The sequence below is a fragment of the Triticum urartu genome, chromosome 1A (genome assembly GCF_056163025.1).
Source record: "Triticum urartu cultivar PI428250 chromosome 1A, HENAU_Tu73, whole genome shotgun sequence".
NCBI classification, from domain to species: domain Eukaryota; kingdom Viridiplantae; phylum Streptophyta; class Magnoliopsida; order Poales; family Poaceae; genus Triticum; species Triticum urartu.
The window spans coordinates 60644182-60716270 of record NC_141873.1 but is presented as its reverse complement, the minus strand read 5'-3'; the positions used below and the strand labels follow the sequence as shown (position 1 = coordinate 60716270).

Below are 72089 nucleotides of genomic sequence, written 5' to 3'. Positions count from 1 at the left end.
TCGATCGTACAACACCATCATGTACAAGGCAGTGCACATGACATACGAAGCGTCCCCGAGTCGGCATAGCCAAGGACTCTTTAAGACACAATGAGACCACTGTAAAACTGACCGTGAATAGGCGGACCACTAGACGTCGAACCCCAATTTCATATCATACATCTGTCGAAAAGATATCCTAAGAGCTACTTGACTTCCCACCTATGAAACTCCCGAAATTTTCTGGTTATGCAATCAGGTGTTGGGGATACAGGGGAAGCATAATATCTCACCCAAACTAGCAATTCCTACATCCAGCTGTATCCATCCTTCAACACATAACCAAGAAAAACTTTGGAAACCATCTACCTCAACCTTCGAAAAGCATCCGTTATACAAGTTATGGCGATACTCCCGAACTCCCGCCCCAGTACTGGGTGGCGTCGAGGTTATCTCACCAACGAACTGCATAAAAGAGATTTTCGATGTCGGCGAACATATCTCAAGTATTCCAGAATTGCAACGATAAAATTATGATGACAACACCTCAGAGCTCAACTCCCCGGGACACTTCCACTAAACCCCTGACAGGAGGCACCAAGACAATGTTCTCATCATAAGCCATCGGAACGATTCCAAGATACTCGCGTGATCCTAAATTATTTTTACTGAAATTTGAGAAGAGAAGAGTCAAAACTCTACGTCAGGATGCCTTACCAGAGCGATGAGGAGACTGGGAAGTAAAAAGAATTCCTAAACTCTCCGATATATAATTCCTAAATGACTCAAAACATTTTTCTAGACACAACTTGGCTGCTAAAAACGATCAAGCAGTGGGGCTCCTAAGGTCGGGGAAGGCTCTGATACCAACTTGTAACGCCCTCGATGCGACTATATCTCCCACGTGTCGAGGCACGACTTAGAGGCATAATCGCATTGAAGGCATATGTCGCAAGTGAGGTAATCTTCACACAACCCATGTAATACATAAGGGAAAGAGATACATAGTTGGCTTACAATCGCCACTTCACACAATTACAAGAATAAAGCATTACATCAATCAAACACATTCATGGTCCGACTACGGAACCAAAATAAAAGAAGAACCCCAAATGCGACAAAGGTCCCCGATCGACCCCAACTGGGCTCCACTACTGATCAACTAGAACGAAACAACACAAAGGACAAGATCTTCAACGAGCTCCTCCTGAGCTTGGTTGCGTCAACTGCACGGTCTCATCGGCACCTGCAAACTGGTTTTGGAAGTATCTGTGAGCCACGGGGACTCAGCAATCTCGCACCCTCGCGATTAAGACTATTTAAGCTTATGGGTGAAGTAAAGGTATGAGGTGGAGCTGCAGCAAGCGACTAGCATATATGGTGGCTAACATACGCAAATGAGAGCGAGAAGAGAAGGCAAAGCACGGTCGATAAAAGTATGATCAAGAAGTGATCCTGGACTACCTACGTCAAGCATAACTCCAACAACCGTGTTCACTTCCCGGACACCGCCGGAAAGAGACCATCACGGTTACACACGCGGTTGATTCATTTTAATTAAGGTCAAGTTCAGGTTTTCTACAACCGGACGTTAACAAATTCCCATCTGCCCATAACCGCGGGCACGGCTTTCGAAAGTTCAAATCCCTGCAGGGGTGTCCCAACTTAGCCCATCACAAGCTCTCACGGTCAACGAAGGAATAGACCTCCACCCGAGACGTTCCGATCAGACTCGGTATCCCGGTACAACAAGACATTTCGACAGGGTAAAACTAAACCAGCAACACCGCCCGAATGTGCCGACAAATCCCGATAGGAGCTGCACATATCTCTTTCTCAGGGCACACTCAGATGAGCGCTCCATACAACTAAAACCAAACCTCGAGTTTCCCCGAGGGGGCGCTGCACAGGACTCTAGTTTGGACCAACACTCAGAGGAGCACTGGCCCCGGGGGGGGGGGGGGTAAATAAAGATGACCCTTGGACTGGCCGACCCAAGGGAAAGAAAAAGGCTAGGTGGCAAATGGTAAAACCAATGTTGGGCATTGCTGGAAGAGCTTTACTTAAGGCGAACTGTCAAGGGGTTCGCATTATAGCCCAACCGCGTAAGGGACGCAAAATCCGGGAACATAACACCGATATGATGGAAACTAGGGCGGCAAGAGTGGAACAAATCACCAGGCATAAGGCCGAGCCTTCCACCCTTTACCAAGTATATAGATGCATTAATTAAATAAGATATAACGTGATATCCCAACAAGTAAAACAATGTGCCAACAAGGAACGACTCCAATCTTCACCTGCAACTAACAACGCTATAAGAGGGGCTGAGCAAAGCGATAACATAGCCAATCAACGGTTTGCTAGGACATGGTGGGTTAGAGGTATGACATGGCAATTTGGGAGGCTGACAAGCAAATGGTAGGCATCGTAGCATTGGCATAGCAAAGAGCGAGCAAACTAGCATAGCAAAGATAGTAGTGATTTCGAGGGTATGATCATATTGCCTGAAGTCCCGCAAGGAAGAAGAACGAGTCCATGAAGAAGACAAACGGACGTAGACGAACGGGTCCTCACAAACTCGACGTTAACGGAACCAACCCGAAGAAGCAACACCGGAAAAGAGCAAACAACATAGTAAACAACCACCACATAATCGTGGCACGATGCACAACCAAGTATGATGCATGTCCGGTTTAAGTATGCATGGCATGGCAAAGTGCACAAACAATCCTACAAATTAAGTGGAGCTCATTATGCAACTTCGTTGCATATTGACGGAACACCACATTCAAGTTATTTAGTTCGATCTCGTTTACATACCCAACAATATTGAATGTTGTTAAACATGGCAAGAGAGTGAAGCAAAGAAAAACTACCTATCTAGTCAAGTTTAAATGAGGCCGGAAGCAACGAACAACAATTCCGGAAATTCCTCATATGCATATTTTAGATTAGGTCCCGTTCTGCCCTAAACACAATTTTAGGGTTGTTAAACATGCAAAGTAAGGCCACCATGATAAACTAGGCAAAATTCTACCCCAATTACATATAAAGTTTATTAAATTCGGAGTTACGGTTATTTAGTTATGAATTAAGTCATTTTAGCATGGCATAGGAGCAAATTAATGCAAACAACATTTTAAATATTTTAAACATATATGAAAGTTGGATATTATTATCCTACACAAAATTCTGAGCAAGTTTCATATATAAAACATTTTAATCCGATGCACGGTTAGTGAGTTATTAAATGCATGAACTAGGGGGACTATTCTACAAAACTGGCAATCCCTGGATAAACGGGCAAAATCGCTCCGCAGAAAAAAAACATGAATCGGGCCGAATCTGGGCAAGCCCAACAGCAGAAGGAAAAAAAATGGGGCGCTGGGTGCTCTCTCACCACGGCTTCGGCCCGGCTGGAGGGGAAGCAGGCCGAGGCGGGGGCGGCGCGCTGGGCCGGATGGAGCTGGCGTGGGAGGCCAAGGCGGCGCTGGGCCTTGGCGCCTGCGACTGGAGAGGAGGCCTGGCGCTGGCTGCGGGAAGCTGGGCCAGTGATGCTGGGCCTTGGAGCTTCGGCCCATGCGGGGAGGAGGCGGAGGCGCTCGTCTCCCTCGATCCCGATGGGATCCCAGGAGGCAAGGGCGGCGGCGCCCGAGGTCAACGGCGAGGCGGCAGCGGCGGCTTGCCGTCGGGGAGGAGCAGAGGAGGCCCCTGAGGTGCGGATCTGGACGGGATCCGTCCGTTTCCGGCCGCGGTGGCGAAGATCCGGCGACGGAGGCAGCGAGGCGGCGAGAGTCAGCGCCGGCGACGAGGCTCGGAGGCGGCGGCGGAGGAAGACTCAGGCGGCGGCGGATCTGAGTGGCGGCGGGGAGACTCGGGCGGCGGCGACCGATTGGGCTCCGCGGGTCTGATCCGGGCCCGGCGGGCCTGGCGCGGTGGAGGAGGAGAGAGAGGACGGCGGCACTGACGTGGCACGCTGTGGTTGGTCGCGGCGGGCGGCTCGGACATGTCCGGCGCGGGAAGAAACGTCCGGCGGCGCGGATCTGAGAATTTTTAGGGTTAGGGGAAGAATGAACCGCGAATTTCGGAGGGGGGTGTATATATAGGCATAGAGGGAGCTAGGAGAGTCCAAATGAGGTGCGGTTTGCGGCCACGCGATCGTGATCGAACGCTCTAGATGATGGAGCAGAGTAAGGTGGGTTTTGGGCCAAAATGGAAGGGTGTTGGGCTGCAACACACACGAGGCCTTCTCGGTCCCTCGGTTAACCGTTGGAGTATCAAACGAAGTCCAAATGATACGAAACTTGACAGGCGGTCTACCGGTGGTAAACCAAGGCCGCTTGGCAAGTCTCGGTCCAATCCGGAAATGTTTAATCCCCCCACACAAAAGAAAGGTAGAAAAGACCACCGAAGGAGAACGAAGCGCCGGAATGCAAAACGGACAACGGGGAAAATGCTCGGATGCATGAGACGAACACGTATGCAAATGAAATGCACCTGATGACATGATATGCAATGCATGACACGCAAGCAATGACAAGGCAACAACGGCGAATAACTGAACGTCACCTGGCACATCGGTCTCAGGGCGTTACAACACTCCACCACTACGAGAGGATCTCATCCCGAGATCTAGAATGGCACCGGAGGGAAAAACGGAGGAGAAAGAGAAGAGGTAAAACTAAGTTGCTTCTTTGACAAACGAGTGAAACCACGAACCTTGAAAAGGTTAAGCCATTTCGAGAAAAGAATACAACAGAGATAAATGAAGTTGAAAACACTCCGTTAGAAAAGAGGGACAAAGAACATTGCGGAAAACCTTGAGGTTGAAGGGCAAGATATTTATTGAAAACACTCCGGTTAAAGAAGGGGATCAAGGAAGACCGAATTCGGGCAGCACTCCGGTTGAAATGAAAATAATTGAATAAGAACTTGATAAGGAGATAGAACTTGAAAAGAGGGCACGATACTCTGGTTAAATGGACAATCATGAAAAGAACAAGATCTTAGACAAAACAGAAGATGGTTTGAAGAGAGCAACATCCAATGCCTCCGGACGAAGGGAAAACAATATCTTGAGAGAGCACGGTTACAATAAATGCTAGAACGGAGTTGTTGAAAAACCAACAACGAAAATGATAAGTTTGATATGGTCTTATGGAATACATCTCGAATTATGAGGTGACAACCTGCCACTCACGGAAAAAGAATTGGATTGATATGAACAAGGAGACGAGAAACTTATCACCGGAAGGATATATGAAGAACTTGGGTCATTTATACGAACCATAAATAGCAACAATCCTTAGGGAAGGGTTTAGGTGAAAAATAACCCAAGATAACTCCAAAGAAGAGATTGATGGATTTAAAATATCTCATTCTTGATAACTTGTGACTCACGAAGCACGAAGGGGAATTATCAAGAAGGACATAATACCACCTCCAAAGATACGGTAGAAACAAATTGTACTCCGGATAGCAAGATGAAGAAAGCTTGAGCTGTTTGAAAAGAATCTCGATGAACACTTCGAGAAAGAATTAAATCCTTGATGAACCATCATGTAGAACCTTCATGAAGAACTCCGGTAAACAAAAGGAATGAAAAGAAAGAGAAATTGAAAACACAAGGTGAATCCTTGCAATGATTTAGATGGATCTCCGTGATAATTAGAGCTTGGAACTCCGGTAAAGAAAAGATAAAGCATCTCGAACTGAGAATATGATATAATGAACCACTCCGGAAAAAGGAATTAATCACTTGGATGGAACAAGAATAAGAATTATGTTATGCGTATCCTTTACCAATTAAATTGATGGCAATCAACGGATTTGACATATTACTTATTCTCGTAGAAAGGGTTAAGATAGGTATGGAGCAAACTTGAGAAAGTATTGCATGAACCACCGGAAGGATTGAAACAACGAATAAATGATAAGAAAAACGAATGACGAGAGCTCTTGAACGAACCCCCGTAAGAATTGAAAACGATTGAAGAAAAGATAAAGAAAACACCGGGAAGAATTAGCAAATGCACGAAGAAGCTTGAGGGGATTTAGATACATCAGAACGAAGAGATCAAGAACTGATTAGAGGATATTTGATTGATGCACCATCAAGATAGGAGAATGATAACTGACAATTGAGAATGAATAAATCTGAATTGATGGACTTCGGATAACAAACTGAGGAGACTCTTAAATTGCTCCGGAAGGGTGAAAAGAATTCTCAAAACCGAAAACAATTAAGAGAGAATGGCATAAAGCTAGCACCATGAATCTTGGAGAGAATGGAGCAAGATATGGAGGAAAAATTCTTCTTCGGTCTTCAAGTGTTATGAAAGACGATGAGAGACACCACCATGAATTATTTAGACACTCCGGAAGAATCAAACGAAGAGGTAGAGCCAACGATGAAAAGAATTGTGAAAGATCTAGGAGAAGGCATTTGACTGATGATAAATTCATTCTTACGTCAAACCTTAAAAGGAATTTGAGAGTAACTTCGGGAAAAATAAGAAGAGTCAGGTAAGATCCTGGAAAAAGACCTGTGGGTTAGGGCCCACTCAAAAGAAACACCGTTGAATGATTACTTGAAAAGGAGAATGCATCGGTTGAATTTAAAAGGCTTGAATGATATAATATTTCTCGAAATAGGTTGAACGGATCTTGAATGACAAGACGAGCTCATTGAGATATCTTGAGCACTCCGGAACAATTGAATAGCGAGAAATTAATTATTAAGAGGTGCACCGGTAAGAGAAGGTACTTGAAACGAGGAAAAAAAAGGATATGATCAACACCAAAAACTAGAATTGACAACACCGGAGAAGAAAAAGAATGAAGAATGATGAACTTGAAGCTCCATTAGAATCTTCATGAGAATCACCGGATAAGAACATTGATTGAAAAGAAAGAAGAGACTTCACAAGAATAAAATGGATACTTTATTAGAAATCTGAGTCCTTGAAGAAAACAAGGGTGGGAGGGAGGGAAAAACAAAGGCAGCTTGGGACGAATGAAACAAACACCGTTGAGAAGAAGTGATTGCGGGAGTTGAAATGATCGGATCCACTTGAAGAGAAACACGCCGGTTTAAAAGAAATTGGCATGACAATCTCGATTATCCAGAAGGATTAGTATTCACATCGGAGTATGAGAACACCATTTGGGGAAAGGTATGGAATCAACACTTGACATTGAAGCAACTCGAATACCACAACTCAAAACAAAACAAAGGGTTGGCTTGCGGAATAAGCCAGAACAAACATATGATAGAGATTTCGTCCGAAGTTTTCGTGGTGGGGCCTACACGGGCTCGATCGTACAACACCATCATGTACAAGGCAGTGCACATGACATACGAAGCGTCCCCGAGTCGGCATAGCCAAGGACTCTTTAAGACACAATGAGACCACTGTAAAACTGACCGTGAATAGGCGGACCACTAGACGTCGAACCCCAATTTCATATCATACCTCTGTCGAAAAGATATCCTAAGAGCTACTTGACTTCCCACCTATGAAACTCCCGAAATTTTCTGGTTATGCAATCAGGTGTTGGGGATACAGGGGAAGCATAATATCTCACCCAAACTAGCAATTCCTACATCCAGCTGTATCCATCCTTCAACACATAACCAAGAAAAACTTTGGAAACCATCTACCTCAACCTTCGAAAAGCATCCGTTATACAAGTTATGGCGATACTCCCGAACTCCCGCCCCAGTACTGGGTGGCGTCGAGGTTATCTCACCAACGAACTGCATAAAAGAGATTTTCGATGTCGGCGAACATATCTCAAGTATTCTAGAATTGCAACGATAAAATTATGATGACAACACCTCAGAGCTCAACTCCCCGGGACACTTCCACTAAACCCCTGACAGGAGGCACCAAGACAATGTTCTCATCATAAGCCATCGGAACGATTCCAAGATACTCGCGTGATCCTAAATTATTTTTACTGAAATTTGAGAAGAGAAGAGTCAAAACTCTACGTCAGGATGCCTTACCAGAGCGATGAGGAGACTGGGAAGTAAAAAGAATTCCTAAACTCTCCGATATATAATTCCTAAATGACTCAAAACATTTTTCTAGACACAACTTGGCTGCTAAAAACGATCAAGCAGTGGGGCTCCTAAGGTCGGGGAAGGCTCTGATACCAACTTGTAACGCCCTCGATGCGACTATATCTCCCACGTGTCGAGGCACGACTTAGAGGCATAATCGCATTGAAGGCATATGTCGCAAGTGAGGTAATCTTCACACAACCCATGTAATACATAAGGGAAAGATATACATAGTTGGCTTACAATCGCCACTTCACACAATTACAGGAATAAAGCATTACATCAATCAAATACACTCATGGTCCGACTACGGAACCAAAATAAAAGAAGAACCCCAAATGCGACAAAGGTCCCCGATCGACCCCAACTGGGCTCCACTACTGATCAACTAGAACGAAACAACACAAAGGACAAGATCTTCAACGAGCTCCTCCTGAGCTTGGTTGCGTCAACTGCACGGTCTCATCGGCACCTGCAAACTGGTTTTGGAAGTATCTGTGAGCCACGGGGACTCAGCAATCTCGCACCCTCGCGATTAAGACTATTTAAGCTTATGGGTGAAGTAAAGGTATGAGGTGGAGCTGCAGCAAGCGACTAGCATATATGGTGGCTAACATACGCAAATGAGAGCGAGAAGAGAAGGCAAAGCACGGTCGATAAAAGTATGATCAAGAAGTGATCCTGGACTACCTACGTCAAGCATAACTCCAACAACCGTGTTCACTTCCCGGACACCGCCGGAAAGAGACCATCACGGTTACACACGCGGTTGATTCATTTTAATTAAGGTCAAGTTCAGGTTTTCTACAACCGGACGTTAACAAATTCCCATCTGCCCATAACCGCGGGCACGGCTTTCGAAAGTTCAAATCCCTGCAGGGGTGTCCCAACTTAGCCCATCACAAGCTCTCACGGTCAACGAAGGAATAGACCTCCACCCGAGACGTTCCGATCAGACTCGGTATCCCGGTACAACAAGACATTTCGACAGGGTAAAACTAAACCAGCAACACCGCCCGAATGTGCCGACAAATCCCGATAGGAGCTGCACATATCTCTTTCTCAGGGCACACTCAGATGAGCGCTCCATACAACTAAAACCAAACCTCGAGTTTCCCCGAGGGGGCGCTGCACAGGACTCTAGTTTGGACCAACACTCAGAGGAGCACTGGCCCGGGGGGGGGGGGGGTAAATAAAGATGACCCTTGGACTGGCCGACCCAAGGGAAAGAAAAAGGCTAGGTGGCAAATGGTAAAACCAATGTTGGGCATTGCTGGAAGAGCTTTACTTAAGGCGAACTGTCAAGGGGTTCGCATTATAGCCCAACCGCGTAAGGGACGCAAAATCCGGGAACATAACACCGATATGACGGAAACTAGGGCGGCAAGAGTGGAACAAATCACCAGGCATAAGGCCGAGCCTTCCACCCTTTACCAAGTATATAGATGCATTAATTAAATAAGATATAACGTGATATCCCAACAAGTAAAACAATGTGCCAACAAGGAACGACTCCAATCTTCACCTGCAACTAACAACGCTATAAGAGGGGCTGAGCAAAGCGATAACATAGCCAATCAACGGTTTGCTAGGACATGGTGGGTTAGAGGTTTGACATGGCAATTTGGGAGGCTGACAAGCAAATGGTAGGCATCGTAGCATTGGCATAGCAAAGAGCGAGCAAACTAGCATAGCAAAGATAGTAGTGATTTCGAGGGTATGATCATCTTGCCTGAAATCCCGCAAGGAAGAAGAACGAGTCCATGAAGAAGACAAACGGACGTAGACGAACGGGTCCTCACAAACTCGACGTTAACGGAACCAACCCGAAGAAGCAACACCGGAAAAGAGCAAACAACATAGTAAACAACCACCACATAATCGTGGCACGATGCACAACCAAGTATGATGCATGTCCGGTTTAAGTATGCATGGCATGGCAAAGTGCACAAACAATCCTACAAATTAAGTGGAGCTCATTATGCAACTTCGTTGCATATTGACGGAACACCACATTCAAGTTATTTAGTTCGATCTCGTTTACGTACCCAACAATATTGAATGTTGTTAAACATGGCAAGAGAGTGAAGCAAAGCAAAACTACCTATCTAGTCAAGTTTAAATGAGGCCGGAAGCAACGAACAACAATTCCGGAAATTCCTCATATGCATATTTTAGATTAGGTCCCGTTCTGCCCTAAACACAATTTTAGGGTTGTTAAACATGCAAAGTAAGGCCACCATGATAAACTAGGCAAAATTCTACCCCAATTACATATAAAGTTTATTAAATTCGGAGTTACGGTTATTTAGTTATGAATTAAATCATTTTAGCATGGCATAGGAGCAAATTAATGCAAACAACATTTTAAATATTTTAAACATAGATGAAAGTTGGATATTATTATCCTACACAAAATTCTGAGCAAGTTTCATATATAAAACATTTTAATCCGATGCACGGTTAGTGAGTTATTAAATGCATGAACTAGGGGGACTATTCTACAAAACTGGCAATCCCTGGATAAACGGGCAAAATCGCTCCGCAGAAAAAAAACATGAATCGGGCCGAATCTGGGCAAGCCCAACAGCAGAAGGAAAAAAAATGGGGCGCTGGGTGCTCTCTCACCACGGCTTCGGCCCGGCTGGAGGGGAAGCAGGCCGAGGCGGGGGCGGCGCGCTGGGCCGGATGGAGCTGGCCTGGGAGGCCAAGGCGGCGCTGGGCCTTGGCGCCTGCGACTGGAGAGGAGGCCTGGCGCTGGCTGCGGGAAGCTGGGCCGGCGATGCTGGGCCTTGGAGCTTCGGCCCATGCGGGGAGGAGGCGGAGGCGCTCGTCTCCCTCGATCCCGATGGGATCCCAGGAGGCAAGGGCGGCGGCGCCCGAGGTCAACGGTGAGGCGGCAGCGGTGGCTTGCCGTCGGGGAGGAGCAGAGGAGGCCCCTGAGGTGCGGATCCGGACGGGATCCGTCCGTTTCCGGCCGCGGTGGTGAAGATCCGGCGACGGAGGCAGCGAGGCGGCGAGAGTCGGCGCCGGCGACGAGGCTCGGAGGCGGCGGCGGAGGAAGACTCGGGCGGCGGCGGATCTGAGTGGCGGCGGGGAGACTCGGGCGGCGGCGACCGATTGGGCTCCGCGGGTCTGATCCGGGCCCGGCGGGCCTGGCGCGGTGGAGGAGGAGAGAGAGGACGGCGGCACTGACGTGGCACGCTGTGGTTGGTCGCGGCGGGCGGCGCGGACATGTCCGGCGCGGGAAGAAACGTCCGGCGGCGCGGATCTGAGAATTTTTAGGGTTAGGGGAAGAATGAACCGCGAATTTCAGAGGGGGGGTGTATATATAGGCATAGAGGGAGCTAGGAGAGTCCAAATGAGGTGCGGTTTGCGGCCACGCGATCGTGATCGAACGCTCTAGATGATGGAGCAGAGTAAGGTGGGTTTTGGGCCAAAATGGAAGGGTGTTGGGCTGCAACACACACGAGGCCTTCTCGGTCCCTCGGTTAACCGTTGGAGTATCAAACGAAGTCCAAATGATACGAAACTTGACAGGCGGTCTACCGGTGGTAAACCAAGGCCGCTTGGCAAGTCTCGGTCCAATCCGGAAATGTTTAATCCCCCCACACAAAAGAAAGGTAGAAAAGACCACCGGAGGAGAACGAAGCGCCGGAATGCAAAACGGACAACGGGGAAAATGCTCGGATGCATGAGACCAACACGTATGCAAATGAAATGCACCTGATGACATGATATGCAATGCATGACACGCAAGCAATGACAAGGCAACAACGGCGAATAACTGAACGTCACCTGGCACATCGGTCTCAGGGCGTTACAACACTCCACCACTACGAGAGGATCTCGTCCCGAGATCTAGAATGGCACCGGAGGGAAAAACGGAGGAGAAAGAGAAGAGGTAAAACTAAGTTGCTTCTTTGACAAACGAGTGAAACCACGAACCTTGAAAAGGTTAAGCCATTTCGAGAAAAGAATACAACAGAGATAAATGAAGTTGAAAACACTCCGTTAGAAAAGAGGGACAAAGAACATTGCGGAAAACCTTGAGGTTGAAGGGCAAGATATTTATTGAAAGCACTCCGGTTAAAGAAGGGGATCAAGGAAGACCGAATTCAGGCAGCACTCCGGTTGAAATGAAAATAATTGAATAAGAACTTGATAAGGAGATAGAACTTGAAAAGAGGGCACGACACTCTGGTTAAATGGACAATCATGAAAAGAACAAGATCTTAGACAAAACAGAAGATGGTTTGAAGAGAGCAACATCCAATGCCTCCGGACGAAGGGAAAACAATATCTTGAGAGAGCACGGTTACAATAAATGCTAGAACGGAGTTGTTGAAAAACCAACAACGAAAATGATAAGTTTGATATGGTCTTATGGAATACATCTCGAATTATGAGGTGACAACCTGCCACTCACGGAAAAAGAATTGGATTGATATGAACAAGGAGACGAGAAACTTATCACCGGAAGGATATATGAAGAACTTGGGTCATTTATACGCACCATAAATAGCAACAATCCTTAGGGAAGGGTTTAGGTGAAAAATAACCCAAGATAACTCCAAAGAAGAGATTGATGGATTTAAAATATCTCATTCTTGATAACTTGTGACTCACGAAGCACGAAGGGGAATTATCAAGAAGGACATAATACCACCTCCAAAGATACGGTAGAAAGAAATTGTACTCCGGATAGCAAGATGAAGAAAGCTTGAGCTTCTTTGAAAAGAAACTCGATGAACACTTCGAGAAAGAATTAAATCCTTGATGAACCATCATGTAGAACCTTCATGAAGAAATCCGGTAAACAAAAGGAATGAAAAGAAAGAGAAATTGAAAACACAAGGTGAATCCTTGCAATGATTTAGATGGATCTCCGTGATAATTAGAGCTTGGAACTCCGGTAAAGAAAAGATAAAGCATCTCGAACTGAGAATATGATATAATGAACCACTCCGGAAAAAGGAATTAATCACTTGGATGGAACAAGAATAAGAATTATGTTATGCGTATCCTTTACCAATTAAATTGATGGCAATCAACGGATTTGACATATTACTTATTCTCGTAGAAAGGGTTAAGATAGGTATGGAGCAAACTTGAGAAAGTATTGCACGAACCACCGGAAGGATTGAAACAACGAATAAATGATAAGAAAAACGAATGACGAGAGCTCTTGAACGAACCCCCGTAAGAATTGAAAACGATTGAAGAAAAGATAAAGAAAACACCGGGAAGAATTAGCAAATGCACGAAGAAGCTTGAGGGGATTTAGATACATCAGAACGAAGAGATCAAGAACTGATTAGAGGATATTTGATTGATGCACCGTCAAGATAGGAGAATGATAACTGACAATTGAGAATGAATAAATCTGAATTGATGGACTTCGGATAACAAACTGAGGAGACTCTTAAATTGCTTCGGAAGGGTGAAAAGAATTCTCACAACCGAAAACAATTAAGAGAGAATGGCATAAAGCTAGCACCATGAATCTTGGAGAGAATGGAGCAAGATATGGAGGAAAAATTCTTCTTCGGTCTTCAAGTGTTATGAAAGACGATGAGAGACACCACCATGAATTATTTAGACACTCCGGAAGAATCAAACGAAGAGGTAGAGCCAACGATGAAAAGAATTGTGAAAGATCTAGGAGAAGGCATTTGACTGATGATAAATTCATTCTTACGTCAAACCTTAAAAGGAATTTGAGAGTAACTTTGGGAAAAATAAGAAGAGTCAGGTAAGATCCTGGGAAAAGACCTGTGGGTTAGGGCCCACTCAAAAGAAACACCGTTGAATGATTACTTGAAAAGGAGAATGCACGGGTTGAATTTAAAAGGCTTGAATGATATAATATTTCTTGAAATAGGTTGAACGGATCTTGAATGACAAGACGAGCTCATTGAGATATCTTGAGCACTCCGGAACAATTGAATAGCGAGAAATTAATTATTAAGAGGTGCACCGGTAAGAGAAGGTACTTGAAACGAGGAAAAAAAAGGATATGATCAACACCAAAAACTAGAATTGACAACACCGGAGAAGAAAAAGAATGAAGAATGATGAACTTGAAGCTCCATTAGAATCTTCATGAGAATCACCGGATAAGAACATTGATTGAAAAGAAAGAAGAGACTTCACAAGAATAAAATGGATACTTTATTAGAAATCTGAGTCCTTGAAGAAAACAAGGGTGGGAGGGAGGGAAAAACAAAGGCAGCTTGGGACGAATGAAACAAACACCGTTGAGAAGAAGTGATAATTGATCTTGCGGGAGTTGAAATGATCGGATCCACTTGAAGAGAAACACGCCGGTTTAAAAGAAATTGGCATGACAATCTCGATTATCCAGAAGGATTAGTATTCACATCGGAGTATGAGAACACCATTTGGGGAAAGGTATGGAATCAACACTTGACATTGAAGCAACTCGAATACCACAACTCAAAACAAAACAAAGGGTTGGCTTGCGGAATAAGCCAGAACAAACATATGATAGAGATTTCGTCCGAAGTTTTCGTGGTGGGGCCTACACGGGCTCGATCGTACAACACCATCATGTACAAGGCAGTGCACATGACATACGAAGCGTCCCCGAGTCGGCATATCCAAGGACTCTTTAAGACACAACGAGACCACTGTAAAACCGACCGTGAATAGGCGGACCACTAGACGTCGAACCCCAATTTCATATCATACATCTGTCGAAAAGATATCCTAAGAGCTACTTGACTTCCCACCTATGAAACTCCCGAAATTTTCTGGTTATGCAATCAGGTGTTGGGGATACAGGGGAAGCATAATATCTCACCCAAACTAGCAATTCCTACATCCAGCTGTATCCATCCTTCAACACATAACCAAGAAAAACTTTGGAAACCATCTACCTCAACCTTCGAAAAGCATCCGTTATACAAGTTATGGCGATACTCCCGAACTCCCGCCCCAGTACTGGGTGGCGTCGAGGTTATCTCACCAACGAACTGCATAAAAGAGATTTTCGATGTCGGCGAACATATCTCAAGTATTCCAGAATTGCAACGATAAAATTATGATGACAACACCTCAGAGCTCAACTCCCCGGGACACTTCCAATAAACCCCTGACAGGAGGCACCAAGACAATGTTCTCATCATAAGCCATCGGAACGATTCCAAGATACTCGCGTGATCCTAAATTATTTTTACTGAAATTTGAGAAGAGAAGAGTCAAAACTCTACGTCAGGATGCCTTACCAGAGCGATGAGGAGACTGGGAAGTAAAAAGAATTCCTAAACTCTCCGATATATAATTCCTAAATGACTCAAAACATTTTTCTAGACACAACTTGGCTGCTAAAAACGATCAAGCAGTGGGGCTCCTAAGGTCGGGGAAGGCTCTGATACCAACTTATAACGCCCTCGATGCGACTATATCTCCCACGTGTCGAGGCACGACTTAGAGGCATAATCGCATTGAAGGCATATGTCGCAAGTGAGGTAATCTTCACACAACCCATGTAATACATAAGGGAAAGAGATACATAGTTGGCTTACAATCGCCACTTCACACAATTACAAGAATAAAGCATTACATCAATCAAAGACACTCATGGTCCGACTACGGAACCAAAATAAAAGAAGAACCCCAAATGCGACAAAGGTCCCCGATCGACCCCAACTGGGCTCCAATACTGATCAACTAGAACGAAACAACACAAAGGACAAGATCTTCAACGAGCTCCTCCTGAGCTTGGTTGCGTCAACTGCACGGTCTCATCGGCACCTGCAAACTGGTTTTGGAAGTATCTGTGAGCCACGGGGACTCAGCAATCTCGCACCCTCGCGATCAAGACTATTTAAGCTTATGGGTGAAGTAAAGGTATGAGGTGGAGCTGCAGCAAGCGACTAGCATATATGGTGGCTAACATACGCAAATGAGAGCGAGAAGAGAAGGCAAAGCACGGTCGATAAAAGTATGATCAAGAAGTGATCCTGGACTACCTACGTCAAGCATAACTCCAACAACCGTGTTCACTTCCCGGACACCGCCGGAAAGAGACCATCACGGTTACACACGCGGTTGATTCATTTTAATTAAGGTCAAGTTCAGGTTTTCTACAACCGGACGTTAACAAATTCCCATCTGCCCATAACCGCGGGCACGGCTTTCGAAAGTTCAAATCCCTGCAGGGGTGTCCCAACTTAGCCCATCACAAGCTCTCACGGTCAACGAAGGAATAGACCTCCACCCGAGACGTTCCGATCAGACTCGGTATCCCGGTACAACAAGACATTTCGACAGGGTAAAACTAAACCAGCAACACCGCCCGAATGTGCCGACAAATCCCGATAGGAGCTGCACATATCTCTTTCTCAGGGCACACTCAGATGAGCGCTCCATACAACTAAAACCAAACCTCGAGTTTCCCCGAGGGGGCGCTGCACAGGACTCTAGTTTGGACCAACACTCAGAGGAGCACTGGCCCGGGGGGGGGGGGGTAAATAAAGATGACCCTTGGACTGGCCGACCCAAGGGAAAGAAAAAGGCTAGGTGGCAAATGGTAAAACCAATGTTGGGCATTGCTGGAAGAGCTTTACTTAAGGCGAACTGTCAAGGTGTTCGCATTATAGCCCAACCGCGTAAGGGACGCAAAATCCGGGAACATAACACCGATACGACGGAAACTAGGGCGGCAAGAGTGGAACAAATCACCAGGCATAAGGCCGAGCCTTCCACCCTTTACCAAGTATATAGATGCATTAATTAAATAAGATATAACGTGATATCCCAACAAGTAAAACAATGTTCCAACAAGGAACGACTCCAATCTTCACCTGCAACTAACAACGCTATAAGAGGGGCTGAGCAAAGCGATAACATAGCCAATCAACGGTTTGCTAGGACATGGTGGGTTAGAGGTTTGACATGGCAATTTGGGAGGCTGACAAGCAAATGGTAGGCATTGTAGCATTGGCATAGCAAAGAGCGAGCAAACTAGCATAGCAAAGATAGTAGTGATTTCGAGGGTATGATCATCTTGCCTGAAATCCCGCAAGGAAGAAGAACGAGTCCATGAAGAAGACAAACGGACGTAGACGAACGGGTCCTCACAAACTCGACGTTAACGGAACCAACCCGAAGAAGCAACACCGGAAAAGAGCAAACAACATAGTAAACAACCACCACATAATCGTGGCACGATGCACAACCAAGTATGATGCATGTCCGGTTTAAGTATGCATGGCATGGCAAAGTGCACAAACAATCCTACAAATTAAGTGGAGTTCATTATGCAACTTCGTTGCATATTGACGAAACACCACATTCAAGTTATTTAGTTCGATCTCGTCACGTACCCAACAATATTGAATGTTGTTAAACATGGCAAGAGAGTGAAGCAAAGCAAAACTACCTATCTAGTCAAGTTTAAATGAGGCCGGAAGCAACGAACAACAATTCTGGAAATTCCTCATATGCATATTTTAGATTAGGTCCCGTTCTGCCCTAAACACAATTTTAGGGTTGTTAAACATGCAAAGTAAGGCCACCATGATAAACTAGGCAAAATTCTACCCCAATTACATATAAAGTTTATTAAATTCGGAGTTACGGTTATTTAGTTATGAATTAAATCATTTTAGCATGGCATAGGAGCAAATTAATGCAAACAACATTTTAAATATTTTAAACATAGATGAAAGTTGGATATTATTATCCTACACAAAATTCTGAGCAAGTTTCATATATAAAACATTTTAATCCGATGCACGGTTAGTGAGTTATTAAATGCATGAACTAGGGGGACTATTCTACAAAACTGGCAATCCCTGGATAAACGGGCAAAATCGCTCCGCAGAAAAAAAACATGAATCGGGCCGAATCTGGGCAAGCCCAACAGCAGAAGGAAAAAAAATGGGGCGCTGGGTGCTCTCTCACCACGGCTTCGGCCCGGCTGGAGGGGAAGCAGGCCGAGGCGGGGGCGGCGCGCTGGGCCGGATGGAGCTGGCCTGGGAGGCCAAGGCGGCGCTGGGCCTTGGCGCCTGCGACTGGAGAGGAGGCCTGGCGCTGGCTGCGGGAAGCTGGGCCGGCGATGCTGGGCCTTGGAGCTTCGGCCCATGCGGGGAGGAGGCGGAGGCGCTCGTCTCCCTCGATCCCGATGGGATCCTAGGAGGCAAGGGCGGCGGCGCCCGAGGTCAACGGCGAGGCGGCAGCGGCGGCTTGCCGTCGGGGAGGAGCAGAGGAGGCCCCTGAGGTGCGGATCCGGACGGGATCCGTCCGTTTCCGGCCGCGGTGGTGAAGATCCGGCGACGGAGGCAGCGAGGCGGCGAGAGTCGGCGCCGGCGACGAGGCTCGGAGGCGGCGGCGGAGGAAGACTCGGGCGCGGCGGATCTGAGTGGCGGCGGGGAGACTCGGGCGGCGGCGACCGATTGGGCTCCGCGGGTCTGATCCGGGCCCGGCGGGCCTGGCGCGGTGGAGGAGGAGAGAGAGGACGGTGGCGCTGACGTGGCACGCTGTGGTTGGTCGCGGCGGGCGGCGCGGACATGTCCGGCGCGGGAAGAAACGTCCGGCGGCGCGGATCTGAGAATTTTTAGGGTTAGGGGAAGAATGAACCGCGAATTTCGGAGGGGGGTGTATATATAGGCATAGAGGGAGCTAGGAGAGTCCAAATGAGATGCGGTTTGCGGCCACGCGATCGTGATCGAACGCTAGATGATGGAGCAGAGTAAGGTGGGTTTTGGGCCAAAATGGAAGGGTGTTGGGCTGCAACACACACGAGGCCTTCTCAGTCCCTCGGTTAACCGTTGGAGTATCAAACGAAGTCCAAATGATACGAAACTTGACAGGCGGTCTACCGGTGGTAAACCAAGGCCGCTTGGCAAGTCTTGGTCCAATCCGGAAATGTTTAATCCCCACACACAAAAGAAAGGTAGAAAAGACCACCGGAGGAGAACGAAGCGCCGGAATGCAAAACGGACAACGGGGAAAATGCTCGGATGCGTGAGACGAACACGTATGCAAATGAAATGCACCTGATGACATGATATGCAATGCATGACACGCAAGCAATGACAAGGCAACAACGGCGAATAACTGAACGACACCTGGCACATCTGTCTCGGGGCGTTACATCTAATGACTTAACCACAGGAACCGCGTCAGGAGGTAAAGGACATAAACAGTCTGCCTCCATAGCCCGAGGATCCAGAGCGAGCCCTCGATCCGGCCTCCGAAGAGGATCCGGACTTATCCGTGGAGCTGATTGATGGGGTGTTCCATCAACTGAGTACGGATGATGCCTTGGTAGCCATTACGGCTGATTACCCCGGGTTAATCCCGGCCTCCCAAGTAAGTGAGACCGAAATCCCAGTACCTCAAAAAGGGAGGTTCCAGAGGCAGGAGGCCGCGCCTGCGACGACTAGCCAAGGAGGAGCTGCAGGGCCCCGTGGGGTAAAACGAAATGTAGTCCAGACTGAGGCGCCGGCGCAAAGGTATAGAGCGCCTACTTATTCCCAGGTGTTGTTCTCGTAAGGCGTGTTAACACTCGTGCCCTTGTGCAGGACAAAGAGACCTCGCCGGACTATATCCGGAGAGGTTGCCAATCGTGCATCCACTAGCCAGGCTCCACAGCCTGGTCCGGAGGCAGAGGCAAGCACGAGGCACGCGACGGATGCTCCTCCGACAGAGGATGCAGATAGGCTGTCCGCCACCCGTTCCGAGGTGGAGAGCGCCATGAATCACCGGCGCCGCCGGACAGTTCTCCGCGACGCTTGTTTCTCCCAAGAGGCGTTAGATGCCTTTAATTCTGGAGATGCATATCTCCGTGCCGCTCAAAATGGTCTAGCCAGAGCCACAGAGCAATATGTAAAAGACATACGGGTAAGAATTTTAATGGTTGTATATATCAGTAGCCCCCGAGACTTGAAATAGTTAAAATAACTGATTTAAGGATCATGTAATACGCAGGTTCTTTCAGAGAAGAATACCCAACTGTCCCAGGAGCTAAAAGAGTGCAAAGCCCAACTTGAGGCCGCACTAGCCGCGACCAGGGAGCCCAAAGAGACCCCCTCTGGTAATATGTGCTTCAAGAAGATAAGTGTTGTGCGGCGTGTGTGCCAATCTAACAAATAAAATTGCAGATGGCGCCGGACTAGATCCTGAGAGGAAACAACTCTTGCGCCGGCTAAAGGCCGGTGAGAGTATGCTGACAAGGGTGAGGCGGGAGAAGAATGACCTTCAGGATGCCAACACCAAGCTGGACGTTGAACTTAAAGATGTTCGTGGTTAGCTGTCGGAATCCACTAAGGAGAATCAGCGGCTTCGACGCGGCATATTTAGTAAGTGCTTAAACGAAACTTTGAAAGAAAAGAGTTCGGCGAGGAAGTCAACTAACAGAGTAATGTCTGTAGGTATGCTAACAGGTCGTCCTGCAGAGGAGATGCCCGGTTCTACGGGTGACCTTCTTCCCGAGCTCTCGCAACTGCACGAGCGAGTTCAGCAGGCGATGCGAGGCGTTTCCCAAGCCTTATGGTCTTCCCACTCCATGCCCGAGGGCCTTGGAGAGCTTGCGGAGAAGCTTAAGGGAGCTCGGCGGCGCTTCCGGTTGTGGAAGATATCGGCCTACCGTCAAGGCGCTAGGGAGGCCTGGGCCATGGTGAAGACGCGGTACACGAAGTCTGACCCAAACCACATGGCCGAGGTCGGACCTGTGGGGCCCGATGGGAAGGAGATCCCTGTAAGCTTAGTGTACGACCAAGTAGAATTGGCCGCAAAGTATTCCCAGCAGTACTGTAAGTTAGACAGCCTGTTGGATGGTATTGAAGAGGAATACAATCAGTCATAATGACTATGTAATTTCGATTGACATTTGTAATGCCTTCTAGCCGGATTGTAGATCGTTTGTCGTTGCCGACCTTTTCGCTTCGACCTCGGGACCTGACGGTCCGGAGTGTGTCCGAATACCCTTGCGGTTATGTAAGAACCGGGGTATGCATGGAGACCAGGCGTAGGGGTCATTAGTGCTTTATCAGACAAGTGCCCAACTAGTTATGTTATATTACATGGTTAGTAAGAAACATCTTCCAGAGAGAATAGTTCTGTTAGGGGTTCCTTTCTCTGGGAGGCATGCCCTAAAGTGCATGTCCGGACTGCAAATGCAGGAAAAGCGTCTGGGGCGCATAAATAAATAAAAAAGGTCATCTTTAGTTCACCGACCGAATATTCCCTTAAGAACGCTAGCTTTAGGCTTCACCCAATCTGAGGTACACGTCCGGCTGACCCGGCAGTAACAATCGCAGAGGTGCTCCCTTTACCACCTATCCGAACAATCGGGAACGTAGGGGTAAGCACAGGAGCCAGGCAACCCAGCTTGGCCAAAACTTAAGTCATATCGATGCATATAATGGTGAATAAAAGGTACATGCGGAAGTTTGACACATGTGTTGGGCATGAAGCCCGTATAAATAAGCTTCTGTTGGAGAAGCCCCAGGTTTAATGAGCGCAGATAGCGCGTCACTTGATGAGCCTTTAAGGGCTATAATCGAAAAGAGGGGAAGGAGAGAAATATAAGACAGAAAATGTAAAAAGTGGACAGAGGAAGGAGATGAACACAGAGTCCGGCGCTAGGCGTAGAATCTTCGGAGACGGGCTGCGTTCCATGGGTTCGGCTCGAGTTGGTTATCCGAGGCATCTCGCAGGCGGTATGCTCCGCCAGTCAGGACTTGGTCAATTATGAAGGGACCTTCCCACTTGGGCTTGAGTTTGTCCTTTTTCTTGTCCGGCAGGCGCAGAACTAATTCGCCAACGTTGTAATTTTTGGCCCGCACTTCTCTGCTTTGATATCTTCGAGCCTGCTGTTGATAGAATGCGGAGCGGGCTTTTGCCACATCACGCTCCTCCTCCAAGGCGTCCAAGCCGTCCTGCCGATCGAGCTCGGCTTCTCTTTCTTCGTACATGCGCACTCGAGGTGAGTCATGAATTATGTCGCAGGGCAAGACTGCCTCTGCGCCATACACCATAAAAAAGGGTGTGTATCCGGTGGTGCGATTCGGCGTTGTCCGCAGCCCCCAGAGTATGGAGTCTAGCTCCTCTACCCAGTGTGTGTTAGATTCCTTAAGGGACCACACTAATCTGGGTTTGATGCCGCTCATGATTAGACCATTTGCGCGTTCGACCTGACCGTTAGTTTGTGGGTGATAGACGGAAGCATAATCGAGCTTGATGCCCATGTTTTTGCACCAGAGTTTTACCTCATCGGCCGTGAAGTTCGTGCCGTTATCAGTGATGATGCTGTGGGGGACGCCATAACGGTGTATGACCCCGGATATGAAGTCTATCACCGGTCCGGATTCGGCCGTCTTAACAGGCTTGGCCTCGATCCATTTGGTGAACTTGTCCACCATGACCAGTAAGTATTTTTTCTTATTGGTTCCACCTTTAAGGGGTCCAACCATGTCAAGCCCCCAGACCGCAAAAGGCCAGGTGATGGGGATAGTTTGGAGGGCGGTGGGTGGCATATGGCTTTGGTTTGCAAAAAGCTGGCAACCAATGCATCGTTGGACTAAGTCCTGAGCGTCTGCCCGGGCCGTCGGCCAATAAAAGCCTGTACGGAAAGCCTTGCTTACAAGGGACCGAGCTGCAGCGTGATGACCACCGAGTCCGGCATGAATTTAAACCAGAAGGTTACGCCCTTCTTCTTCGGAGATGCACCTTTGAAGGACTCCGGTAGCGCTTTTCTTATAAAGCTCTCCCTCATGGACTTTGTAGGCTTTGGATCGCCGCACTATGCAGCGTGCCTCGTTTTGGTCCTCTGGGAGCTCCTGCCTAGTAAGGTAGGCGAGGAATAGCTCTGTCCACGGGGCGATGACGGCCATTATTACGTGGGCCAAAGGTGTAATTTCATTGGCAGAGCCTCCGATTATGTCAGATTGTTCGGTGTCGAGAAGTGCGGTTGGGTCCGGGCTGGTATTACCAGGTTCCCCTTCCCATACTACGGATGGCTTGAACAACCTTTCCAAGAAGATATTGGGGGGGGGGGGACTGCATCGCGTTGTGCGCCAATGCGTGCCAGGACGTCTGCCGCCTGATTGTTCTCGCGGGCTATATGATGGAATTTGAGTCCCTCGAACCGAGCTGACATTTTTAAGACGGCGTTGCGGTAAGCTGCCATTTTTGGATCCTTGGCATCGAAGTCTCCATTTATTTGGGATATCGCGATGTTTGAATCCCCTGGCACCTCTAGGCGTTGAATGCCCATGGATACTGCCATCCGGAGACCATGTAAAAGGGCCTCATATTCGGCTGCATTGTTGGAGTCCGTGTACATAATCTGGAGTACATATTGAACTGTGTCTCCTGTGGGGGACGTCAAAACAACACCAGCCCCTAGTCCGGCCAACATTTTGGAGTCGTCGAAATGCATGATCCAGTTTGAGTATGTGCTGTACTCTTTAGGGAGTTCGGCCTCCGTCCATTCTGCGACGAAGTCGGCCAGAACTTGCGACTTGATAGCTCGCCATGGCTTATAAGTTATGTCGAACGAGAGGAGCTCGATGGCCCATTTTGCAATCCGGCCCGTTGCGTTGCGGTTGTTCATTATATCGCTGAGTGGTACTTCCGAGGCTACTGTTATCGAACACTCTTGAAAGTAGTGTCGTAGCTTCCGGGATGCCATGAATACCGCGTATGCAATCTTTTGATAATGCGGGTACCGTGATTTGCATGGAGTGAGGACCGTGGACACGTAGTAGACCGGCTTTTGAAGGGGGAATTTGTGTCCGTCCGTTTCCCGTTCGACGACGAGTACTGCGCTGGCAACCTGATGGGTTGCTGCAATGTATAATAGCATTGGTTCGCCGATGTTTGGCGCGGCCAAGACTGGGTTTGTTGCCAATATGGCTTTTATTTCATTGAGTCCGGCCGTGGCGGCATCCGCCCACTCGAAGTGTTCGGTGCGTCGAAGAAGGCGATAGAGGGGTAGTGCCTTTTCTCCCAAGCGGGAGATAAAGTGGCTTAGAGCCGCCACACATCCGGTTAGCTTATGTATTTGTTTGAGGTCTTTTGGGATATCCAATTGTGACAGAGCTCAGTTTTTGGCTGGGTTTGCTTCAATTCCTCTATCGGATACAATGAAGCCCAAGAGCTTTCTGGCCGGAACGCCGAAAACGCATTTTTCCGGGTTGAGCTTGATGTCATATGTTCAGAGGTTATCAAATGTAAGCCTCAGGTCGTCTACTAGAGATTCGACATGTCTTGTTTTTACGACCACATCATCCACGTATGCCTCCACTGTTTTGCCGATCTGGTTTGCCAGACATGTCTGAATCATGCGCTGATACGTTGCGCCGGCATTTTTGAGCCCGAAGGGCATTGTGTTGAAGCAGAATGGGCCGTATGGTGTGATGAATGCCGTTGCGGCTTGGTCTGACTCGGCCATCTTGATTGGATGGTAGCCGGAGTACGCGTTGAGGAAACACAACGAATCGTGTCCTGCGGTAGCGTCGATGATTTGATCGATGCGGGGGAGGGGGAAGGGATCCTTTGGGCAAGCCTTGTTAAGGTCTTTAAAATCAACGCATAGGCGCCAGGATTTGTCCTTCTTTGGTACCATCACCAGGTTTGCTAGCCAGTCCGGATGTTTTATATCTCTGATGAATCCGGCTTCCAATAGCTTGGCTAGCTCCTCTCCCATGGCCTGTCTCTTGGGTTCAGAAAAACGCCGAAGAGCTTGTTTGACAGGTTTGAATCCTTTTAGGATATTTAAGCTGTGTTCGGCCAGCCTGCGTGGGATTCCTGGCATGTCTGAGGGGTGCCAGGCGAAAATGTGCTAGTTTTCACGTAGGAACTCTCGCAGTGCGGCGTCTACATCAGGGTTCAATCGTGCCCCAATGGAAGCTGTTTTATTGGGGTCCATTGGATGGACCTGGAATTTGACTATTTTGTCCGCTAGTTTGAAGGAGGTGGACTTGGATCTTTTGTCGAGTATCACATCGTCCCTGTTGACCATGGAGCGCAGCGCAGTCAGTTCCTCAGCCGCTAGGGCTTCGGATAGTGCCTCAAGGGCTAATGCGGCTGTCTTGTTTTCGGGGTGGAGTGCTATGTCCGGATCACTAGCGAGAGTGATAATTCCGTTCGGCCCGGGCATCTTGAGCTTCATGTACCTGTAATGAGGTATTGCTTGGAAGATTGTGAATGCTTCCCGCCCTAGCAGAGCGTGGTATCCGCTACTGAACGGGGCCACCTGAAACGTGACCTTTTCGGACCTGTAATTATCCGGCGTGCCGAACACCACATCTAGTGTGATTTTTCCTATACAGCGTGCTTCCCGACTGGGAATTATTCCTCTAAAGGTTGTGCTGTTTCGCTCGATGCGGTTCCAGTCTATTTCCATTTTTTGAAGGGTTTCCTCGTAAATGAGGTTCAATCCACTGCCTCCATCCATGAGTACCTTGGTGAGGCGAAAGCCGTCCACAATTGGACTGAGGACCAATGCGGCTGGTGCTCTAGCTGTTCGGAATTTAGGTTCGTCACTGGCATTAAAAGTAATAGCCGTGTCACTCCATGGGTTTATTGTTGCTACTTGATAGACTTCGGTGAGGCTGCGGACTGTTCTTTTCGCATATTATTTGATGCGAAAGTCTCAAAGACTGTTAAGACTGTACTGGGATCCCCGAGGTGGCTCTCTGCGGCCTCCGGGATTAGGAGAGCTTCGCCCCTTTTCGCCACCTGCCGGAGTATCCAACATGCTCTAAGGCTGTGAGTTGGTGTGGCGTCCTCTGTATTATGAATTTTATAGGGTCCATTAAGCCATCCCTCCAGTACGGTTCCATGCCCTGTAGAGGTTTTTGGTTTTTTGGTTTTTAACCCGGGTGTCTGACGATGATGCACCCTTTTATTTCGGACGGGGTTTCTATTCAGGGCCGGATTGTCCCAAAATTTTATTTCAGTTTTCCAGGCACTTTCCATCTCACAAAACTTTTGTACTATGGACGCCATGTCAGCAAAGCGTGTAATATCACGACGACTTATGGTGTTGAGGATTCCCTTGTCCGTGCAATTATTGCAGAAGATTGAGATTGCGTCTTCCTCGCGGCAGTCCTTTATCCTGTTCATAATCAGGAGGAACCTCGCCCAGTAATGATGTACTATTTCTTAGGGCTTTTGCCTGATTTGGGATAGATCGCTTATCTTCGGGTGGGTGGGTGGAATTAAATCTGAAACCTCACCCAATCTAAGACTCAGAGGCCAAGGAGTTTCCGAACTCTGATGTTTGGATTCTTGGATGTTGTCCAATGAATCTAGCCCGTTACCTGATTCTAAGTTCAGGTCTTGAGTTACGTCCTCCCCTCCGCGGGTATCCGGCTTGGAGGGATCGGGAATCCGGACGTAGCTAGTCTTTAAGATAGATGAAGGGTCGCCGCACTGTGCCTCTACCACGGCAACATGATGGGTGACTTGGGGAGAATTAATCTCTCTTAGATCGGGTTTAAGCCCAACCTGGTCATAATACGTAGTGACCCCCAGGGCGGCGATGCGATCCAAGAGCTCGTTTATGGAAGAGAGCTCCATTGGATCCAACTGGTCGACGAATTCCGAGCTGACGTTAAGATTGCTTTTGATGACCCGAGAGGTCACCGTCGGCGCAACAGCCGAACAGGCGGTCATAAGAAAACCGCCTAGCCGGAGAGTTTGGCCCACAGCCAAGGCTCCCTTAATAACGGCGCCGTCTTTAAAGACGGGGAGAGACATCCGTCCTAATTGCGACGGCACAGAGGAACTCTCAATGAAAGCACCAATGTCGGTGTCAAAACCGGCGGATCTCGGGTAGGGGGTCCCGAACTGTGCGTCTAGGCGGATGGTAACAGGAGACAAGGGACACAATGTTTTTTCCCAGGTTCAGGCCCTCTTGATGGAGGTAAAACCCTACGTCTTGCTTGATTAATATTGATGATATGGGTAGTACAAGAGTAGATCTACCACGAGATCAAGGAGGCTAAACCCTAGAAGCTAGCCTATGGTATGATTGTTGTATGTTGAGATTCTGTCCTACGGACTAAAACCCTCCGGTTTATATAGACACCGGAGAGGGTTAGGGTTACACAAAGTCGGTTACAATGGTAGGAGATCTGAATATCCGCATCGCCAAGCTTGCCTTCCACGCCAAGGAAAGTCCCTTCCGGACACGGGACAGAGTCTTCAATCTTGTATCTTCATAGTCCTGAAGTCCGGCTGAAGGTATAGTCCGGCTATCCGAACACCCCCTAATCCGGGACTCCCTCAGCTATATATACCCCTCCACCCACTCTTTATTCGTGGAGAGAGCCATCAGAACATACCTACACTTCCAATACACATTTTCTGAGAGAGAACCACCTACACTTGTGTTGAGGTCAAGATATTCCATTCCAACCATATGAATCTTGATCTCTAGCCTTCCCCAAGTTGCTTTCCAGTCAAATCTTCTTTCCACCAAATCCAAATCCTGTGAGAGAGAGTTGAGTGTTGGGGAGACTATCATTTGAAGCACAAGAGCAAGGAGTTCATCATCAACACACCATTTGTTACTTCTTGGAGAGTGGTGTCTCCTAGATTGGCTAGGTGTCACTTGGGAGCCTCCGACAAGATTGTGGAGTTGAACCAAGGAGTTTGTAAGGGCAAGGAGATCGCCTACTTTGTGAAGATCTACCGCTAGTGAGGCAAGTCCTTCGTGGGCGACGGCCATGATGGAATAGACAAGGCTGCTTCTTCGTGGACCCTTCGTGGGTGGAGCCCTCCGTGGACTCGCGCAACCGTTATCCTCCGTGGGTTGAAGTCTCCGTCAACGTGGATGTACGATAGCACCACCTATTGGAACCACGACAAAAAAATCCGTGTCTCCAATTGCGTTTGAATACTCCAAACCCTTCCCTTTACATTCTTGCAAGTTGCATGCTTTACTTTCCGCTGCTCATATACTCATTGCATGCTTGCTTGATATGTATTGTGTTTGTTAAACTTGTGCTTAAACTCCACTTAAACATAAGAATATTAAAAACTGCAACTTTTGGCACTTAGTGTCTAATCACCCCCCCTCTAGACACCTCTTCTCGATCCTTTTAATTGGTATCAGAGCTTTGGTCTCCATTGCCTTGGTTTAAACACCATTGGAGGAATATGGATGTGTCTACTTTAGGGAGTCTTAGACATAGAGTGCCTATTCTTGATGGAGAGTATTTTCATGAGTGGAAAAATGAAATGCTTGAGATCTTCAATGAATATCATTTGAACAAGTACATTACTAGTCCTCGTGCACCTCATATTGATCCCTTGCATCCCACACCCGAAGAAGATCTTGACATGATTCGCAATCTTAGAACCATCAATCTTATCATAAGAGGATTGCCCAAAAATTTGATTGCTAGTTTGCCTACTCTTGATTGTGCCTATGCTATATGGAAATTTCTTGAGGAACGATTTCCAGATTATTCCTTGAAAAAATTAGACGAAATTCTCCATAAGTCTATTGCCTTGAGTAAGATGAACTCTAGTGATCCTAGCTTTGGTGATTGTCTATTTAAGATTACCAATCTCATGCGTGCCATAGGAAATGTTGGGATCATTAGCGATATCATATCCGAAGCTATTAGAATTCATAAAGGTAACCATTGTGATGATCATTTATCTAATGAATTACCCTCTCTAGGAATTGATCAATCACAAGATGATGTTGAACATGGATACTATGGTGAAGATGATCTTGATGATGCAATGAGGCATTTTGGTCTTATGGCAAATCTTCGCGGCTACATGGCTGGAGGAAAGGAATGGGTCCTTGATAGTGGATGGACTGATCATATGACCGGAGATGAAGAGATGTTCCGTGAGCTTGCTGAAAACAACGGCCCTTGAAAATATGTCACTTTTGGTGATAATTCAAAGGGTAAGGTGGTTGGCCTTGGTAAGGTGGCCATCTCACATGATAGCTCCATACAAAATGTCATGCTCGTTGAATCCCTTGGATACAATTTACTTTCAGTTTCCAGACTTGCTGATTTTGGTTTCAATGTTCTATTCACTGAAGTAGATTGCCAAGTGTTTCGTAGAGACAATCATAAAATGGTCTTTACTGGTATACGTAGAGGAGATCTTTACATTGTTGATTTCACTAAAAAGGCTCAACCTAAAACTTGCTTAATTGCTAAATCTTCTAAAGGCTGGTTGTGGCATAGAAGACTAGGTCATGTTGGTATGCGAAATCTTGATAAGCTTATTAAAGGTGATCATATCCTTGGAATAAAAGATGTCATATTTGACAAGGATAGACTTTGTAGTGCTTGTCAAGCAGGAAAACAAGTTGGAGGAAGTCACCGCGCAAAGAACATCATGACCACAAGAAGACCACTCGAGCTACTTCACATGGATCTCTTTGGTCCAAATGCCTACAAGAGTCTTGGTGGTAACTCATTTGGTCTAGTCATAGTTGATGGTTTTTCAAGATTTACGTGGGTGTTCTTTCTTGATGACAAATCACAGGTCCAGAAGATCTTCAAAAACTTCGCTAGGAAGGCCCAAAATCAGTTTGACGTGAAGATAAAGAAGGTTCGGAGCGACAACGGAACGGAGTTCAAGAACGCAAATGTGGACACCTTTCTTGACGAAGAAGGGATTTCACACGAGTTCTCGGCTACGTACACACCTCAACAAAATGGAGTTGTTGAGAGGAAGAACCAGACTCTTATCGAGATGGCAAGAACGATGCTTGATGAGTACAAAACGCCAAAGCACTTTTGGGCGGAAGCGGTTGAGACAACTTGTCATGCAACAAATCGCTTGTATTTTCACAAGCTACTCGGCAAGACGGCATACGAGCTCCTCACCGGTAACAAACCCCAAGTTGGATACTTTCAAGTATTTGGCTCAAAGTGCTACATTCTTGATAAGCATCGTTGTTCTAAATTTGCTCCTAAATCTCATGAAGGTTTCCTACTTGGTTATGGCTCAAACTCTCACACTTACCGTGTCTACAACAATTTCACCCGAAAGGTTGAAGAGACGGTAGATGTGAAGTTTGATGAATCTAACGGCTCGCAAGTAGAGCAATTGCCAATTGATGTAGGAGACAAAGACCCTTCGGAAGCAATTCAAGACTTGTCCATTGGCAAGATTTGTCCAACGAAAGTGAAGGAGAGTACCTCGTCCGTTCAAGTGGAAGCTTCTACCTCACGACAAGGTGAACCAAGAGTTGATACGGAAGCATCCACAAGTGCGACACGCCAAGATGAAGAAAACGATGAAGCGCACCAAGATGAACATCAACAACCTCCTTCTCCACCACGACAAGAGAATGACAACGTCAACAATGAAGAAGGCCAAGAAGAAGCACAAGATGAAGAGGATGTTCCACCCTGACCCAAGCAAAAGCTTTCACGAGTTCGAGCAAGAATTGCCAAAGATCATCCCGTCAAGCAAATCTACAATGATATCCAAACTGGGAGAATCACTCGCTCTAAAACTCGTTTAGCTAACTTTTGTGAACATTACTCATTCATCTCTAGCATTGAACCTATGAAGGTTGAAGAAGCATTGGAGGATCCGGACTGTATAAACGCTATGCATGAAGAGCTACACAACTTTGAGAGAAATCAAGTGTGGACATTAGTCGAGAAGCCCGACAACAACCACAACATCATTGGTACCAAATGGGTGTTTCGCAACAAGTAAGATGAAGATGGACAAGTGGTTCGCAACAAAGCACGTCTCGTCGCCCAAGGCTACACACAAGTTGAAGGTATGGACTATGGTGAGACATATGCTCCCGTTGCTAGACTTGAGTCCATTCGCATCTTACTTGCTTATGCTAATCAACATGATATCACCTTGTACCAAATGGACATTAAAAGTGCTTTTCTAAATGGCAAAATTGAGGAGGAAGTTTATGTTAAGCAACCTCCCGGCTTCGTCAATCCTAAGAAACCAAATCATGTTTACAAACTTCACAAAGCCCTTTATGGTCTTAAACAAGCTCCTAGAGCATGGTATAAATGCTTGACAAAGTTCCTTATTGAAAAAGGCTTTGAAATTGGTAAAATTGATTCTACTCTTTTTACTAAAAGGGTTAATGGAGAACTATTTGTGTGCCAAATTTATGTTGATGATATCATATTTGGTTCAACTAACCCTCATTTTTGTGAGAAGTTTGGAAAGCTAATGTCGGAGAAGTTTGAGATGTCTATGATGAGTGAACTCAAATTCTTTCTCGGTTTGCAAATCAAGCAAACTAAGGAAGGTACCTTTGTCTCTCAAACGAAGTACACCAAGGACTTATTCAAGAAGTTCAATATGCAAGAATGCAAAGGTATGACTACACCCATGCCTACTAGTGGACATCTTGATTTGACCAAAGATGGTGAACCGGTTGATCAAAAAGTTTATCGCTCTATGATTGGTTCATTGTTATATCTATGTGCCTCTTGTCCCGATATTATGCTGAGTGTGTGCATGTGTGCACGATATCAAGTTGCTCCTAAACAATGCCATCTTAAGGCTGTGAAAAGGATAGTGAGATACCTAATCCATACACCAAATTTTGGCATTTGGTATCCTAAGAGGTCCTCTTTTGATCTTGTTGGCTACTCTGATTCGGACTATGCCGGAGACAAGGTTGATAGAAAATCCACTTTGGGTACTTGTCATTTCCTTGGTAGATCTCTTGTGTCTTGGTCTTCCAAGAAACAAAACTCGGTATCCTTATCCACCACCGAAGCGGAATACATTGCCGCTGGTTCATGTTGTGCTCAATTACTTTGGATGACCCAAACTCTTAAAGATTATGGGATATATGTGAAACATGTTCCATTGCTATGTGACAATGAAAGTGCTATTAAGATTGCTCACAATCCCATGCAACACTCTCGAACTAAGCATATTGAAGTTTGTCATCATTTCATTCGAGATCATGTTGCAAAAGGGGACATTAACCTTAAGCATGTTCGCACCGATAAGCAATTGGCGGATATATTCACTAAACCACTTGATGAGAAAGTGTTCTGCAGGTTGAGAGGTGAATTGAACATCATTGATGCTTCAAACTTGGATTAGGAACTCCATTTGATACATGCGGGGCATGAGCCTATGACTAATCCTCGATATTTCTCTTATGATGCTATTCATATGTCTTGAATATATTTGTACCTTGCATGTTATCTAACCCTTTAGGTACTTGGATGAATCTAAATCTATGAGATTGCAACTCACTCACATCTTGAGCAATCTCTACATCACCAAGTCTCTACACAATGGTGGTTGAAGACAAGGAAGCACGAAACCATTCAAACATATCCTTTGGCAAATTCTTTGTTGAGTCTCATGATTGTCATTTTGGATACACAAGTGCTCTTCCTTGCAAAGCTAACCCATGTAGGTAGATGAACTCAAACTCCAAGTGGTGCTCCCAACTCTTGATGAACTACATCAACCTTGAGCAACCCACACAAGTTCAACTACATGTGCAAGATCAACACCACCACCCAAGGTATGTTATTCCATCTTAGAGAAGCTTTACTCCAAGTCATGAGTCAAAGAAACTCGACAAGATGTGAATACATCAAAAGGCTTAAACGAAAAATGGTAACCCCATTTTGAGCTTAAACGATGAGTATGACCTATGATCAAGTGCTCTCACTTGACTCCTAAGTCAATATACTCTAACATAGGTGACATTGTCACCGACCATTTCTAGATGAAGTTCTCTAGTGTTTCTCCGTGCTTTTGCATTTGCATATTTGTTTCCCCTTTCAAAAAATACTTCATCTAGATCCTTTCTTGTCTTTTCTTTTTGTTCTTCATTTTCTGCATCCAATTCATTGCAAATCTTTCAGTAAATTCCTTGCATATCCTTGTGAGATCTTACTTGTCTAGTGAGTTGAGGTGACAAGTGGTTTCACTCTAATGAACTCGGTCACACCGGTTTGTTCTCTTCGGCCCAACCGAAATCTTTCGATGCAACTGAAGCACACAACTCGGAGTCACCGATTCCACCACAGGAAAACCAACTTGCCACTTATTGCTGATTTCTGTTTGCTCCAGTTCCACTCAATGATTCTTGTCCTCTACCAGCATCATATTAGACATGCTGCTTTGCTCTGTGACTCAAGGACCAACCCATTTGTATCACATGTCCAAAAGAGCCCTTCTTGGAATTGATGTCAAAGGGGGAGAGAGATCACATCAAAGCTTAATCTTTCCTGTAGGGGGAGAAAGAGAGAATACTCAGGGGGAGAGAGAAAGTAATATCATCAAAGACCCCAGATGCTTGGTGTTCAAGAGGAGAGATGCCACATGTCTTTAAGAGGGGAAAGACATGTTTGGTTGCTTGCTTTAGCTCAAGCTCTGTTGTTTCTTTTTTGTGTTGGAAATATTCCCTAGAGGCAATAATAAAAGCCTTATTATTATATTTCCTTGTTCATGATAATTGTCTTTATTCATGCTATAATTGTGTTATCCGGAAATCGTAATACATGTGTGAATAATAGACACCAACATGTCCCTAGTAAGCCTCTAGTTGACTAGCTCGTTGATCAACAGATAGTCATGGTTTCCTGACTATGGACATTGGATGTCATTGATAACGAGATCACATCATTAGGAGAATGATGTGATGGACAAGACCCAATCCTAAACATAGCATAAGATCGTATAGTTCGTTTGCTAGAGTTTTTCCAATGTCAAGTATCCTTTCCTTAGACCATGAGATCGTGTAACTCCCGGATACCGTAGGAGTGCTTTGGGTGTACCAAACGTCACAACATAACTGGGTGACTATAAAGGTATACTACGGGTATCTCCGAAAGTGTCTGTTGGGTTGACACGGATCAAGACTGGGATTTGTCACTCTGTATGACGGAGAGGTATCACTGGGCCCACTCGGTAATGCATCATCATTATGAGCTCAAAGTGACCAAGTGTCTGGTCACGGGATCATGCATTACGGTACGAGTAAAGTGACTTGCCGGTAACGAGATTGAACAAGGTATTGGGATACCGACGATCGAATCTCGGGCAAGTAAAATACCGATTGACAAAGGGAATTGTATACGGGGTTGCTTGAATCCTTGACATCGTGGTTCATCCAATGAGATCATCGAGGAGCATGTGGGAGCCAACATGGGTATCCAGATCCCGCTGTTGGTTATTGACCGGAGAGCAATCTCGGTCATGTCTACATGTCTCCCGAACCCGTAGGGTCTACACACTTAAGGTTCAGTGACGCTAGGGTTGTAAAGATATGTATATGCAGTAATTCGAAAGTTGTTCGGAGTCCCGGATGAGATCCCGGACGTCACGAGGAGTTCCGGAATGGTCCGGAGGTAAAGAATTAAATATAGGAAGTGCAGTTTCGGCCATCGGGAAAGTTTCGGGCATCACCGGTATTGTACCGGGACCACCGGATGGGTCCCGGGGGTCCACCGGGTGGGGCCACCCATCCCGGAGGGCCCCATGAGCTGAAGTGGGAAGGGGAACCAGCCCTTAGTGGGCTGGTGCGCCCCCTAGGCCCACCCGCTGCGCCTAGGGTTGGAACCCTAGGGTGGGGGGGGGGCGCCCCACTTGCCTTGGGGGGCACTCCACCCCCTTGGCCGCTGCCCCCCTTGGAGATTGGATCTCCCAAGGGCCGGCGCCCCCCCAGGGGCCTATATAAAGGGGGGAGGGAGGGGGCAGCCGCACCCTTGCATCTTGGCGCCCCTCTCTCCCCTGCTACACCTCTCCCTCTCGCGCAGACGCTCGGCGAAGCCCTGCTGCACGTGACAACTGCATCCACCACCACGCCGTCGTGCTGCTGGATCTTCATCAACCTCTCCTTCCTCCTTGCTGGATCAAGAAGGAGGAGACGTCATCCGCTCCGTACGTGTGTTGAACACGGAGGTGCCGTCCGTTCGGCGGTTGGTCATCGGTGATTTGGATCACGGCGAGTACGACTCCATCATCCACGTTCTAGTGAACGCTTCCGCTCGCGATCTACAAAGGTATGTAGATGCATCTGATCACTCGTTGCTAGATGAACTCATATATGGATCTTGGTGAAACCTTAGGAAAATTTTTGTTTTCTGCAACGTTCCCCAACATTTTGTTGCTCTGATTTTCTGTTCCCTATCTTCTCCAAATATCCCATGCAGATTCAGGGGGAGCAAGACATCTAAAGGAAGGAAATATCTGATTTTATTGCATATCTTTACCTTTGGGGACATGTCTATATCCAATGTGGTACTTAGTACTCACTCTACATGTCATCCCAGTCTTGGTTCTCTTGTGGTTTCTCTTGTTTGCTCTGGTCAATAGGTGTATCTGTGTTATTTAACCTTATTTGCGCAGGTTCATCCCATCCTAAGCCAACTCAAGACCACAAGGTAAGTATATGCATCACAGTCATGTGAATGAGAAGTTCTTGCTGATGTACATACTGTTTGCAAGAAGGACTCATGAGCATGAAGGTACATTTCTCATATTCACATCATTTTCTCTGATGCATATAGCCAAGATACATGTAACACATTGCTTACTCTGTCATGTTTACGCATTCACATGCTCCTATATTCAATATTCACATGATTGCATACATGTAGAGGGAGCCTATGCATGTTACATGTCTTTCCAAAGCTTTACTTGCTATTCTCTATATCTTTATCTAAAGCTTTGATGTATATTGTCATCAATTACCAAAAAGGGGGAGATTGAAAGCACAAGTGCTCCCTGGGTGATTTTGGTAATTGATGTCAACATATCTCTTGTTGGACTAACACTTTTACCTAGTATGTTTCAAATAAGTTCGACAATGGAGTGGCATGGACTAGAGGATGTGGAACCCCTTCAAGATGCCAAGGACAAAGGATTGGCTCAAGCTCCAAGATCAAGACTCTACATTTTCTATTTTAGTGATCCAAGATCACATTGAGTCTATAGGAAAAGCCAATACTATCAAGAGGGGATGAGGTGTTGCTTAATGGCTTGCTTGCTCAAAGTGCTTAGTGATATGCTCCAAAACCCTCAACTACCTTCCCACATCCACATATGACCTAAACCAAAAGTCAAACTCGGCCCCACTGATTCTTTCTATCCGGTGCCAACGAGTTTCAGATGTCATAGCCACTGCCACAACCCTAGCAAATCGGTTTCACCGATAGGGATCTCGGTCTCACCGAGATGGGATTGTAATCTCTCTGTGTATGTCCATTACCAAAATCGGTCTCACCGAGTTTGAGCAATCAGTACTACCGAGATTACAATGCAAATCCTCTGGTTAGCTTATTACCAAAATCGGTCCCACCGAGTTTGTGTAATCGGTCTCACCGAGTTTGCCTGACCAACTCTCTGGTTAGCTTATTATCAAAATTGGTCCCACCGAGTTTGTGTAATCGGTCACACCAAGATTACGTTATGCCCTAACCCTAACCATATCGGTCCTACCGAGTTGCATCTCAGTCCCACCGAAAATCCTAACGGTCACTAGGTTTGCTGAATCGGTCCGACCGAGTTTAACCATTCGGTCCCACCGAGTTTGGCAAATTGTGTGTAACGGTTAGATTTTGTGTGGAGGCTATATATACCCCTCCACCCACTCTTCATTCGTGGAGAGAGCATACCTACACTTCCAATACACATTTTCTGAGAGAGAACCACCTACACTTGTGTTGAGGTCAAGATATTCCATTCCAACCATATGAATCTTGATCTCTAGCCTTCCCCAAGTTGCTTTCCACTCAAATCTTCTTTTCACCAAATCCAAATCCTGTGAGAGAGAGTTGAGTGTTGGGGAGACTATCATTTGAAGCACAAGAGCAAGGAGTTCATCATCAACACACCATTTGTTACTTCTTGGAGAGTGGTGTCTCCTAGATTGGCTAGGTGTCACTTGGGAGCCTCCGACAAGATTGTGGAGTTGAACCAAGGAGTTTGTAAGGGCAAGGAGATCGCCTACTTCGTGAAGATCTACCGCTAGTGAGGCAAGTCCTTCGTGGGCGACGGCCATGATGGAATAGACAAGGTTGCTTCTTCGTGGACCCTTCGTGGGTGGAGCCCTCCGTGGACTCGCGCAACCGTTACCCTCCGTGGGTTGAAGTCTCCATCAATATGGATGTACGATAGCACCACCTATTGGAACCATGACAAAAACATCCGTGTCTCCAATTGCGTTTGAATACTCCAAACCCTTCCCTTTACATTCTTGCAAGTTGCATGCTTTACTTTCCGCTGCTCATATACTCATTGCATGCTTGCTTGATATGTATTGTGTTTGTTAAACTTGTGCTTAAACTCCACTTAAACTTAAGAATATTAAACCTGCAACTTTTGGCACTTAGTGTCTAATCACCCCCCTTCTAGACACCTCTTCTCGATCCTTTCAGAAACGAAGGCCTTTAGTACTGGTTGGAGCCACCAACTGGTACTAAAGGCCTTGCGCTGCCACCCCGCGGTGCACAAAGTTTAGTCCCACCTCGCCGGGCGAAGGGCAGCCACACTGGTTTATAAACCCAGCCGCGGCTACCTCTTTGAACTCCTCTTCATAGCAGGCTTCTGGGCCTAACTTCTGCGCGCTGCCCTGTGAGCCTGCTGGGCCTTTAGGGCCTGTAATTGCACGCCCGTGGCCTAGCAGGCCCACTGGGCAGCGCCCCAAATTTTTTTGTATAGTTTTTTCTTTTCTGCTTTATTTTCTTCTATTTATTTCTGTGTAGTTTTTTGTATAGTTTTTTATTTTCTGTTATATTTATTTTCTTCTATTTATTTGTGAGTAGTTTTTTATCTAGTTTGCCAAAATTCAACATTTTCAGAGTTCATTTTGTAGTGATTTTCAATTTCACGGACATTTGGCTCTCTAAACAAATCAGTAAACGAATGAAAAATAGCAAATGATGTCAGAACGTGTTGGAAATTGATGATGTCGCTCTGAATGGTGCATATTGAATGCAAAAAATGTTTGGAGTTCAAATAAGTTTAAAAAACATGAAGTGCCTGTATAACACATGAGTTCTCGTCCGAAGCTCTGATACTCCGAAAGCGATTGTCCAGTTTGTACACGAAATGCGTCAAGTTTTTACCGTAACCCTCTCTACTCTCTTGCACATGCTATGTGGGTGAAATGATGATACCATGCCAAGTTTCAACATTTTCAGAGTTCATTTTGTAGTGATTTTCAATTTCACGGTCATTTGGCTCTCTAAACAAATCAGTAAACGAATGAAAAATAGCAAATATAGTTTTTTTGTACAGTTTGTAAGAGATTGTTCAGTTTGTACACGAAGTGCATCTAGTTTTTGCCATAACAGAAGAAGTCCGAAGTTGTAATAAGTTACTAAAAATAAAAAAGAGGTGCAATGCTCGTTAATTAGCTTCAAGCCTTTCGGAATAGTGTAAACTGCACTGCACATAGCTCCGTGCAGTCTACCATATTCCTCAAGGCTTGAAGCTAAGCAACGTGCGCATTGAGCCTCTTCTTCATCGTCTCTGCACTCAGGGCTTATAAACCGCTCCTAGTCCCTCTCTCTTCGCGAGGTGGGACTAAAAAACAGCTTACTAAGAAACTGTAGTACTGGTTCATGCCATGAATCGGTACTAAAGGTGCTCGCGGGGCCCCAGCCTTACCTGACACAACCTCATTAGTACCAGTTCGTGGCACGAACCGGTGCTAAAGGTTCGCCACGAACCGGTACTAAAGAGCTCCTCCCGCCTAGCAGTTGGAACCGGCACTAATGGACACATTAGTGCTGGCTCAAATTCAAACTGGGACTAATGTATCTCATTTTGTAGTGCTTTTCAATTTCAGGATCATTTAGCTCAAAACAAATCATTAAATGCATGAAAAATAGCAAATGAAGGCAGAAATGGTTGAAAGTTGATGGCGTCGCTTTGAATGGTGCATACTGAATGCACAAAAAGTCTGGAGTTGTAATAAGTTTAAAAAATGAAATGCCTTTGTAACAGATGAGTTTAGTTTCGTCAGAAACCCGAATACTTCGAAAGAGATTGTCCAGTTTGTAAACGAAGTGTATCCAGTTTTTGCCGTAACCCTCTCTACTTTTTTGAACATGCTATGTGGGTGAAATGATGATACCATGCCAAGTTTCAACTTTTTCAGAGTTCATTTGTAGTGCTTTTCAATTTCCAGATCATTTAGTTCTCAAAACAAATTATTAAATGCATGAAAAATAGTAAATGAAGGCAGAAATGGTTAAAAGTTGATGGCGTCGCTTTGAATGGTGCATACTGAACGCAAAAAATATAAGAGCATTTAGATCATGATCTTATATTTCTTTACAGTCTGAATTGTCAATATGATCTTATACATCAAAAATACTTTGATCATCAATGATCTTTTTGTGTACAATCTGAATTGTCAATATGAGTCCTCAACGATTTATAAACCGGTGAAGACTCATATTGCGGCCACAAATTCTACACATAGAGTTCAATGACGACCAAGTGCTTGTGATAGTTTGAGAAGTAACATACTTAAGGTGATAAAAGCCTTGTTAGGGGAGCGAGGTGGGACTAAAAACAGCTTGCCATAACCTCATTTGTACCGGTTCGTGGTACGAACCGACACTAAATGGTGATGGTGGGGCCATAGCCTGACCGCAGGCTGCCACAGCCTCTTTAGTACCGGTTCGTGGCATGAACCGGTACTAAAGGTTCGCCACGAACCGATACTATTGATCGCCGCCACGAACCGGTACTATTGATCACATTAGTGCCGGTTTTTTTTACAAACCGGCACTAATGTGCTTCACATTTGACCTTTTTTTTACTAGTGGCGGTGTAGCACGGTCTAAGACAACCTTCCTGGGGGCTTGGAGCAAACCTCATATTGGGGTCACGGATCCATTCATCGGTGAGACGCTGGCGCTTTGAGATGGAGTTATCTTCGCAAATCTACGGGGCTTCTCACACGTGATAATGGAGACTGATTGCCTAGAGATTGTTAATCTCTGAAACACTCGCCACACTAGTCTCTCTGTGGTGGCACCTTCACTTATAAAAATTGGAGAGCTAGCTGCTATTTTTTCTTCTTTTGTTATTCAACATGTAAAACGAGCAACCAATGTACCGGCCCACCTTTGTGCGAAACATGCCTGCACACTGGTGGTCACCGAGAGTTGGACTGACTCGAGCCCCTCCTTCCTGCTCACTAGCGTGTTGGCTGATGATGCCAGGAGTTCTTTCGTTGAATAAAAGCTCTCAGGTTTGAATGCAAAAAAAAACATACCATGGGCATTATATATGTTGTCGTCTCTCTTTGTTCTCTTTCGTATTTGTAACACCGAGTTAAAATATTCCCTTGCCTCCATCTCCATTGTGACGTTGCATTTGCTCCACGTTGTCACACACCAGGGTCCTCCTTTTAGATGAAATCTGATAAAAATAGCTAGTCCTTGTAAGGAGTAAAATACATAATTATAAAGAAGGTTGGTTTGGTTATATCTTTGTAGTTTTTTATATACAAAAAAACTGCTGTAACTAGATAAAAAGTAGAAAAAACTTTTATTTTTCTACACTATCGACCCTATGCAATTAGCAGCATTAAAACAATAATATAATGCATATTGTTAACTTGTGATGGTGGGTAAAATAATGCATTTTGACAAGTTGTGAAAATATGGTAAAATAACATGTTTTTCTTACTCTACAAATGCGATTCATGTGGAGTGCACACAATCACTGAGCCTCGGCCGAGCAACCTATACGAAAAGTAAAAGCACTACATTTTCTTTAGGAAATGACTTTAGCTCACTCATGAAGATAAAAGCATTTGAACACACCTCGTCATAAAATCCCTCAAAGAGAAAGGAAAATATGATTGAAACATGAAGCTAGCATATTACATCGATGATTAACTAATGAGGCATGCGCTCAAGATAAAAGGATAAAATGTTGAGTTTTCACTTAAAATCACACCTTGATGAAAACTTTCTTCCATCATCAACATGCTAAATTTTGCAGTTAATGGGGTATATCATAGATCAACATCAAATCTGTTTTTACGGATTTCATGGTGGGGGTTTCATTTCATGTTCTTTGTGCTTCTAGTGTAGAGGGTTTAGATTTCACATATACCAAGAAGTAATCTTTGTATTCCATAAAATAAGTTTCAAATAGATTTTAGTGTAATAGCAGTGTTCTACAAATAGTTCACTGTACTCGATGATGATTCATCTATCACCAATCATATGTAAAAATTCCGTCCATGTGCACTTAGATCTGCCGCAACAAAGTAGATTTGTTTTTGCCATCACTACAAAGGTACCCAGTTCGATCAGATTGTCGTCATTACAAGGTACCCAGTCTGACCCACCAAGTGCATTCAGAGTCATATGCCAGACCATCCTCACGAAGTCACACTTTAGCAAGACGTGGTTTACTGTCTCATCACGATTATCACATAGAGGGCAAAAAACCTCCTCATGTGGCAATCCCCTCCGGGCTAGACGGTCTGAGGCCCAACACTTATTCCTCGAGCCCAGGCACGCAAAGAACCATGTATGGAGCAACCTCGCGCCATTTAAACTTTGTGGCATAGGCAGATCTCACCGAGAAGGAGCCATCCTTCTCCCACGACCAACATATAGTGTCTGGCGATCCCATGGTGAGCTTCACATTCGCAATTCGATCCCAGAGTTGCAAGAACTCCCGAAGGGCGTCCATACCCATCTCTAGCCCCACATCAGCTGCCCAAGTTCCATCGTGCAACCCCAATGATACTAATCATGAAGAGCGAACTTTCTTGGTGTGGCGAGCTAAAGGGAATTGTGGAAAAGGAAAAAGGGGAAACAATCGCACAGTAGGCGAGGAAGAAAACATATGGGCAGGAAGACTCATGACTACATAAGAAGCGTGGGGCCCATGTATGTGTGGTGCTTGTGTGAGCAATCTACGTGATTCTAGGCTGTCCAATACAAACATTGTACGGGAATGTTTGGCTTTTGGTGAAAAAGCCAAACATTCCAAAATAAACTAGACCTTCTATTATTGTGCTCGTATATATAATTTTTTTGGGTGCAGGAATGGCTTTCATGGTATTTTTGGTGAAAAAAACAAAATCAACAATATACATAAGTTAATATTCACACTTTTTATCCTTGATTTTTTTTTGCCCTGATGTGATGGATGTCTACGGGAGCTTTACCTCAGCGAAACTTTTTATACGAGCACAATAGAATGTCAAGTTCATTTCAAAAAATGATTCAGTTTTTTTTTGATTTTTTTCGTAATTACTTCTGTTTGCATATCATCAGGTGTATATACACACCCAAGAGCCAATGGGTATTTGTATTTCCCTACGAACATTAGGCTTCCACGAAAAGAAAATACGAACATTAGGCATTGTTTTGCCCAAAGTTTCCCACTTGGGCTATCGGGGCCGAATCGACCTCAGGCAGCACGGCCTTGTTTCCTGGTTGGCCCAACACCCGAGACGTTTTCAAACCGGCAACTCTGCCCTCAACAATGCGGAGGAATCCTCCAAATCCCCCACCCGGAGAAGAGAAGAGAAGAGAAGGCGAGGGTCGATCTAGGGTTAGGGCTTTCTCGCTCTCCTCTAGCAGAGCGGCTATGGCGTTCACACTGCAGGAGCAGTTTGATGCGTACGTCGATTTGATGGCGGGGGATAGGGAGGAGACGATGATGAAGGACGATGAGGCCGCGGAGAGAAGGAAGAGAGGTCTCGCCCCAAAAAAGAAGAAGAAGAGCGCCAAGAAGGCGGCGGATTTGGAGTGGGCGAGGAAGACTTTGGAAGCAGAGAGGGCCAAGGTCGGGAGCAGCATCAAGCCCAAGACGATGGCCAAGGAAGAGAAGGCGAAGGTCGATCTAGGGTTTTCTTGCGGTAGCAGAGAGGGGATGGCGTTGACGCAGGAGCAGCTGGATGCTTGCATCGATTTGATATTCGAGGATAGAGACGAGGTGACGATGAAGGCCCCGTTCTGAAGCTCTCCAGGTTTAGGAAATCCACGATTCCAGCTTTGTGCGCCAGCGTCCAACTTCCGTGAGGAGCTACGTGTGTTCCGGAGGCTCTAGCCAGCTTCTCATACGCTGGCGCTGGGCTATAGGGCTGTTTAGAGCGAAAGGTGTGTACATGGGCTATTAGGGAACACGGATGGTGACATGGGCTGCAGGCCCAATTCGGAGTGAAAGATGTGGATGACCCTGATGCACCCACGTCTACTGGCTGGTTCTTACGAGAGCTCGGAAGAAAAGAAATCGGGAGGCTCGCCGAACCGGTATGCAACTTAGCGGTGGCATTCCCTGTAATTACATCGAATTCCCGCTTCTCGTTTTAGCGAAGCTGGCCAACCGCCGCTTCTCGTCTCCGCAAAAATTGCACGGGTGGATCCTCGTCTCCGCGAAGCTGGCTCCTCAAAGCTGGAGCGTTCGGGATCGATTCACGTAGGAATTCTAGGAAGCTGGCTCGTGGAGAGGATCCGAACGGGCCAGAAGGATGACGAGGCGGCGGAGGAGGCGGAGAGAAGGAAGAGAGGTCTCGCCCCCAAAACGGAAAAGAAGGTGGTGGCGAGAGTAAGCGCGGAGAAGGCGGCTGCTTTGGAGTGGGCGAGGAAGATGTTGGAAGACGAGAGTGTCAATGACGGAAAATGCTGGGAGCCGAGGGCGATGACCAAGGAAGACGTCGCGGCAGCGGCCCTGTACAGAGCCAAGGCGGAGGAGGCGCGCAGGAACCATGAGCGGAGGGAGCAGCACCACGCCGTGTCCAAGTGGATCGCCACGGGAGACCCCGAGGCCGTCGAGCGCTGCAACCAGTGGATGGAGGAAGACATTGAGGCCATGAGGCTCAAGGACATCGATCCCACCGAGGATCTGTCGGACTGGGAGGCCGTCGAAGCCAAGAGGTACCGAGAATTCTGGGAATTTCTATGGGCCGACTCTTTCGATTCCTGGGAGGACATCAGTAAGCAAACCCAAATCCCCTCCCCCTCTTGATCAATTGCTCCTGGATTAATCTCTGCTAAGCATCTTGATTGGTTGACATTGATCTGCAGCACATATCCTGCCCATGTGTTACACGGACGAGAAGCCTCCGCGCGGTACGGCCTACCCTGTGCGAATTCTGCAGGTCTTTCGGTCAGAGTTGCAGCCATCAAAGGTGGATTGGACTGGCCTCTGGATGTCTATGGTATCGTTGCCGCACGTGACTCGGTGGATCACAATCGCAACATTATCTTCCACCGCACTAGGGATAACTGCCAAACCATTGACAAGAAGGTTCGTATTCTCCTCGCTGAATGTTATTTGGTGCCATATTATTGTTGCCTCCATGATGTTATTTGTATAGGGATATATACTTGTATGGTTAAACTAGAGATTTAAAACATGAAGTAAAATGAGTAAATAAGTACTCTCTTTGGCTTTCTGGAGATGAAATACACATATCCCTGGCATTGATTTTCTCCAAACTATAATTTCACCTACTATACTAATTAATATCAATACAGATACACATAAGTTTGCACGAAAATGCTTTGTGTATGATGAAAAGCTGTCCAACCTGTGTACGACGCTCATCCAGGCCATATACCAAATGCAATGGACGGTGAACATAAACTGCCTTACATTGTTGACAAATTTGATATATCACAACTCGAGTTTGCGGGAGTCTGTGATATTGTTACGAAGTTCCATGCATACACTGGTGATTGTAAAATAGCCATGGCAAATCTGATCGCTACTCGGAACTTGCTTTATGAAAAAAAAGCTAATAGCTATACACCAAATGATCAGTATGGATAAGTCTGCTAGTGTAGGTGGGGAGCATGTTGTTTTTTTGCAAAAAAGTTCTGAGTTCTAAAAGGATTTCACATAAGAAATCAACATGGGGATGAAAATACATAGTCTGTTTTCAGTCTTGTTATATCCACGTTCAAGTTTGAATAATCAATGTGCATTTCTAATGTGATTTAGTGTAGATTTCTTCCAGGTATATGGGAATCCTATGGAATAGTGCCTGCAACTTTTACCTCTCTTGACTGTTTCCCTTTGAGAATTGTCCCTCAGTTTGTTTGAGACCACCACTCATTTCCTATGTACTTGATAATTTCTTGTATTCTCCTGTGAAAATGCTCTAGTGTTGTTTGCAATCTGATCTCTTAGATATTACTTTCAGAACATATTATGCACACCAAGAAATACCCTTTTTTTGTTTGCCTCTAAAGCGTTTGCATCCTGTACATAGTTTTGAAGTGTATGATTTTATTGTGATGTTCAATGCTTGCGTCTTCTTTTGCTTCAATCTACATATTATTTGTTCAAAATGCAAGGGTTTTAAAGATTTAAAATGCTTGCTGACCCAACTCAAATTCATTGGCTCTTACCTCCGGCAAATTCTGCCTTTTCTGTGTTTGCTACCCACATATATTTAATTCTAGCTCTTGTTATTAAGTTTACCTTAAGTGGTTTACTTGTCAATGGACGCATTCTTTCTTGACATCAGCTTAGATTGGTTATATTCGTACCAGTCTTACTCAAGATAAATGATACATGACTTACATTCTGAATTTTGCATGCAGAATCCATGTCTGAGACTGACAGGGCCTACCCGCGTTGTTGTTGTTGTGGATCCTGTGTACTTTGAGGTTAACTTGCGAGTAAAGGGCAAAACAGAATCTGAGGATAGAGATTTGAGCTATCTAGCTGTTTATTATCGTGATTCTGGTTCTAGCGAATCGTACGCGTTTAAAAGTGTCAGCACTAGCAAGCTTAGCACAGTGGCATTGATGTTGGGTGATATTGTTCATTCAGTGGAGGCCACCATCAGTGTGAGAGTGGTTCGTGGGGAATGGCCGGAAGGTTGTAGAGGTCTAATTTTTGCCAATACCGCCAGTATCGACGCCAAGAAAATCGAGTTGCTTGCATTCGGAGATGATAAGTTGCCTGTTGCAGCTAATGGCATGATAAAGCTTTCACGGCGTGTTGTATCTGTTGAAGCCGATGGAGAGTTGAGAGTCTCCGTCATGGCAAGTAGCCTGGAGGATCAAACTGTTGAGAGAGATTCAGAAGCATTCAAAGCCAAGAAAGCCTCCGGGAGCAGGCGAATACTTGAAGTTCACTCTTGTAAGTTGGAAGTCACCATCGCATGGTCTTTTGTCCCGAACTAGTAAAGACTGTCTGGGTTTTGTTGCTGGATGATAGTTATTTCCCTACTGATGGCCTCTGGTTTATCTCAAAGTGGTACCTGTGTGTTGGATGTTAGTTGTATCCTGGTTAGATGTGTCCTGACTATGTAGTGTGGGCAAGCTAAGATATTTGACTGTGTAATGTAGTGTCCTGGTTAAATTTGTCTTGACTAATATGTAATGTGGGCAAGCCAAGATATATTTGACATGTAATGTGGACAAATTAAGATATGTATTTGACTATGTAAAATGTGGACAAATTAAGATATGTATTTGACTATGTAATCTCTTGAAGGCGTGGGTGAAGGGGATCACAAATGAGAAAGGGGATCGGCATTCTGGGGTGGCGGCTCTGCACTGCAGCGTCCCTTGAGCCAGGCACCTTGTCTTCTGGCTGTGCCAAGCGCGGCGCTGCTGCATGGTTCGGGCAGGTGGAGATGTGGCTCGGAAGGGTGCCGTTGGGTGTGCCTGTATCGGGAGCACAACGAAGAGCTCCAAGGCGTTTGGCTTTGCTTTTGCTGGCGTCAAAATCTTCATCCCACCGCCTCTGTTTCCTTGCCTCCTGCTGGGTGCTGTTCCTGGGTGTGGAGCATGCCAGTTTGCGACAGTGCAGGGGCAAAGGGAAGCTGGCAGGTTGTGACACTACATGATCAGGGCATGGCTGCTGGGTTGAATGATTGTGTATGTGTGTGTATTGGCTCAGGGAGCGGCTGTGCAAATGAAGGTGAGGGGTGATGCAGTTGTGGCCACAGAAATTTGAGAAGACATGGAAGAAGCTTGAGCTGATCTATCATGTCTCAGGATGAAGAAGCCAGTGTTGTGCAACAAAAACAGTTGAGCTGGATGAGTTGCTTTGTTGCGAGTAAGTTACGTGGCTACAGAGGTCAAGAATCACATGGATTTGAGAGGGGGGGTCGCAAGTCGCAACACGACCGACCTTTTTTCACCGCAAGGCCACTTGGAGAGCAAATAAGAATCGCTTAGCTTATCCGAAGAACGAGCAGACCAGATTGTTAATGATCAAAAAACAGATGGCAAGAGACTTCTTTGCTCATCTATACACCAAGTACCAATAAGTTAATGCGGAGATAATTCTGAATCTGGTGCACCAAAAAGTGAGTCCTGAGATGAATCAAGATCTCTGTAAAGATTTCACTGATAAAAGAAATAAGCGATGCCATTTTCCAAATTGGGCTGTTAAAAAAGAAAGAACGAGAAATAACACCCAAAAAGTTAAATTAAATAATAAATAAAACATAACAAAGAAAAGCAACCTGTATATTATATTATTATATAAGAAACGAACGAAAAGAATGAAAGAGGGAACGCGCAGAACGCACTTGGGCTATCGGATCTGAATCGACCTCACCTCAGGCAGCACGGCCTTGTTTCTAGGCACCCCAACATCCCCCAAATCCCCCATCCTGAGAAGAGAAGAGAAGAGAAGGCGAGGGTCGATCTAGGGTTAGGGTTCTCTCGCTCTTCTCTCTAGCAAAGTGGCGATGGAGTTCACACGGCAGGAGCAGTTTGATGCGTACGTCGACTTGATACTGGCGGTACGGCAGGAGGGGACGACGAAGGCGGCGGAGGAGGCGGAGAGGAGGAAGACAGCCCAGGCCCCCAAAACAAGAAGAAGAGCGCGCGGAAGGCAGCGGCTCTGGAGTGGGCGAGGAAGAGCTTGCAGGCAGAGAGGGCCAAGGACAGGAGCGTCTTCAAGCCCAAGACGATGACCGAGGAGGACGTCGCGGCGGCGGCCGTGTACAGAGCCAAAGGCGAGGAGGCGCACAGGAACCAGGACCGGAAGGGGGAGCTGGACGCCGTCATCAAGTGGATCGCCACGGGAGACCCCGAGGCAATCGAGGTCTCGAACCAGTGGGTCGAGGAAAACATGGAGGCCATGAAGCTGCAGGCGCTCGACCCCACCGACTACTGGGAGGCCGTCGATGCCAGGAGGCACCGGGAATCCGGCGAATCTCTGCGGGTCGACTCCTTCGGTCCCTGTAAGCAGACCCGAATCCCCTTCTCCCTCCTCGTCAATCGCTCTAGGAATAATGATCGCCGCTAATAAGCGTTTTGATTGGTTCACATTGATCTGCAGCACCCACCCAGCCCATGTGTTGCACGGACGACAAGCCTCCGCGTGGACGCGGTACAGCCTACCCCGTGCGTACTCTGCAGGTCTTTTCGGTCAGGGTTGGAGCCATCACAGGTGGATTGGACTGGCCTCTCGATGTGTATGGTATCATTGCCGCACGCGACTCATTTGATCAGAATCGCAACATCATCTTCAACCGCTTCAGGGATAACTGCCAAACCATTGACACGAAGGTTCGTAGTCTCGTTGCTCACGTGCCATATTATTGTTACCTCCATAATGTTATTTATATACTGGGACATATATATGTATGGTTAAATTAGAGATTTAAAACATGAAGTAAAATGAGAAAATAATTACTTTCTCTTCCAGTTGTTATGGGCAAATATATACCAAATTATCAATCCATGAAGTATGAATAAATCTGCAAATGTAAGTGGGATTTGTCTGCAAAATGTTCTGAGTTCTAAATAAAAGTATGCCAACATTAGTGTAGATTATTTCCAGGTATAGTCGAATCCTATGGAATAGCGCGTGCAACTTTTACCCTCTCTTGACCAGTTTGTTTGAGGCCAGTACTTCATTTTCAATGTACTCGATAATTTCTTGTGCTCCCATGTGAAATTCTGCTTGAAAATCCTCTCACTAGTAGAAAAATCCGGTTCTGGAACCGGGACTAAAGGGTCGGTATTAATGCCTATCCCTTTAGTCCCGGTTCAATCCAGAACCGGGACTAAAGGGCGCGGCCACGTGGAGCTCCACCTTTAGTCCCGGTTGGTAACACCAACTGGGACTAAAGGAAATTTTATGATTTTTTTGAATTTTTTTTTGAATTTTCAAATTTCTGAATTATTTTAACCTTTAGTCTGTAATCACCATCCCTCATCACTTCTCAATTTATCCTCTAATCACCCCTCATCATTCCAAATCATCTAACTTCCCGAACGGTCACCCATCCTCCCACTCCCCCAGCCTGAGCACGCTTAACTTCCGGATTCTATTCTCCCTCGTTCCAAGTCTGCACTTGTTATTTTCCTGACAATACTAAGATGTCAATCATATTAACCTTCAGGAATTTTGCTTGAGCATGAAGTGACACATTTCATAGTTTTATTTTGAAACTATTGTTTTAAAAAACAATAATTATTTAGTAACACTAATATTTCTTGAATAATTAGTTTGACCACAGTTTGACCAGATTTGACCAAAATTGAAATAACAGAAATAATTATTTAGTAACACTAATATTCTAGAATAATTAGTTTGACCATTGTTTGACCACAGTTTGCCCACTGTTTGAATTTTTTTCGATTTTTTTCACTCTAGATCTTAAAAACCCCGTAACTTTTTTCTATTAGGTTTTTGAGGATTTTGAAAATGTTTAACAGGGTCCCCCAGTTAAATTCGGATGTAACTTTTCGAGTAGATGATTTTTCATATAAAAAACTTTTTCATCCGAGTTAGTATGCAAAAGTTATGCCCATTTTTACAAATTTCAGAAAGATTTTGCAAATAAAGTCAAAATTCACATTTGTAAATTTTCCCAACAACTAGACCAGATATCACATGGGAAACTTATTTTCTTTTATTTTTTTTGACATTTCCATCATTTTCTTTTATTTTTTTTAAAACTGAAAAGGCGATCCACAGGGGGAGGGAGTAGAGTTTGAAAATGGGACCTTTAGTACCGGTTCGTGGCACGAACCGGGACTAAAGGTCTCAACCCCATTAGTCCCGGTTCGTGCTTTAGTCCTGGTTCGTGCCTCAAACCGAGACTAAAGGTCTAATCTTTAGTCCTGGTTTGAGGCACGAACCGGGACCAATGGTTGTGGGCCAGGAGCGAGGCCCATTGGTCCCGGTTCATCCCACCAACCGGGACCAAAAGGTCTAGATGAACCGGGACCAATGGCCCACGTGGCCCGGCCGGCCCCCTGGGCTCACGAATCGGGACCAATGCCCCCATTGGTCCCGGTTCTGGACTGAACCGGGACTAATGGGCTGACCCGGCCTGAACCAAAGCCCTGTTTTCTACTAGTGTCTAGTGTTGTTTGCAATCTGATCTCTTAGATAATAAGTTTTAGAGTATATATGCACACCTCAGAAATACCCCTTTTTGTTTGCCTCTAAAGCGTTTCCATACTGTACATAGTTTTGAAGTGTATGCTTCAGTTGTGATGTTCAATGTTCGCCTCTTCTTTTGCTTCAATCTACATATTATTTGTTTATAATGCAAGAGTTTTGACATTTCAAATGCTTGCGGACCCAATTCAAATTCATGGGCTCACCTCTGGAAAATTCTGCCTTTCCTATGCTTTCTACCAACATATATTTAATTCAAGTACTTATTACTATTAAGTTTAGCGTAATAAATGGATTACTTGCCAATGGATGCATTCTTTCTTGAAATCAGCATAGATTGGTTATATTTGCTCCAGTCATTACTCGAGATAAATGATACATAACTTACGCTTTAAATTTTGCATGCAGAATCCATGTCTGAGACTGACAGGTCCTACCCGCGCTGTTGTTGTTGTGGATCCTGCGTCCTTTGAGGTTAACTTGCGAGTTAAGGGCAGAACTGAATCAGAGGATAGAGAATTGAGTAATCTAGTTTTTCATTATCATGATTCTGGTTCTAGTGAATCATATGCGATTAAACGTGTCAGCACCAGCAAGCTTAGCACAGTGGCATTGATGCTGGGTGATATTTTTAATTCAGTGGAGGCCACCATCAGTGTGAGAGTTGTTGGTGGAGAATGGCCAGAAGGTTTTCAAGGTCTAATTTCTGCCAATACGGCCAGTATTGATGCCAAGAAAATTGAGTTGTTTGCGTTCGGAGATAAGTTGCCTCTTGCAGCTGATGGCATCATACAGCTTTCACGAAATGTTGTATCTGTTGAAGCTAATGGAGAGTTGATAGTCTCCGTCATGGCAAGTAGCTTGGAGGATCAAACTGTTGAGAGAGATTCAGAAGCATTCAGAGCCAAGAAAGCCTCCAGGAGCATGCGTATGCTTGAAGTTCGCCATTGTAAGTTTGAAGTCACCGTCGCATGGTCTCTTGTCCAGAACCTACCTCATTTCCACAAACTTACAAATGATGTCTGAGTTCAGTTGTTGTATGATTGTTATTGGTTTATGTCAAGTGGTAGTTGGATGTTGGTATCTTGGTTAAATTTGTCTTGACTAGTATGCAATGTACGCAAGTTAAGATATACTGTATTTGACTATGTAAGTAATGTGGAAAATTTGAGGGATATATATTTGACTCGAGTAACGAGGGCAAGCTATTAGATTTAATTTAGTATTTTCTTGTGTATTTTTCTCATACTAGCTTATGCTGGTACATTTAGTTTGTCTCGATGAGTGTTCTTTTTTGAAATAAAACAACCTCTTTATTTATTAGTGATAATGGTTACATCGTCTATAAAAAATTTACAATATAATTCATAGGTTCCTCTGTGAGCGTTTTTGTTTGACTCCATGCACTGGAATTAATCAATGTCAACTAGTTCCTGGTGTCTGTAAGAAAATTTACAATATAATTCATAGATTCCTCTATGAGCGTTTTTGTTTGACTCCATGCACGGGAAAGAATCAATGTCAACTAGTTCCTGGTATCATTTGCTTAGAGCGTCTCTAGCCGTTGCCCCCTCAGGGGGCGCGTAAAATCGCCGCCTGGGGGCGAGCCGGCGCTAAAACTCGGCGTGAGGGCTTTCGAGTTCCTAGCCGCCGGCCCCAGGGTCGTCCCCAGAAGGCGATTTTTTATAATAAAAAAAGGAATTCGACTAAAGTTTGGCAAGCTGGACAAATATTCGGCTAAAGTTCGGCGAATATGACATTACATAACAAAGTTTAAAAAAACGACCGAAACTACTACTACGGGTCGAAGAACGCGCTGAGCGGGGCGAAGTCGCCGACATCACCGCCATCCTCGCTGTCGTCCTCGTCGACCTTCTCCCCCTTACGCGGCCGCCCTGCTGGACCCCTGCTCGGCGTCGCCCTGGCGGACTGGTGGCGGCGGCGCATCATCAACGCTGTCGTCGAGGACGACGACGCCTCCCTCGTCGCGGCCACGGTGCCGAGCGGTGAACTGCTCGTAGGCGCGGCGCTGGCGCTACAGCTCCGTCTGCGCCCAGTCTTTACGCGCCCACTTCAAGGTCGTCGCGTCATCGAGCTCCTCCTTGATGCCGCCGACGAGCCCCGGCCCTGTCTTCAGTTTGACGTAGCGGGGAGGAGCCGCGCTCGCCGCCCTCGTTGATGATGATGCCGGCGCTACGGGTGCACCGGCCGAGCGGCGTCTCCGCTGCGGGCTCGGCCTTGACGCTGAACACCGCCGGCGAGTCGGAGGAGTGGGAAGAGGAGCGGGAGGAGTGGGAGGACGAGGAGGAGGAGGAGCCGAACCTCATGGGCATCCATTGCCTGGTGCTCCGGCGGGGGACTGGGGCGGCGGCCACGGTAGGGTATGTCAGCAGCGGCATGTTGCCGCCCTCGAGGTGCTGGAGAACCTCGTGCAGCATGCGGCCGGGGGCGCCCCACCACAGACGGCGCCCCTCATTGTTCTTGACGCCCCCACCACCGGCGCCCCGTTGGTGGAGGCCAGTCGCCGCTCCTGCCGGTGCTGGAAGTACGCCACCCACGTCGCGTGGTTGTCGGCGACGTACTGCGATAGGGCGCGCTGCTCCTCCGTCAGCGACGCCCGCACGCGGTCGACCCCGTCGGCGAAGTAGTCCGTGCGCGCGTTGACGTCGGGCACCGGGGGAATGGGGACGCCACCGGCGCTGAGCCTCCATTAGTCCGACCCTGCGCGCATGTCGGGCGGCGCCGGGATGTTCGCCTCAAAGAGGAGGTACGCCTCCCACGCATGCAGCGAGCGGCGGCCGAAGCCGTTGGCCGCCGCCGCGTCGCCGGGGAATATCGCTCGCCCATCGTCGACGCTCGGCTTGGGGAGAGAGGGGAGGATCGTCGGCGGCAGGTGCGCACGGGAAGAGGGAGGCAGAGCACAGCGGGGTGTGGCCAGAGGGGAAGGCTAGGCATTGCTTTTATAGCTGGGCGCCGTGTGTACGCGTGGCGGGAGGGGGCGTCGCCGCATCGCCTGTGAGAATTCAATGGAAGGCTGACCGGTGACAGTCTTGGCATTGATCCCCTGTGGGGAACCGAGGCGGTGTGAGGATGACGAGGCGACTGTCGTTGACGCGGCGGGCCTGGAGTTAGTTCGCGCCAAAATCGCTCGCTCCGGCGCTCCCAGGCGCCCCCAGCGCGCCGGATTTGGCCTGGGTCCGATGACCCTAATTTCAGCCCAACCCGACGAAAAAGGGCTTCTCGAACGCGACTGGGCCAATTTTCGCCCGCAGGTACTAAAAAATCGTCTAAAGGGCGTGTTGAGCGTGACTGGAGATGCTCTTATAGATACAATACATGCTCCTGCTATCCAAATCCAAGAATAGATGAGACCAACTCTCTCCTCCCAAGTATCTCCGCTCCTTACATTGTCAACAATGATAAAATCGAGCGCCCCATTTCTCTCCTGGAACCGCTGCGCACATGCGATAAAAGAGGCGACAGTTATGCTTTCCTTGACACCACCGGGTGCCGGCGACGCTGGGTCCTCGTCCGTCTTTGTCTGCCGTTCCAGCGGTGGAAGCGGGTGGGGACCCCGGTAGTTTCTCTCCGGCAGAGGTATAGGATAGGCATAGTTTGTTCTCAGAGGTACTGCTTTAATGGTGGAAACGGCGCCGCGTCGACATAATTTGCTTATGCTCTTCCTTCATCTCGATAGCGCTCTAATAGGTGGTGCCGTGGAGCAGGTGGCTCGGTCTTCTTACCGATCTTTAGATCCGGTAAGATTTGTGTTTGATGGTCGGCGCTCAACACTCTCTCGGATAGCGTTGGTGTCGATTGTTGTGGTTGTGGTTGGTGTCTTGCAATGGGATGTATGGATGGTAGAATGCAGTGGTGTTCCTCTTCTTCGATGTCATCGAATGAAGTTAACAATGCTGGGATCTAGCGGACACGAGGAAGAACCCCGGCTGACGTGCCACAAAGTCTCAGCCTCGTCGCTTGCGGCGGTCCGGTTCATCGGCTCGAAAAGCATCCTTGTATGTAAAGGTGCTCCTCTAGATCTTGGTATGAAGGCAGTTGTCCCCTTAGCGGCGGTGGAGGTCGACCGTGGGTGATGTTTTGGCGTGGCACAAGATTCTGCTGAAGTGAAATTTTAGTTTTACTTCTTGTGAAGTCATTGATGCAATATTGCATGACATCTATGTATGTCTGCTGTGATGACCACATGTATACTCTTTGTAACACATTTGTCCAATGAAATATATATGGTTATTCAAGAAAAAGACACAATGATAAAATCGATGGTACATGCATGCTGAAAAAAGCAGAGCAGGGGCTAAAACAAATTGATCCAAAAAGAAAGAAGATGCAACTCCTAAAGAATAAATCCAGTTTACGGTTTGATGTTTCGTAGGATCCTATCTATAGGTTGACGCCTACATGAGGAGAATGACTGAGTGAAGTTGCTCACAATATGAACCGGGAGCTAGATGTGCCTCGTTAAGCTTTTTTATTTCCTGAAATTTGCCTTAATATATGTTTGAAAGAAATTTGCCGAGGCGCTGGCGTGGCCAACCCAACGCCGTGGCCGTCACCCAAGTGATGCACAACAAGCGTGAGTTCCCCCTCGCCACTGGAGGCTGGGTGTCGTTCTGTATTGCAGATTGTCTAATTGGGTTTCTGAAAGCGTCGTCCACATCTGCCACTTCATGGGTCCATACACTGGAACTCACGCACGAGAACTTCCTGCTCGCCAGATTTGACTTCGGTTTCTCTGCCTTCATCGAAGAAGGTCAGCACTTTGTCTCAAACGGTTTCATGATTACACTCATGACATGATTAACAGTACAGTAGTCTCATGCGTTGAACTCAGAACACTGCAATACGAACATATATTTTCCAAGCATAAATTAATGCAGAAGTTATTGCAATGGGAGGGGATAATTGTAAATCGTATACACATTTCAGCTGAACAAACATATAATGCATCTTTTCTGAACAAATACAGGAAAATTGTACAAGGACATTGTCAAAAGTGCATACCATGCATGCAGCTCAATAATGACCGATGACATTCTGAAGCCTATTTTTGCAGATGTGGTGGAGCCTGAGCTTGATAGTTTCAAGTATCTCCATGTCTTTCGGGTCAATGTTAGGTTAGCTCTATATACGAGCGGGCATTTTATTCTTTGGGAGCAAGCAAGAATCAATATATTCTCTCGCAATATTATCCCCTTCTTTCTCATGTTTTCCTAATCCCCTGCAGATGGCATGACTAGCTAGGTTCAGAACAGTTGCCCATGTCTTCCAAATCCCCTGTAGATGGCATGACTAGCTAGGTTCAGAACAGTTGTTGTACCTGTCCGTCCGGTCCTGAATCAACAATTATTTTGACTTCTATATCAGTTCAGTCGCCTATGGTGTACTGCCGCTGCCATTTAAAGGTTTAAGCTGTCACGTGGATATAGGCTCCATTAGATTTTCTTTCATAGTAATGAAATTTTATTTGCCAAGCTAGCTGCAGTTTGTGATGCTTTATGTATATACTTCCAGTTCAAGTGTGATGTATGCTTTATTCCTTATTTGATACTGCATTTGTTGCAAGCACCTTGCTGTTCTGAGTAATGGTTGATATATTACATTTAGCCGAGAAGCTGAAAACTTATGAGTTGGAAAACCTTCTAGATATACCTAAAAAAAACCTTGAAGATATCCTCTACTATACTGGACCAGCTGATTGACTGGCGATGGTGATGCAACAGTGACCTGCAATTCTTTCTGCTGTGGATGGTTCATTTTGAAATCTCTTTTATATCTGACAAGACACAAGAAACAACATATTTATCCTGTTATATTTACCACTATCATCTACAGTGAGTGCTAAATTGCCCAGAAATTTTACTTGACTTCTGTTCAGAGTGATCTGAAAAATAGATAGCAAAAAAGACTACTGGGTATTACATTTAGATTAGTTTCGTTTGGACAAATAAATGAGTAGAATTCAATTATTTGTTTGCTTGATGTTTCACTTCTTTGATGTTTGATTTATTCATCATTCTCATTTTGTTTCATTGCTTACCATGTGTTCGGAATTTTTTTCTAGCAGCGGCAAGCATGGTTAGGGCGAGCAACGAGGATTCCTGTAATGAGCATAACCATGCGTTCAAGTCGCCCAAGTTCTAAAGAGAGATCAGAAGTGCCAGCTACTGAAGCACCTTGGATCCACCAAGAGCTTGTTTGGTTTCCCCTAGATGTGCTTTTCAAAGCCAAATGATTATATTGGCAATTGTCTTTTTTTTTGAGGGAAAACATCCAATCTATTGACGTTCAATCATGGCGGCACAACGAACACCAGAAATAATAAAGTGCAATAATCCCAAAAGTATCGGTTACACACAAATAATATTCTGCCGCCCGTTGCAAAGCACGGGCATTGTCCTAGTGCATGCTAAAAAAAGCAGAGCAGGGACTAAAACAAATTGATCCAAAAAGAAAGAAGATGCAACTCCTAAAGAATAAATCCAGTTTACGGTTTGATGTTTCGTAGGATCCTATCTATAGGTTGACGCCTACATGAGGAGAATGACTGAGTGAAGTTGCTCACAAAGATGAACCGGGAGCTAGATGTGCCTCGTTAAGCTTTTTTATTTCCTTAAATTTGCCTTAATATATGTTTGAAAGAAATATCAAAATCACCCCCAAATTCAGCATACCCTCCCTGAAGTCAGTTTTGATATACCTTTTACCCTCAATCAAATCTATAAAAACATATAAATCACTCGTGGTTTTCAAGCTAACATGAAATCGGTTCTGACCGGTGTTTAAAACATTCACTCCCCCCCCCCTCTATTTTCCCGAAGTCTCTGTAGAACTCCACTCGCCATGCGGAGTCAAATCACGTCGACACGATGTTGACGTTCGAGAACTTGTTACATGCCACGGTTTGCGACGTGGTTCGCTTTTGCAGGTTGTTGGGCTAAAGCCGCGCTGATTGATGGTGGCGGAGTTTAGCAGGACTACGAGAATCGAGGTTGGCAACAAGGTCTGACAATGGCAGCAACACAGGCTTGACCAGGGCGAGGCTACGGTGCACTACAAAGGCTGAGACGGGCAAGAGGTCCCCAAAGGCCGCACTAGCATGCCTTGGTCCATATGGTCACCTGAGAAGCCCCAGTGACGAAACTAGACAGAGCGGCTATGGTGGTGCTAGGTTACAACAGGCTAGAGGATACGCGCCAGCTCGGGGATAGACATGAAAAGAAGAGGGGCTCACCGCGAAGCTATCAACGCATATGGTGAAGGAAGCTTGGACGGCGAGAATTGGGTAGTGGTGAGCGACGGTCACTAGGGGGCGGCTTCGTCCAATTCTTTCAGTGAAGTTGATCATGGCATCCTAGCGACGCTCCTGTACAAGGTCGACGGTGAGGCATGGGCGTTGGTCATGCAAACGATGAGCCATGGCTGCAATGGGGCACTCTAGTGGTAAACTCGACTATGTATCCACAACATCCAACAAGAACAAAAACCCAAATCACTTGATTTTATAGGGAAATTCTCCCAAATCGGAGGGGCCTCTCATGCATATATTTTATATAGAGTATTTAGGGGTTTAGCCAAATGATCAATGATACTACCTATAGCGTAACTATTTTATAGGAGGAATGAAAAAATCACTGAAGCAAGCAAGCCACAATAACTAATAGCATACTAACGACAATGGGAAAATGGTGAATACCACTGCCAACGATGATCTTGATCGTAGAGCGGCGACTCGAGGAGGAGAGGAGCAACAAGGAACATTCGACAACTGAATGAACCAGTATGTGAACAATGCAACTTGACACCTTCTTCAGATATAAGAATAGAGTACTGCTACCTCTTGAGCACTTGCGTTGGTTTTCCCTTAAAGAGGAAAGGGTGGTGCAGCAAAGTAGCGTAAGTATTTCCCTCAGTTTTTGAGAACCAAGATATCAATCCAGTAGGAGGCTACGCGCGAGTCCCTCGCACCTACACAAAACAAATAAATCCTCGCAACCAATGCGATAAGGGGTTGTCAATCCCTATACGGTCACTTACGAGAGTGAGATCTGATAGATATGATAAGATAATATTTTTGGTATTTTTATGATAAAGAAACAAAGTAAAATAAAATGCAATGAAAATAACTAAGTGTTGCAAGATTAATATGATAGAAGATAGACTCGGGGCCCATCGGTTTCACTAGTGGCTTCTCTCAAGAGCATAAGTATTTTACGGTGGATGAACAAATTACTGTTGAGCAATTGACAGAATTGAGCATATTATGAGAATATCTAGGTATGATCATGCATATAGGCATCACGTCCGAGACAAGTAGACCGACTCCTGTCTGCATCTACCACTAGTAGAAAAAGGGGCTTTGGTCCAGCTAGAAAAAAGCATTAATCCCGGTTGCATTACGAACCGGGACTAGTGTGAGCATTAGTCCCAGTTCAAGCGGCGAGGGCACCATACAGGCATTACTCCCGGTTCAAATGGGACCTTTAGTCCCGGTTCGTGGCACTTTAAAATATTTACCCACGCCATAAAATATTTACCCACGCCATACAAGATGATCTCCCCTGCACAAGATGGAATAAGTGCAAAGATGCTTTTATCTCTAAGTATTTTCCTCCCGCTAAGATCATCTCCCTTAGAAACAATATTATGAATTTTAAGCAACTTGATCACGAACATGTTGCACAAGCTTGGGAGAGGATGAAATTAATGATACGTAATTGCCCTACTCATGGTTTGAATTTGTGGATGATTATACAAAAAAATTATGCCAGATTGAATTTTGCTTCTAGAAAATCTTTTAGATTTGGCCGCGGGAGGCACTTTTATGGAAATCACTTTAGGAGAAGCTACTAAAATCCTAGGTAATATTATGGTTAATTATTCTCAATGGCATACTGAAAGATCTACTAATAAAAAGGTGCATGCGATAGAAGAAATTAATGTTTTGAGTGGAAAGATGGATGAACTTATGAAATTATTTGCTAGTAAGAGTGTTTCTTCTGATCCTAATGATATGCCCTTGTCTACTTTGATTGAGAATAATAATGAATCTATGGATGTGAATTTTGTTGGTAGGAACAATTTTGGTAACAACGCGTATAGAGGAAATTTCAATCCTAGGCCTTATCCTAGTAATCCCTCTAATAATTATAGTAATTCCTACAACAATTCTTATGGAAATTATAATAAGATTCCCTCTGATTTTGAATATAATATTAAAGAATTTATTTCTTCGCAAAAGAATTTCAATGCTTTGATTGAAGAAAAATTGCTTAAGATTGATGAGTTGGCTAGGAATGTTGATAGAATTTCTCTTGATGTTGATTCTTTGAAACTTAGATCTATTCCACCTAAGCATGATATCAATGAGTCTCTCAAAGCCATGATAATTTCCATTGATGAGTGCAAAGAAAGAACCGCTAGGATGCGTGCTAAGAAAGATGCCTTTATAAGAGCATGTTCTTCTAGTTCCTATGAAAATAAAGATGAAGATCTCAAAGTTATTGATGTGTCCCCTATTAAATCTTTGTTTTGCAATATGAATCTTAATAATGATGGGACTGAATATGATCCACCTTTACCTAGAAGGCGTTCCAAGAATTCGGAGTTTTTAGATCTTGACGCTGAAATTGATGAAAGTGGGATTGAAGAAATTAAAACCCTAGATGTTGCTAAACCCACTATTTTGGATTTCAAGGAATTTAATTATGAAAATTGCTCTTTGATAGATTGTATTTCCTTGTTGCAATCCGTGCTAAATTCTCCTCATGCTTATAGTCAAAATAAAGCGTTCACTAAACATATCGTTGATGCCTTGATGCAATCTTATGAAGAGAAACTTGAATTAGAAGTTTCTATCCCTAGAAAACTTTATGATGAGTGGGAACCAACTATTAAAATTAAAATTAAAGATCATGAATGCTATGCTTTATGTGATTTGGGTGCTAGTGTTTCCATGATTCCAAAGACTTTGTGCGAATTGTTAGGTTTCCGTGATTTTGATGATTGCTCTCTAAACTTGCACCTTGCGGATTCCACTATTAAGAAACATATGGGAAGAATTAATGATGTTATTATTGTTGCAAATAGGAATTATGTGCCCTTATATTTTATTGTTCTTGACATAGATTGCAATCCTTCATGTCCTATTATTCTTGGTAGACCTTTTCTTAGAACGATTGGTGCAATTATTGATATGAAGGAAGGAAATATTAGATTCCAATTTCCATTAAGGAAAGGCATGGAACACTTTCCTAGAAAGAAAATTAAATTACCTTATGAATCTATTATGAGAGCCACTTATGGATTGCCTACCAAAGATGGCAATACCTAGATCTATCCTTGCTTTTTATGCCTAGCTAGGGGCGTTAAACAATAGCGCTTGTTGGGAGGCAACCCAATTTTATTTTTATTCCTTGCTTTTTTCTCCTGTTTAGTAATAAATAATTTATCTAGCCTCTGTTTTGGTTGTGTTTAATTAGTGTTTGTGCCATGTAGAACCGTTGGGAAGACTTGGGAAAGTCTTGTTAATCTTGCTGTAAAAAACAGAAACTTTAGCGCTCACGAGAACTGCTGCCATTTTTATTTGGAAATTGCTATTTAGTTAATTATTTTTTAAGATTATTAATAGATAAATTCGTCACGCCAGCAATTTATTTTAGAATTTTTGGGGTTCCAGATCTTGCGCTAGCTACAGATTACTACAGACTGTTCTGTTTTTGACAGATTCTGTTTTTCGTGTGTTGTTTGCTTATTTTGATGAATCTATGGCTAGTAAAATAGTTTATAAACCATAGAGAAGTTGGAATAAAGTAGGTTTAACACCAATATAAATAAAGAATGAGTTCATTACAGTACCTTGAAGTGGTCTTTTATTTTTTTTCGCTAACGGAGCTCACGAGATTTTCTACTTTAAGTTTTGTGTTGTGAAGTTTTCAAGTTTTGGGTAAAGATTTGATGGATTATGGAAAAAGGAGTGACAAGAGCCTAAGCTTGGGGATGCCCATGGCACCCCCAAGATAATCTAAGGACACCTAAAAGCCAAAGCTTGGGGATGCCCCGGAAGGCATCCCCTCTTTTCGTCTACTTCTATCGGTAACTTTACTTGGAGCTATATTTTTATTCACCACATGATATGTGTTTTACTTGGAGCGTCTTGTATGATTTGAGTCTTTATTGGTTAGTTTACCAAAATCATCCTTGCTGTACACACCTTTTGAGAGAGCCATACATGATTTGGAATTTGTTAGAATAATCTATGTGCTTCACTTATATCATTTGAGTTATGTAATTTTGCTCTAGTACTTCACTTATATCTTTTAGAGCACGGTGGTGGATTTGTTTTATAGAAACTAGTGATCTCTCATGCTTCACTTAGATTATTTTGAGAGTCTTAAATAGCATGGTAATTTGCTTAAATAATCCTAATATGCTTGGTATTCAAGAATAGTAAAAACTTTCTTATGAGTGTGTTGAATGCTACGAGAAGTTTGATACTTGATAATTGTTTTGAGATATGAAGATGGTGATATTAAAGTTATGCTAGTTGAGTAGTTGTGAATTTGAGAAATACTTGTGTTAAAGTTTGTGATTCCTGTATCATGCACGTATGGTGAACCGTTATGTGATGAAGTCGGAGCATGATTTATTTTTTGATTTTCTTCCTTATGAGTGGCGGTCGGGGACGAGCGATGGTCTTTTCCTACCAATTTATCCCCCTAGGAGCATGTGCGTAATACTTTGCTTTGATAACTACTAGATGTTTGCAATAAGTATATGAGTTCTTTATGACTAATGTTGAGTCCATGGATTATACACACTTTTCTCACTCTTCCATACTTGCTGTAGCACTACTAGGGAAAAGCCTAGCAGTAGTGCGGGTTTTGGGTGTATCAGTAGCGCGGGCGCCCGCGCTATTGATACGGTGCCACAGCTAACTTGTAGCAGTAGCGTGTGTTGACACGCGCTACTGCTATACATGGTTAGCTGTAGCGTGCGTTGCAGTACAACGCTACTGCTAATTATCTGTAGCGGGTCTTATACCCCGCGCTACTACTATTACTTTCAAAAGCAAAAAAAATATCTCGATCCCGTGCGTGTTTTCAATGGCAGCAGTTGTTCGATCCAGCGATGGTTGGGGTCACCGGAGGCATGAACGAGCAGCGGCAGACCAGATCCGGCGGTGGCTGTTGGAGGAGGGCCTGTTTCCATGGAAGAGCAAGGCAGCGGCGTGGGGCTCCTCTTCCCGACCATGCCAGATATGGTCGTCCATGGCGACTACCTGCATGGGCATGGACATGGAATTGTGAGTCAAACCAGAGGGAGAGAGTGAGAGAGAGAGAGAGAGAGAGAGAGAAAACCGAGGGAGAGAGGAAGGAGATGGAGGGAGTAGCGGGGCTGGTCACCAGTGGTTAGGTCTCCGGCGTGGTGGCGTGAGGCGGTGGCCTCCTAGACGCCGGTGGAAGACTGGCGAGCTCCTAGATGCCGATGGCGCGAGGCGGCGCCCTCTTTCGGTGCCATGGAGGAGGAGGGGCGCATGGGCTAGAGATCAATGTGAGAACGTATGGAGAGAGAGAGGAGGGAGTGGCGGAAGAGAGGAGGGATTTGGGGGAGGGGGAGGACGGGTGGGGAAAAGGTGGTGGGTGCGGATTAGCAGTAGCGCGGTACGTAAAACACGCTGTTGCTAAGAAAGTAGCAGCAGCGCACTTTCGGTACAAGCGCTACTGCTAATCGGGACCAAAAGTGTGCCCGATTTGAAAATTAGCAGCAGCGACCTCAGAAAAACCGTGCTACTGCTAGCAGTAGCACGGCTCGCGGCAGCGCGCTGCTGCTAAATGGAGTTGGGTGGGCACTATCGGTCGATATTTGTAGCAGCGCGGGTTACGCCGAGCGCGCTACTGCTAAGCACTTGTCAGTAGCGGGTTTTCCACACCCGCGCTACTGCTAATTAGCAGCAGCGCTCCTTTTTGAGCTGCGCTGCTACTAAGATTCTGTGTATAGGGTTTTCCCTAGTAGTGTAGCCTCTCTAATACCGTGCACCTTTCGCCGGTATCATACACCCACCATATACCTTCCTCAAAACAGCCACCATACCTACCTATTATGGCATTTCCATAGCCATTCCGAGATATATTGCCATGCAACTTTCCACCGTTCCGTTTATTATGACACACTCCCTCATTGTCATATTGCCTTGCATGATCATGTAGTTATAGAACAAATAAATAAATGAGGCCATAAAAAAGAGAAAAGGCCCAAATAAATAAAAAAAATGAGAGAAAAAGAGAGAAGGGACAATGTTACTATCCTTTTACCACACTTGTGCTTCAAAGTAGCACCATGATATTCATGATAGAGAGTCTCCTATGTTATCACTTTCATATACTAGTGGGAATTTTTCATTATAGAACTTGGCTTGTATATTCCAATGATGGGCTTCCTCAAAATGCCCTAGGTCTTCATGAGCAAGCAAGTTGGATGCACATCTACTTAGTTTCTTTTGTTGAGCTTTCATATACTTATAGCTCTAGTGCATCCGTTGCATGGCAATCCCTACTCACTCACATTGATATCTATTGATGAGCATCTCCATAGCCCATTGATACGCCTAGTTGACGTGAGACTATCTTCTCCCTTTTTTTCTTCCCCACAACCACCATTCTATTCCACTTATAGTGCTATATCCATGGCTCATGCTCATGTATTACGCGAAGATTGAAAAAGTTTGAGGACACCAAAAGTATGAAACAATTGCTTGGCTTGTCATCGGGGTTGTGCATGATTTAAATATTTTGTGTGGTGAAGATGGAGCATAGCCAGACTACATGATTTTGTAGGGATAACTTTCTTTGGCCATGTTATTTTGAGAAGACATGATTGCTTTGTTAGTATACTTGAAGTATTATAATTTTTATGTCAATATGAACTTTTATCTTGAATCTTTCGGATCTGAATATTCATAACACAATTAAGAAGAATTACATTAAAATTATGCCAAGTAGGACTCCGCATCAAAAATTCTGTTTTTATCATTACCTACTCGAGGACGAGTAGGAATTAAGCTTGGGGATGCTTGATACGTCTCCAACGTATCTATAATTTTTGATTGCTCCATGCTATATTATCTACTGTTTTGGACATTATTGGCTTTATTATCCACTTTTATATTATTTTTGAGACTAACCTATTAACCGGAGGCCCAGCCCAGAATTGCTGTTTTTTTTGCCTATTTTAGGGTTTCGAAGAAAAGGAATATCAAACGGAGTCCAAACGGAATGAAACCTTCGGGAACGTGATTTTCTCAACGAACAAGACCCGGGAGACTTGGACCCTATGTCAAGACACAAAAGAGGAGGCTACGAGGTAGGGGGCGCGCCTACCCCCCCCCCCCCCCCAGGCGCGCCCTCCACCCTCGTGGCCCCCCTGTTGCTCCACCGACGTACTCCTTCCTCCTATATATACCTACGTACCCCCAAACAATCAGATACGGAGCCAAAACCATAATTCCACCGCCGCAACTTTCTGTATCTATGCGATCCCATCTTGGGGCCTGTTCCGGAGCTCCGCCGGAGGGGGCATCGATCACGGAGGGCTTCTACATCATCACCATAGCCCCTCCGATGATGTGTGAGTAGTTTACCTCGGACCTACGGGTCCATCGTTATTAGCTAGATGGCTTCTTCTCTCTTTTTGGATCTCAATACAATGTTCTCCCCCTCTCTTGTGGAGAACTATTCGATGTAATCTTCTTTTTGCGGTGTGTTTGTTGAGACCGATGAATTGTGGGTTTATGATCAAGTCTATCTATGAATAATATTTGAATCTTCTCTGAATTCTTTTATGTATGATTGGTTATCTTTGCAAGTCTCTTCGAATTATTAGTTTGGTTTGGCCTACTAGATTGATCTTTCTTGCAATGGGACAAGTGCTTAGCTTTGGGTTCAATCTTGCGGTGTCCTTTCCCAGTGACAGTAGGGGCAGCAAGGCACGTATTGTATTGTTGTCATCGAGGATAACAAGATGGGGTTTTCATCATATTGCATGAGTTTATCCCTCTACATCATGTCATATTGCTTAAGGCATTACTCTATTTTCATTAACTTAATACTCTAGATGCATGTTGGATAGTGGTCGATGAGTGGAGTAATAGTAGTGGATGCAGACAGGAGTCAGTCTACTTGTCTCGGACATGATGCCTATATACATGATCATACCTAGATATTCTCATAATTGTGCTCAATTCTATCAATTGCTCAACAGTAATTCGTTCACCCACCGTAAAATACTTATGCTCTTGAGAGAAGCTACTGGTGAAATCTATGGCCCCCGGGTCTATCTTCATCGTATTAATCTTCCAATACTTAGTTATTTACTTTGCTTTTATTTTACTTTGCATCTTTATCATAAAAATACCAAAAATACTATCTTATCATATCTATCAGATCTCACTCTCGTAAGTGGCCGTGTAGGGATTGACAACCCCTTATCGCGTTGGTTGCGAGGATTTATTTGTTTTGTGCAGGTACGAGGGACTCGCGCGTAGCCTCATACTGGATTGATAGCTTGGTTCTCAAAAACTGACGGAAATACTTACGCTACTTTGATGCATCATCCCTTCCTCTTCGGCGAAAACGAACGCAGTGCTCAAGAGGTAGCATGCGGCAACTGCTAACATGATTCGGACAGAATTTTAAGCATCGATACGAGTGAGAAAATCTCATCGTTTTCAACACCTTGAACTTGTCGAAAACATTTTTGCGACAATTTGAGCTTTGTAGATAGTAAAACTACTATCAGCGTCCGTCTTCCTCTTGAAGATCCATTTATTCTCAATGACTCACCGATCATCGGGCAAGTCAATCAAAGTCCATACTTTGTTCTCATACATGGATCCCATCTCAGATTTCATGGCCTCAAGCCATTTTGCGGAATCTGGGCTCATCATTGCTTCCTCATAATTCGTAGGTTCGTCATGGTCTCGTAACATCACTTCCAGAATAGGATTACCGTACCACTCTGGTGCGGACCGTACTCTGGTTGACCTACGAGGTTCCGTAGTAACTTGATCTGAAGTTTCATGATCATCATCATTAGCTTCCTCACTAACTGATGTAGGAATCACTGGAATTGATTTCTATGATGAACTACTTTCCAATTTGGGAGAAGGTGCATTTACCTCATCAAGTTCTACTTTCCTCCCACTCACTTCTTTCGAGAGAAACTCCTTATCTAGAAAGGATCCATTCTTAGCAACAAAATATCTTGCCTTCGGATCTGTGATAGAAGGTGTACCCAATCGTTTCTTTTGGGTATCCTAAGAAGACGCACTACTCCAATTTGGGTTCGAGCTTATCAGTTTGAAACTTCTTCACATAAGCATCGCAACCCCAAACTTTAAGAAACGACAGCTTTGGTTTCTTGCCAAACCATAGTTCATACGGTGTCATCTCAACGGATTTAGATGGTTCCCTATTTAACATGAATGCAGGTGTCTCTAATGCATAACCCCAAACGCTAGTGATAAATCGGTAAGAGACATCATAGATCGCACCATATCCAATAAAGTACGATTACAACGTTTGGACAGACCATTATGTTGTGGTGTTCCAGATGGCGTGAGGTGCGAAACTATTCCACATTGTTTCCAATGAAGACCAAACTTGTAAATCAAATATTCACCTCCGTGATCAAATCATAGAAATTTTATTTTCTTGTTACGATGATTTTCCACTTCACTCTGAAATTCTTTGAACTTTTCAAATGTTTCAGAGTTATGTTTCATTAAGTAGATATACCCATATCTTCTCAAATCATCTGTGAAGGTCAGAAAATAACGATACCCGCTGCGAGCATCAATACTTATCAGATCGCATACATCAGTATATATTATTTCCAATAAGTAAGTTGCTCGGTCTATTGTTTCGGAGAACAGAGTCTTAGTCATCTTGCCCATGAGGCATGGTTCGCAAGCATCAAGTGATTCATAATCAAGTGATTCCAAAATTCCATCAGCATGGAGTTTCTTCATGCACTTTACACCAATATGACCTAAACGGCAGTGCAACATATAAGTTGCACTATCATTATTAACTTTGCATCTTTTGGCTTCAATATTATCAATATGTGTATTACTATGATCGAGATTCAATAAACCATTTATATTGAGTGTATGACCATAGAAGGTTGTATTCATGTAAATAGAACAACAATTATTCTTTGACTTAAATGAATAACCGTATTGCAATAAACATGATCCAATCATATTTATGCTCAACGCAAACATCAAATAACATTTATTTTAGGTTCAACACTAATCCTGAAGGTAAAGGGAGTGTGCGATGGTGATCATATCAACCTTGGAATCACTTCCAACTCTCTTCATCACCTCGCCCTTAACTAGTCTCTGTTTATTTTGCAACTCCCGTTTTGAGTTACTACTGTTAGCAACTGAACCAGTATCAAATACAACTATTTGGGAAATCGCTTACCGTTATCGTCTCGGTCGGCTGGAGATAAGAGATTAATCGGGAAATCGGACGATTAATCGATTTTATCGGTGGACTATTAATCGGTCAGTTTTTTTAATTGTCATAGGTTTCAAGCACTGATAAGATAAAAATAGATACAATCTTCAGTAAAACAGCATGCCTTTAAATATGACAATACTACAGAACACTACATCAATATATAATAATAGCACATGCCCTTTTTTGCATGTTCCAAAATTCAAATAGGGCAGCAATTCATACTACGGCAGTGCATGTGATAGTAAGTAGGACAACACTACATCAGCACATGTACTATTTTTGCATGTCTCAAAGAGTGCATATATAATAAATATTACATGGTAGATACACTTAATAGTTGAAAACAATACACTACGGCAGTGCATATAATAGTCTTGCTGCTTTGCAAGCAAATACAGAAGAAGGTCCAGAATAGTTCAAAGTTCAAACAAGTTTAACAAGGTCATCAGAAAACATAAATAACATAGTTTCTTGCTACTTTGCTTTTGCTAGAAGTAGCACATAGCCAAACGCCAATTAGCACATAGTCCTTCCTTTGCTCTCTGATTCTCACAACTCACAACCAAAATTCCAAAATAAAGTACTAGGCTGCTAGCAAGCATAAGACATTTTCATTGGCATAGGATTCAAGGTTGCATACGGTCTTCCTCACCATTGTCACTGGTTTCTTCTATCCCATCCCCAACTACATCATCATCAGACTCGAACTCTATCTCATCCTCATTGATAGGCACAACGTCATCTTCATCATCAGAAACGAACTCTTCCACTTCATGCAGTTCTCTCACCCTTTGACTTCTACGAGGCTCCATTGCATTGTCATCTTCGGTTTCCCCCATCTCATCATCAATGTAAGCATCTTCACATATCCAATCTTGGGCTGTGGAAGCATCTTCACCAAGGAGGACATCACAAGATGATGAGTACTTCTTTCGCTTGTCTAGCATTCTTCCATTGAATTGAATATAAACTAGATCGTCCCTACGACGCACATCTAGTTTATTTCTCCTCTTTGCATCTACCTACAAATTGCAAAGTGAAGCTTAGAGATTCACATCTTGTCAAAAACAAAGAAGGATCAGATTTGAGTATTTGCAAGTTGAGAATTACTTTTTCAAAAAAACTCAAATTTCTTTCACATCCGGATGAAGTTGTGGTCAAGTTGAGTATCCTCAAAGCCATGTGCATCAAGGTAGGAGTTTGTAGTCCATATGTTGCCCACCACTCCCCTACATTCATAGAAAATTGAAACTACAATGCACCAGTCCAAAACTTCCAGAGATGCAATATGGCAAAATTATCACTGAGAACAAGCTTACCGGCATTGTAATTTTGATTGGTAATGGCTCTTGTGGCAGCCACCTTCCCAAACATGCCTTCCTTCTTCTTAAACTTGGGAAAGTCTGTGATAAGCGCTTTATCCCGCTTGTCATCATAACCATGATAAAATTGTTCAATAGCCTCCATCAACCAGGACATGACTTATACATCAGTAAAGATGCTTGTGGTAGTATAGCTATAATAAGGATTCAAGGCATATGCTGCCATGTGCAATATGGTATCTAGCCTCCCATTCATCTTGCTCTCCATGGCTGTTCTGATCACCTTGTAATCCTTCTCCGAACTTTCAACCGCAAGCATTATTGCCTTCTGTGTTTCTATTATTTGTCCATACATAGAGGCCATGGACTGCCCATCACTATCAGCCAACCGAAGTAACTTCACCAAAGGCTCGAAAACCTTGCATTCCAACATAAAACATAGAAAAGCACAACATTAGTATCTAACTATTGTGGCATGATGAGACACGATGAAACAAGACAGAATTAGTGGTTCATCTAACCATACCTTGATGCAAAGAGACACATTTTTTCCAAAATTCCCTACTCATTATTGTGGCATGAGCCACCTTCCCTTTCTTTGTTCTTGTGTGTTTGCAATCTTCCCAAGTGGGACTACAACACATATCCATTAGTTGCTTCCTCTTAGCAGCAAGACTTTGCAAGGTGAGAAATGCCGAAGCAAGTCTAGTTACTCCAGGCCTAACAGTGTCTCTCTTTTTTGTATGATGCCTCATCAATGCCAAGGTCGCATGATGTGGATAAAGGAAACATGTCATCTCCTTGGCTTTGGTTATTGCAGGAGCAAACTGTTTCAACTTCCCAATTGCTTCTACCATCAAGTTGATTGTGTGAGTTGCACATGAGGTCCAAAATATCTTGGGCCTTTTTACTTTTCAACATCTCCTTTGCTCCCATGTTGTTTGATGCATTATCCGTGACTATTTGCACAACATTTTCAGCCCCTACAAAACATCATTGAAAAACACAATAATCAAAACATAACAACCAGCACACAAGCACATGATGAAAATTTGAAAAACAATGAATGAGAGCAAATTAAAAAGTTCAGATTAGTACCAATTTTCTCAATGCGCTCATCCACATAATTGAAGATGTATAGACTTGTGTGTGCAAAGGCCGATGCCTCCTTTGATCCAAGAAAGGTTATCCCCAACTTGCAATGCACACACAAGTTCATGATGCTTCTCCTTTTCTTGTCTGTCCAAGCATCGGTCATGATAGAGCACCCGGTATCCGCCCTCTCAACATCATGTGGCTTCAACAAATCCCTAGTCCTTTCCACCTCTTGCAACAAATCTTCTCTCAAATCATATATTGTGAAGGTTGCTCCCAATTAGGACCATAACGACCAAGAGCCTCACAAAACTGTTTGAAGTCATCATCATTTATAGCATTAAAGGGTACATTCTTCTTGTACAGCCATCTAGCCAAATATTGCCCTACTCGGTAGCTTCTCCCCTTATCAACACTATCATTAATATTCCGCTGAAATTTCATAATGTTCAACGGGATCGAAGGGTCGATTGGAGCAAGATATTGATCCATAGGCCCCTTCTTCGGATCACCTTTGTCGACTTCATTGAGCTCTTCTTGATCATCCTCATTTTCATTGGCCTCTATGGTCACCAAAGCTCTTACTTATTCCTCTTGTTTTTGCTTTTCCTTCTTTCTCTTCTTTGTTGCCCCATGTGCAGCCTTACATCGAGCTTTCTGATCTGGTGTGGCTTGCAAACAACTTGTTACTGTCCCTTTAATTCCAGCTATGTGTTGCTTCATTCTAGTCACCCCTCCTGAAATCTATTTTCCACAAAGAATGCACTTGACTCTTTGCAGATCATCTGGATCAATCAGCACAGCAAATTCCCAAGCCATGTCATCTGAGTTTCTCTTACGTTTGGAACTTGCAACCTCTGAAGTACCAGAAGCAGACATCTACAAACATCACAAGGGTAGCAACATTTATTACTTTATTAGCAGCACTACACAACAAGCTCTACAAATCTACAATACCAAATTATCAAAGAATTGCAGCATCTATTCATCTATAGCGACTTAAATCAATGGGCAGCAACAACATGTATTAGACATTTAGACTTAAATCAAAGGGTAAGAGCAGCATCATCTATTCTACTGATCTACATTAGCATCTAGCAATCTACACATCTACACATCAGCATCTAAATTTATCGTGCACAAACAAAACTAAAAAACAGTAAAAAGAAAGAAAAAATGGCCTGCTAATGTGCTGCATGAGAGAGTCCAGTCTTGCAATTTGCATTACACTGGAAGGAGAAGAGTTGTCCTCCTTGCTTCCGGAGGAGGGAGTGGTAGAGATGGTGCCATGTGCAGTGTGCTGTTGCAGGAAGTGGTGGTGGCGGCGAGATGCTCCTGGAGGGACAGGAGTCGAGGAAGGGGTCGCGGTGCTCTGCTCTCCTGGAGGAAGGGCGGACGTGGTGGCGGCCGCGGGATGCTCCGGCCGTTGGGCGTGCTCCTGTAGGAAGGGAGTGCGTGATGGCTTCCGCGAGACACCCCGACCATAGGGCGTCGGACGTCGGGCTCCTGGAGGAATGGCGGAAGTGGCGGCGGCGGTGACATGCCCCGGCAGCCGGGCATCGGGATCCTGGCGACGCTCTCCTGCTGCTGCCTACTAGCTGCGGGAAGATGGAGAGGGCGCAGGTGACTGGGGTGTTGGGCAAGAGGAGGAGATCCAGAGGACGAGCAGCAACAGCAGTGCTAGCTCCGGTCGCCGAAGCCAAGCAGGGTGGCGGCGGCAGTTTGGATCAGGAAGGTGGAGGCGGCAGTGTGGATGGGGAACATGGCGGCGGT

General features: G+C 45.1%; 4 protein-coding genes across 4 annotated transcripts; 3 read left to right on the top strand and 1 right to left on the bottom strand.

Moving 5' to 3' along the window:
* Positions 1-43315: 43315 nt before the first annotated feature.
* On the top strand, positions 43316-44345 carry LOC147990025 (uncharacterized). The gene is made up of 2 exons (XM_087536900.1): positions 43316-43961; positions 44053-44345. Exons 1-2 carry the CDS (start codon positions 43616-43618, stop codon positions 44343-44345), a joined length of 639 nt encoding a protein of 212 aa, XP_087393026.1. The 5' UTR covers positions 43316-43615.
* Positions 44346-45530: 1185 nt separating this feature from the next.
* On the top strand, positions 45531-46281 carry LOC147990024 (uncharacterized). Its single transcript, XM_087521184.1, has one exon. It carries the CDS (start codon positions 45541-45543, stop codon positions 46162-46164), a length of 624 nt encoding a protein of 207 aa, XP_087377310.1. The 5' UTR covers positions 45531-45540; the 3' UTR covers positions 46165-46281.
* A 1332-nt stretch (positions 46282-47613) lies between these two features.
* Positions 47614-51574, top strand: LOC147990023 (uncharacterized). Its single transcript, XM_087546947.1, has 3 exons — positions 47614-48182; positions 48281-48510; positions 50765-51574. The coding sequence occupies exons 1-3, from the start codon at positions 47909-47911 to the stop codon at positions 51380-51382; spliced, it is 1122 nt and encodes a 373-aa protein (XP_087403073.1). The 5' UTR covers positions 47614-47908; the 3' UTR covers positions 51383-51574.
* A 16951-nt stretch (positions 51575-68525) lies between these two features.
* LOC147990022 (uncharacterized) lies at positions 68526-69273 on the bottom strand. Its single transcript, XM_087521160.1, has 3 exons — positions 69219-69273; positions 69010-69128; positions 68526-68921 (listed from the first exon to the last, which is right to left on the bottom strand). Exons 1-3 carry the CDS (start codon positions 69271-69273, stop codon positions 68526-68528), a joined length of 570 nt encoding a protein of 189 aa, XP_087377286.1.
* Between the last annotated feature and the right edge of the window lie 2816 nt (positions 69274-72089).

Bases quoted from the DNA above. Each gene is read 5' to 3' on its own strand.
- LOC147990025 (XM_087536900.1), top strand. From the start codon at position 43,616: ATGTTGGAAGACGAGAGTGTCAATGACGGAAAATGCTGGGAGCCGAGG. The intron at 43,962-44,052 runs GTAAGCAAACCC...ATTGATCTGCAG, and splicing joins CGATTCCTGGGAGGACATCA to CACATATCCTGCCCATGTGT.
- LOC147990024 (XM_087521184.1), top strand. From the start codon at position 45,541: ATGATACATGACTTACATTCTGAATTTTGCATGCAGAATCCATGTCTG.
- LOC147990023 (XM_087546947.1), top strand. From the start codon at position 47,909: ATGACCGAGGAGGACGTCGCGGCGGCGGCCGTGTACAGAGCCAAAGGC. The intron at 48,183-48,280 runs GTAAGCAGACCC...ATTGATCTGCAG, and splicing joins GGTCGACTCCTTCGGTCCCT to CACCCACCCAGCCCATGTGT. The intron at 48,511-50,764 runs GTTCGTAGTCTC...TTTTGCATGCAG, and splicing joins GCCAAACCATTGACACGAAG to AATCCATGTCTGAGACTGAC.
- LOC147990022 (XM_087521160.1), bottom strand. From the start codon at position 69,273: ATGTTTGGGAAGGTGGCTGCCACAAGAGCCATTACCAATCAAAATTAC. The intron at 69,129-69,218 runs GTAAGCTTGTTC...CTATGAATGTAG, and splicing joins CAATCAAAATTACAATGCCG to GGGAGTGGTGGGCAACATAT. The intron at 68,922-69,009 runs GTAATTCTCAAC...TGCAATTTGTAG, and splicing joins ATTTGAGTTTTTTTGAAAAA to GTAGATGCAAAGAGGAGAAA.